Raw genomic sequence first — 72,089 nt, forward strand, 5'->3', positions numbered from 1 at the left:
TACAAAGACACTACCAGAAAATACATTTGATAAGCATATAATTAAGGTATTAGTTTGAATTAGTGCAAGTGGGATTTTGTTGGGGTTTTATGCCCTAATTAAAACTCAATATCTTTGTAATCTCATTTTATTATCAATAAAAGAATAGAAATCAATTTTTGACTTGGTCAATAACTTTGCTCACATGTTTTATTTGCATGATTATTTTTTTAATATAAACTTCTATTAAAACCCAAACATATAGCTAATCATATTTATATTGACGTAATCACAGTGGAATATAAATATGATTATATGTTCAAATATAAGTTATTCCTAAGATTAATCAGTGCATGGGATTCACACTGACTTGTCAATCTACGATATGATCTATTTACACATTGCAGTGTTATGTTATTTCCAGAACATTAGCAAAGTACATAAGATCAGATGTATATTTTACATCGAACTGGACCGATATTGATAGTAGATAAGATAAGTAAACATACCACTATTATCTATTCTATTCATATCATATAGATGACCATATAGGTCAATTCAATCTTAATTATGAGTGGTTAGTATTCTAACTGATTGTATTATTTGAGTTCTTTAACTTGTTCGTTACTAGCTTACCCTACGGACTAGCCCATACTTACATCTTGGGAACTCGATAGTATAATTGAGGGGGAGTGTTAATCATAGATGTGAACATCTATAGCTTCTGATGAAGAAGTAAAATGATGGTTTCCTATTAGTTGGGTTCAAGGTGCTAAATGATAGAGATCTCATTTTAGTAATTAATATTAGTTTACTGAAATATCATCTACAAGGAACTAAGTGTTTTAAGGATAAAATACAATGACGGGTAAAACAGTATTTTAGTCTCATCTCATTGTATACCGTCTATAGAGGATTGAGTGACAATTATGGTTGTAACAATGGATAACTAATAACGTATCTATATTGGTTATAAAGCGTTCTATGAATTCAAGAGTGTAATTCTAAGTCTTTAGTGGAGTCACGAGGAATTAATAAGTTAGTAAATTTATTTGTTAAATTTTTGATAACTTATTAGAGCTTGATTTCATAGGCTCATGGTCCCCACTGTACCTTGGATAAAATCATCTAGATAGTCTCAATTATTTGATTTAATTATCAATTAGAATTATCAAAGTTGACTAGGTCAATTTTGAATAGTTTCATAGAATTATGCAATTTAGAGAAGAAAATATATTTTAAGGAATATTTATTAATTAAGACAAATTGGTGTCTAAATGAATAAATAAGTTTAAACCACGGTTCAAACTATAAATAATTAATTTCATAAAGGATTTAATTAATTAATCAATAGAAAATAATATGGGCTTTGATTTTAAGTCCAACGGGATTATAATTGAATGAGAAATTTCACGGGCCTAAAGCCCATGATAATTTCGACCAAATGGCTGATATTATCTATTATTTTGTTGATTTTTTAATTAAAATAAGTTACCTAATTAAGTCTATAAAGGAATGTTAAGTGGGAGTTGAAAACAAATGATTAGATGATCTGGAGCAGAACAGATGATCAGAAGATCTAGTTTTAATGCTTTAGTTTTTTAGACTCTCTCTACAAAAAAAGTCATTTTCTAAGCCTCAATATTCTCTTCTCTTCTTCTCTTTGGATCTATCTCTTATGTTGAGAATTGTCCACTCTAGTCTAGGTGATTCTAAGGATACTTTAGAAGGTTGTGAAGAAATTTGAAGATTGGTTCAATTTCTTGGTGATACCCTTTGACAGAAAGGAAACAAGGGTTAGAGAAACTGAAGGAAGGACTTATTTATTTCTCTGCATATAATGTAAGTGCTCTTATCATTATCTCTGTTTAAATTCAATTATAGAAACATGTTCTAGGCTTTCTTATATTAATTTGTTTAATATACAATTTACATCAAAATAAACAAGATCCTGTAAAGTTTTCCCAACAAAAACCTCCACTACCATGCTCCTGACTTTTGTGCCAGACAAATAGTGGATGTATGAAATAGTACAAAGACTAAGGGCAATACCTAAAGGTATCAGAACCAATCACCACCTCTTTGTTAGGATCAGTGTCAAATAAATCATATGTTTTGAACAATATTTTATGAAATAAATAAATGAAATGAATTTTTGCATATATTGTTTGTTTATTATTATTATTATTAGAATAATATTATATGAATGTTAGAAAATTCTCAAATTCGTTATTTTGACTACAATCTTGTATTGGTGCGAGAGGATTAAGATTGTTGGGAACGAATATAAATAGTTCATAGTAAAACAAAGTTATATGAAATAAACTGTTCTAATATTAATTCTTTTAATATACAATTTACATGAAAATACACAATATCCTCTATAAGTTTTCCCAACAAAAACTTCCACTACCACACTCCTGACTTCTGTGCAAGACAAATAGTGGATGTATGAAATAGTCGGATGTACGAAAGAGTACAAAGATTGAGGGAAATACCTACAGGTACCAGAACCAATCACCACCTCTTTGTTAGGATTAGTGCCATTTAAATCATATGTTTTGAACAATTTTTTATGAAATAAATAAATGAAATGAATTTTTGCATATATTGTTTGTTTATTATTATTATTAGAATAATATTATATGAATATCAAAAAATTCCCAAATTCATTATTGTGACTACATCCTTGTATTGATACGAGAGGATTAAGATTATTGGGAATGAATTTAAACAGTTCGTAGTAAAACAAAGTTATATGAAATCTTTGGATTTAATAAGTATTTTGTATAAAATGGTTATACATGATGGGGACCTGATATGTTATTAATACTTAATAATACATTTTGCTTTATAAGTATTAATTTAACATATCAATAAGATGATCATATAAAAATTGATCTTAATCCCGAAGTTATTATGAACTCCTATTTATGTCATATGAGTTCTTTGATTCACTCGTTATGGTTTGTGAGGACGATTAGGTTGAAAGCTTTTGTTTTGGGAACTCATTAATGTAAATTGTTGGGGATATAAAATACAGATATGGAATCTTTACCTTTTCGAGAAGAATTGAATAATGGTCGTCTTAAGGGTTGGCTTTTGGAACTGAACGTCTATAGAATTCAAATTCATATATCAGTTTATGAATTAACCTTCACTAGTAAACGTAAATGTTCTTAAGGAAACAATATATAATTAAAAAGGTTAAACGGTAATTAATTCCTACTTTAATTATGAACCATTAATCGAGGATTGAAATGTATGTAGTGATTAAATCGATGAACACTATTATGTTTTAAAAGTACTCAATAAATAGATGTCTATAATTACAATAGTGCAGTCTCATATTTTTAGTAGAATAATATTGAGATTAATAAATTAAGATTATTATATTAAAGAGTTTAAATTAATAATCTAATTTTATTGACGCTTGAAATTATAGGTCCATAAGTCCCTGAGATAGCTCTATCAACACTATTCAAGATAAGAGTTTAAATTGGGAAAAATCAAGAAAATGACATATTTGGAAGAAATTTGTTCTTCGATGTCAAATATGTAATTGAGACAAGTTATTTAATTAATGTGACAATTTTTAGTTAAGGCAATTCTCGAAAATTACTTTTTAAATAAAATGACATTTTCGAAAATAGTATTAAAATGATTTAAATAATTAATTTTGAATTAATTAGTTTTATTATTTAAATATTGTGAAAAAGATATTTCTGATAATTCAAATTAGTTTTGAATTTGAATTAATATTTATTTTTTAATTAATTTGATAAGATAAGTTATGAGGTTTATATGTTTTTGAATAAATAAATTATTAAATATATTTAAAAGAAAATTTGTTTTAACACATCTCTAAAAATAGGGAATGCTAGACACCACCCACAGTCCAAGAATTGTAGTTGGCGTGTAGAACATGTAATAGATCAAGATGGGATCTTAATATTTTTCTTTTATTTATTTATTTAATAATAAATTTATAGTTTGAATTTTAAAATTTTGAATTTAAGTAATTCTTTTATAAATCTATCAGAAATATAGTTTTACAATATATGTGATATACAGAATATTCAAAAGAGAACAAAAAAAAATATATCTTAATATTTTTCTATCCCTAAAATCTGTCTTAGACCTAATATTCAAGGATCTCATGCGTTAAGAATATCATTTGAATCATAAATTTTCCTACCATTACTCTATGTGCTCACACACGTGTTCAGGTGTAGAGATACATCTTGGAAGATCTTGGTCTAAGTATCTTTCAAAGAGTGCTTTGGATTGGATGTTCGATGGAGATACAAAAAAATTAGCAAAGATTCTTGATAGCTCTTCGACTGGTAAATCATCATCCTTTTATTTATTTATGATTAATGTTTTGCATGTTAATGGATCCGATTAATTAAAGTTTGTTTAAATAAATATTTTAGAAATATCTGGGCCCAACACCCCATGCTTTCCGCTAAACATATGGTAAAGCAATTACAACCACTCTCCAGCACCACTACCACTTGCATGCCTCTGACTATGTACCAAAGCCGACATTACAATCTTCTACACCACTACTACTTATGCCACTATGATGATGATGTACCTATGCACTATCTTGTCCTCGATACCACTATGTATCAGGAGCCAATAGAGATCCACTATAAATTCATCCCCACCCCTCAAACAAGGGGGTTGAAAAATTCTTGTAGCGCCAAACTATTCAAAGAGCAATATACAAGTTTTCTTCCATTGTTGTTCTATAATTTTTCTCTAAGTTGATCTAAGTTTATAATTTCTTACCAAATTCTTTGAGTATTCTGTCCTTGATTCGTTCACAAGTTCTTACCAATTATTATGTTGTTGTTATGTTATTAAAATTGATATTATTAGTCTTCTAAGAAAAATGACAGTACATCGCTTGCATAGATATTAAATCCCTTATCTATATCTAAAATTATATATAACTATTTATATTTATATTTATATATATATATATATTTGGAGTACTTTTTTATTTTATTCTTAAAAAAAAGTTTTATTAAGACTTCTTATAATTTAAACAAATGGTGGTGGTATCAAGTCACAAAGTGAGATTCAATGTTGTACTTTTATTATATGTTTTTTTTTTAATTATTTAATTTTCATTCTTCAATTTTTTTGTTATATTACATATTAACATGAAATAATAGCAAGACCATCTAATAATTTTTTATTTTTTTACATTTTTTTAATTTTTCATTCTTTAATTTTAAAAACAACACCAATTAATTTGGTTCCTTCTACGTTCTTTATTATAATAAGATTTTCTTTTAAATCTTAAAATGCCTCAACATTTTATTTTAAAACTCCCAAATTTGATTATTATTGTTATTATTGAAATTCTGTTTTTATGATTACCATCTTAATTATTTAAATTAAATAATTAATTGTTGTACTGTTACAGAAATGTTTAAACGGACACTTAATTAAATAATTAATTGTTGTACTGTTACAGAAATGTTTAAACGGACAAAGATACTATTTGAACAGAAACCAGATATGTTTAAACAGTTTATCAACAGAAGATAAAAACGAACATAAAGTAAAGAACACACGAAATTTTACGTGGTATCAGCAATCTTTTCAGATTGCTACTAGTCCACGGGGCCACGTCCAGAGAATGAAATTTATTAGAAGAATATATAAATGATTGCAAAAAAAAATTGACTTATACAATTAAATACTCCCTCTTGAATTTGTCGCAACTGTTGTAATCTAAACTCCTAATCAAATTTCTGAAGTGCTAAGATCTTGAACTCCTTTCAAATCATAACACTTGCACTTTTCCTCCCGAAAAGTGACTTGCGAGCAAGACTTCTCCCGAAGCTTGATGAACAATGTCCAAGTGTGTTCAACCTGCACAATTAGCACAAAGAAAACAATACAGAAGTACACTATAATAAACCCCTAAGAACTTGCTAGTCTCAACTTCTTTACACAATAAACACTCTCTCTAAACTTGAAAAATATTTGGAAAATAATACACCTAGAGAACTCAAGAAAAACCAACAACCTAAGGATGTCTATATACTCTTTAGAATCCCTTTAGGTCGTGGAACACAATTTAGAAACCAATCAGCCAATAAATGGAAAATCTTCCCAAAAAGGAAAGTCAGAATCTGTTCAAACAGACTGGTAATCCGTTCAAACAGATTCATTGAACCTGGAAAGTTTTTAAACTCGGTTTCCTTAAATAAATAAGGAAACAATATATACATTATCTGTGCAAGCTGTACACGGTTTCTAGACAAACAAATCAGATCAAGAAATTAAAATAAATACTAATAATTTCCATACATACAAAAGTCAAGAAAAGATATTCTTTTATAGGAAATTATATATTTATTTTATTAACATATATAGAATAATCTGATTATAAAACATTTCACAGTAAAACAAGAAACAAACCATTTCGAAAATACCACACAATATATTTCAAAAATATATCCATAATTAATTTTGTCAATTTTATCAACTATGCCAATAAATGATTTTACAGTTTCCCCCTTTGGCAATTTGATAGACAAAATTAATTCAAAAACCTACAACACAAATGTTAGTGACAAGTAAAGAGAAAAAACTCCCCCTGCAAACATGCATTAACTTATAACAAATATATAAAGAAACTAAGACTTAACTCCCCCTCAAAATAAGAAGGTCCATAGGTAAACAAAACAACAAAACAAAGCAGTTTTTTGGAGGTATCTACTCTCCCCCTTTGTATCTTTCAAAGAAGCCAAAGAAACACAATGCTCAAATAAAGACAAGAATCCTAAGACAAAAAAAATATCAATGTTCTTAGGACAAAAGATATAAAAATAAGTAAAAATAAACCATTGGATCCTTGGACAAAGCTTTAACAGCATCCAAAACAGAACGTTGCGGTCCTTCAATTGTCATCACTCGAACAGCCAAAGAATCAACAGAGGCTCGAACAACAGCTAGTTTTGTAGCAACATGTCCTGAATCTGTAGGAACAGAGGAGGATTCAGGAGGAATGTCATCTGAGGCAAACTTCAGAGATTGAGGCTTGGCTTTCTTGGATGATGGAGCATCAGCAGCTTCAGTAGTTTGAGCAAATGCTTTGTAGGAAGCAGCAGTAGTGGGAGCCACCAAATCTTCTTGATCTCGCTTGAGATCTTTTTTCTGCATACTCAACACTTTATAAATAACTTGAGGAAAAGGAAGATTCAAGTTTCTTCTATTACCTTTTTGAAATCCAATGATTTGATCATAGATAAACACAGCCAAGTCTATATCAATTCCGGTTCCCACTTTGTACAAAAAGGAAGCCATGTCAAATGAGATAGTTACGGTGTGAGAAGTTGGTTTCCAATTCATTGTGGCAAACTCATGGAGACCAGCATAAGTGTAGGTGAGATTGGTGACCGAGATGACTGTATTAGGTGGCCATACCATTTTTTTCCCCACTAATTCAGTGATGACCTCATCCTTGTCAAGAGAGTCAAGATCATCATCATTCTCAACATCAAGAGGAAGATGCAAAGCCTGTGCAATATCTTGTGGAGAAAAAGAGAACCAATGGCCCCCAACATACACTTTGTGATACAAAGGAGATTTAGGGTCAATAATTTCATCAGTAATATTGGCATAGAATTCCTTGACTATTCTATCCACAAAACCAATAAATTTAACCAAAGAACCTATCCATTTTCGATCTTGAAGCATAGTTAGCACACCATAAGGAAGATGATCACTCAAGACATAATTTTTCTCAATGAGAAATTTCCTTTGAGCATAGAGAACCATATCACGAGCATTGTCATTATAACAAAAAGTAGAAGAATGAGGTTTGAAATGAACACCTGAGAGTCCGTGAGATGGTGTATAATCAGAGATAGGTCTCTTGCCTTTAGCCTTGGACGAAAATGGAGTTGCAACTGGCTCTGTGTCAGATTCAGGTTCTTATTTAGTAGGGACAACATCTTCTTGTTCTGGCTCATCATACTCAGCATCTAATTCAGCATTGTTAGGAACAAATTCATCAGATAAGGTGGTATCATGGGTTTCTTCAGACTCATATTTCACTTCCTTAGGTTCAGATTCAGAGGAAGATGGAGAAGGGGGATGAGCCTTCAATCTTTTCTTGGCAGCACTCAAGGGAGATGAAGACGAGCCCAACACCAACATTCTTTTTGGAGCCAAAGAGTTTTTCTTAGATTGGATCGGCTTTACGGGCAATTTGAGTAACCCAGCAGCAGCAGCCTTGGAAGAAGATGAAACAGACTTGGATTTTGCCCTAGCCGCCAGAGACGGTTCAATCAGAAAAGTAGATTGGTTCTTGGCTCGAGAGGGCACCACCACTTCAGATGGTGGTGCATCGTCGACAATATCAGTCGTGATATCTGGAAACACCATGGGGTGTTTAGTAGTGAGAGAGATAACCTTCTTGCGCGCCTTGGATTTGGGAGTTTTCCCAACAGATGCCGCTAGTGCTGGAGTAGGTGGAGGCATCGTTGACATAGATGGAGGAGGCGACGGAGAGGGCAGCTTTCTAGATTGAGTAGCAGGGGTCTTCTTAGAGGAAGCTCCATGAGTTTTCACCATTTTTCCTTCTCTGAAAAGCTACCAACACTCACAAAAACAATGAGAGATAAAAAATAAGAAGAAGAAGAAGAGATTTAGTGGGATCGTGGGTGAGTTAGAAAGTGGGAAGGTGACAAGCTTTTTAAGGACAAAGACTTTCCCATTTAAGACACACAGGGCAAAAAGAAGTTTCCCCTTTTTTTATTAAAACAAATAAAAGGAAACAAACCTATTACACATGATCAAAACAAAAACTTACCCTTTTTTTGTTGATTTTTTTTATAAAAGGAAATAAAATAAATAGAGAATGCCAACACTAAAAAGGTAACCAAAAAACCCCACGCGATCTTCCTATAGAAAATTTTCCCCCTTTTTTTATATTTTTTTCAAAAGAAATGCTAAAAAGGCAACAAAGCAAAAGACAATAGAGAGAGAAATCATGGTATTCTAAATAGGGTAAGTGGACAAAATAAATTCCTTGGAGACAAATAATATATTAAATCACACAAAATAAATGCACAATTTCACATAATTGCCACAAAGATTCGGTCCACCATTAATTTCCTTGTCAATCAAATATATATATTTATATAAAAATGCACAAATATAAAACTCAACCAAAAATATCTGCTTTGATCAATGAGTGTCATCCTGAAAAAAAATATAATCAAGCAACTGAAAATTAGTGTTAGTGTATAACATGGATAAGAACACTTGTGAAAATGAAACATTAGAAAGAATATTCGAGAGAAATAATGCACAATTCAGTTCACAAACACATATTCTTATGTGAATCAATCAACATGTATGAGTCTTACACACACTTTTTATTATTATTATAAATTGTGTACAATTTATATTGCATAGTTTCAAGCATAAGTGTGTGACAGTGTATACAAGGGAACATTGCCCAATGACAAATAAGTCTTTTTCGAAATTGTAAATAATGGTAACCCATGAAGACGCTGTCACACTACATCAATGGTAGCCCTTTTCTATGGTAGCGTATCCTCTTTATAACTCCGAATTACAAAGTTCCAACTACTCAAAAGACGGCTTTCACACACTGATGTAGGTAGCTCTATTCTTACACTGGAGCTTGAAACAATGCTACACAAAAGGAAGCTCAAACATTAAACATTGATTGATTGACTAGAATATGCCTAGGAGGAATTAATTATTTTTCTCTCAAGAATATACAACTAAAAGCTCATAAACACAAGTCAGATTATCTAGCTTGACACACAATAGAATTTTCAAATTAATTGATACTATTCTTAAACTTAAACAACGCACATTTGATCAAGAGTATGTACACAATAACAAGGAAATTTGAAGAGAACAAACCACCAAATATTTTCGGAGGAAATCAAAGGGAACCTAATCAAGAGCTTTAGTGAAAATATCAACAATTTGTTTATGTGTTTCAATATATTCCAAGACAAGAACTTTATTTTCAACTAATTCTCTTATGAAATGATGACGAATATCAATATGTTTAGTACGTGATTGTTGCACAGGATTTTTTGAAATATTAATTGCACTTGTATTATCACAAAAAATAGTTAAAATGTCCAGATCAAACCCATAATCCAACATCATTTGCTTCATCCACAAAATTTGTGCACAACAACTTCCTGCTGCAATGTTTTCGGCCTCAGCTGTTGAGAGAGAAATAGAATTCTATTTCTTGCTTTGCCAAGAAACTAGATTATTTCCCAAGTAAAAACATCCTCCACTAGTGCTTTTTCTGTCATCAGTGTTACCTGCCCAATCAGCATCACTAAAACACACTAGATAGAGTTAGTTTCTTTTGAATACCAAATACCATAATCAACAGTCCCATGAACATATTGAATGATTCTTTTAACAGCTGCAACATGAGACTCCATGAGATTTCCTTGGTACCTGGCACACACACCAACACTATAACTCAAATCAGGTCTACTAGCAATGAGATAAAAAAGACTACCAACCATGCTCCTATACAATGAAGGATCAACTTTGACACCATTTTCATCTTTGGATAGCTTCACAGTAGTTCCCATTGGTGTTTTGGCAATCTTTGAACTTTCAAGTCCAAACTTTTTTACTAAGTTCTTAGCATATTTGCTTTGAGAAACAAATGTGCCTTCATCTAACCTTGACTTGCAAACCTAAGAAATAGGTCAATTCTCCCACCGTGCTCATTTCAAATTCCTCTTTCATTTGTTTCACAAATACCTGCACCTCATTGTCAGAAGTAGAACCAAACACATTATCATCAACATAAATCTGAGCAATAATTATGTTAGATTTAATATTTTTGATAAATAAAGTTTTATCTACTCCACCCCTTTTGTATCCATGAGAAACAAGAAATTGAGTGAGCCTCTCATACCAAGCCCGAGGGGCTTGCTTCAACCCATAAAGAGCTTTCTCCAATTTGTAAACATGATCAGGTGCATGGGGATCTTCAAACCCTTTGGGTTGTTCAACATATACCTCTTCATTCAAGATCCCATTTAGAAATGCGGATTTGACATCCATTTGGAACAACCTGAAACCAATCAAACAAGTAATAGATAATAATAATCTAATTGATTCAAGTCTTGAAACAGGTGCAAAAGTTTCATCAAAGTCTATTCCTTCCACTTGTGTGTACCCTTGTCCCACTAATCTAGTTTTACTTTGCACAATTGTACCAAATTCATCAGATTTATTCTTGAAAATCCATTTTGTACCAATAATATTTGTATGCAATGGTCTTGACACAAGAATCCACTCTTTGCTTCTAAAAAATTGTTCTAATTCCTCCTGCATAACTTTAATCCAATTTTCATCAGTTAAAGCTTCTTTCACATTTTTAGGCTCAAGTAAAGATAAGAAACAAACAAATTGAACAACATTACTAAACCTTCTTCTTGTGACCATACTGTCTTTTGGATTTCCAAGTATTAAATCTGCTGGATGATTTAATTTAACTCTGGTTGATGGCTCCTTTTGGACATAATATCTGGAAATTTCTTTTCTGTCTGACCAGAATCTGTTTCATCGGATTCGTGATCTGTTGGAACAAATGGACCAGACGTTGCAACAGTAGTATCACTGACAGAAGCTTCTTCGTGATTTTCAGTAGGTTCATCATTAAACCTATCAATTTCTTCCTCAGTAGAAAACTCAAAAAAATCCCTGACATCATCAATAACAACGTTAGCTGACTCCATTACAGTTTGGGTTCTCATGTTATACACACGATAATCCCTACTGTTAGTGGAGCATCCAATGAAAACACCTTCATCACTCTTAGCATCAAACTTACCAAGATCTTCTCTATCTCTCAAAATGTAACAAACACATCCAAAAACATGAATATAAGCCACACTTGGTTTCTTACCTTTCCAAATTTCATAAGATGTTTTAGATGTACCTGGATGGAGAAAAACACAATTTATGATATAGCAAGCAGTGTTAATTGCTTCTGCCCATAACCGTTTGGTCAATTTTTTGCTATTTAGCATCACTCTAGCCATTTCATGAAGAGTGCAGTTTTTCCTTTCTACAACTCCATTCTGTTGAGGAGTTTTGGGAGCTGAAAACTCATGAGAAATACTTGCAGACTTACAAAAATCATCATAGACATGATTCTCAAACTCATTACCATGATCATTTCTTATACAAACAATTTTTCCAATGTTGCAATATTTTTCAACTTTTAATTTCAAGCAAAGAGTTTTAAATGCATCAAATGTATCAGATTTTTCTTTCAAGAAATCCACCTATGTATATCTAGAAAAATCATCCACACAAACAAAAATATACCTTTTCCCATTTAAACTCTCAATTTGAATTGGACCCATAAGATCCATGCAAAGCAATTCTAAAACTTTCGAAGTGTTTATGTCAGAAACACTTTTATGTGTAATTTTTAATTGCTTACCAAGTTGACAATTCTTACACTTACCATCAGATTCTTTACCTAGCTTAGGTAAACCACGAACAATCCCTGCATGTGACAATTTTTTCAAAGTTTTGAAATTTATGTGACCAAGTTTTGCATGCCACACATCAGTGTTGTTACCCACAACAGATTGACACATAATATAAGGCAAAAGAGTATAGAAATTTTCATTAGATCTAAAACCTTCAAGAATATTCTCACCATTCTTGTTTAAAACAAAACAATTTTCTTTATCAAAGTTAACAGTATAACCTTGATCACAAATTTGACTTATGCTAAGCAAGTTAGCTTTAAGTTCTTCCACAAGTAACACTCTTTTGATTTTAGGTAACCCTTCAAAGTTAAGAGTACCCATTCTAAGAACATTACCTTCAATTCCATTCCCAAAAGTAACAGATCCACAGTGCATAGGTTTTATGTCTGTAAGAATAGACCTATCACATGTCTTATGTCTTGAACAACCACTGTCAAAATACCAAAAATATGAAGAAGCAGATCTATCATATTCACTAGTAAAACCAGCAAAATAATTATTCTTTTTTATCCATATTTTCTTTGATTGAACATTTTTCTTTTTTACTCTTTTGGAATTATCAAAATCATTGAATTTCTCAAAATATTCATTTTTGGAAAAAATTCATAAGAGTAAAACACTTAGGTTGAATATGACCCTTCCTATGACAAAAATGACAGATTGGAATGAATTTTTCAAACTTACCATTGGATTTACCTAGTGACTGTGTCCTTTCTGTTGGAACAATCCAAGTACTGGATGCAACAAATTTCAATGAAGATGACACAGGAACATCAAACAATAGCATTCCAGCCGAGATAAAGACAGTTTTCTTCGATTTTTGAGAACTTGAAGCACCAAGTCCCACATGACTTCTTTGACCTACATTCTGTATATTCTCAAAAACAGTTCAACCGGGGTTAAGCATTCTAACATTTTTCTCAAGAGTATCCAAATCTTTAGACAACTTATTAATTTCAACATTTTTTGAAATTATTTCTTCTTCAAATTTTTCATTTAAATCAGTAAGTTGTTTAATTTTATAGGATAATTCTTTACTTTTGCTTACCAATGACCGATTTTTAGAACACACTTTCACCCATGAACCATACATCTTTTTGTAAGATTCACTCAAAGACTCATCATTCAGTTCAGATTCATCACTATCAGAATTTTCTTCATCTTTTGAAACATTATTCAAGCAAACAATTTTTTTCGTTTTCAGATTTAGAAACAGGTAAAATAGAAGTGACAGGGACATTACCTTCCTCATCTTCACTACTTTCATAGTCATTATCACTCCAAGTAGCAATCATACCTTTTTTGATCTTTTTCAAGGTGTTTGCACATTCAGACTGGATGTCAAATCCCTCACATTCCCTGAACTGAATACCATTTTTATTAGTTTGAAAAGGTTTAAGAGAAGAAGGATTACCTTTTGACGGCTTGCCATTGAACTTCTTATTTCCTATCTTTTTATATATTTTTTAAAGTTCTTTGCAAGCATTGCCATTTCATTATCACCATCTTCATCATCTGATGCTTCCTTTTCAGTACTTTTGAAAGCTATGGTCTTCTCATTTTCTTTGGAAGTACTTAGCTTGTCTTTTTGATGAATCTTTTGATTTAACTCAAAGGTACGAAGTGACCCCATCAATTCTTCTACTTTCGTAGTACTAAAGTTTTTTGCCTCTTCCATAGCAGTGAGCTTAACATCGAACCTGTCAGGAAGAACTCGAACGATTTTTCTAACAAGAACAGAATCATCAAGTTTCTGACCAAGTGCAAAATACTCATTAGAAATATCAAATAATCTCTCATAAAATTTGGATAGTGTTTCAGACATCCTAAGATCTTCAAACCTAGTTTGTAACATAATAAATCTAGATCTTTTAACATCTGCAGTTCCTTCAAACTGAGTTTGAAGAATTGTCCAAGCATCTTTAGCTGAGACACATATGGAAACAAGTTTAATAAAGCTTTCTCCAACTCCATTGAAAATGGCGTGAAGAGCTTTATTATTATAACTGGATAATTTTTCTTCTTCTGTATCCCAAATAAGTTCAGATTTTACCGTTATGCTTCCATCTTCACCTTTTTCGGTAGGAGGTGCCCATCCAGACAAAATTTCTCTCCATGCTTTCTCTTCTTGAGCTTTTATGAAAGCTCTCATCCTAACTTTCCAATATGGATAGTCTGAGTCATTAAGCAATGGAGGTCGAGAGACCGAACTACATTCTGCAAAGAAAGACATTTCACACAAAACAATTCAAACGAAAAATAGCCACAAGATCTCACTAAGAGTTTAGCGAACAGCTCTAATACCAAATGAAATTTCGTTTTTATGATTACCAACTTAATTATTTAAATTAAATAATTAATTGTTGTATTGTTACAGAAATGTTTAAACGGACATAAATACTGTTTGAACAGATACCAGATATGTTTAAATAGTTTATCAACAGAAGATAAAAACGAACATAAAGTAAAGAACACACGAAATTTTACGTGGTATCAGCAATCTTTTCAGTTTGCTACTAGTCCACGGGGCCACACCTAGATAATGAAATTTATTAGAAGAATATCTAAACAATTACAAAACAAAATTGACTTATACAAATAAAGACTCCCTCTTGAATTTGTCGCAACTGTTCTAATATAAACTCCTAATCAAATTTCTGAAGTGTTAAGATCTTGAACTCCCTTCAAATCATAACACTTGCACTTTTCCTCCCGAAAAGTGACTCACGAGCAAGACTTCTCCCGAAGCTTGATGAATAATGTCCAAGTCTGTTCAACCTGCACAATCAGCACAAAGAAAACAATACAGAAGTACACTGTAATAAACCACTAAGAACTTGCTGGTCTCAAGTTCTTCACACAATAAACACTCTCTCTCTAAACTTGAACAATATTTGAAAAATAATACACCTAGAGTGCTCAAGAAAAACCAACGACCTAAGGATTTCTATATACCATTTAGAATCCCTTTAGGTCGTGGAACACAAATCAGAAATCAATCAGCCAATAAATGGAAAATCTTCCCAAAAGGGAAAGTGAGAATCTGTTCAAACAGACTAGTAATCCGTTCAAACAGATTCATTGAACCTGGATAGTTTTTAAACTTAGTTTCCTTAAATAAATAAGGAAATAATATATATATACATTATCTCTGCAAGGTGTACACAATTTATAGACAAACAAATCAGATCAAGAAATTAAAATAAATACCAATAATTTCCATATATACAAAAGTCAAGAAAAGATATTCTTTTTATAGGAAATTATATATTTATTTCATTAACATATATAGAATAATCTGATTAGAAAACATTTCACAGTATACACAAGAAACAAACCATTTCGAAAATACCACACAATATATTTCGAAAATATATCCATAATTAATTTTGTCAATTTTATCAAGTATGTCAATAAAGGATTTTACAATTATTATTATTATTATTATTATTATTATTATTATTATTATTATTATTACCCATATCAATATGTATGAGATTCTTATATGGCTAATTTTTGCTTGCAATATTTAAAAAAAATGTCATATTTTATATAATTTTTATTTTTAATTGCAATTAATTTTTAAATTTTCCATCATTTCTATTTAGTTAGTTAAAAATAGCTTCTTTTCTAAAATTTAATATTAAAAAACCATAAAAAAAAATTCAATTGAAATTTTTGTATTAATCAAAATATAGTAAAAAGAAAAAAAAAATATCATGTAAATTCCACTGCAAATATTTCTACTCATTTTATTACACTAAACATAAGTTTAACTTTTGAAAATAGAAAATTTCCTAGTATATTTTTAATAAGCAAGATCTCAGCATATCTAAATCTATTGCACACATCCTCAAGTTTTAGTGGAATTTTGCTTACTAGGAGCAGGTCGAGGAATATCAAATATTATACATGTCTCAGTCAATGAATAAGTGATACTTTATATTGATATGGTTTCACTACAAGAAAAAATGCTTTTAATAACACCGAAAATGTGTTATCAAAACATACCATAACACTTTTTGATGTGTTAAGACCGACTATGTTATCGTAGATCAGGGTACTTTACATAACACTTTATCATTGTTATACAGATGTGTTATTATACTGTCAACGATAACACACTTTCTGTGTTATTTTAATACATAGATAAGTGTTTAATTATGTTATTTATAGTCGATTATATAACACATTTCAATACTTATAAATTTGTGTTATACTACACTTTAGTATAACACTTTTTTTGTGTTATACTACACTTTAGTATAACACATTTTTTGTGTTATACTATACTTTAGTATAACACATTTTTTTTGTTATACTACACTTTAGTATAACACATTATTTGTGTTATATAATGAAGTTTGCATAACACAATTCTTTGCATAAAAAGTGTTATTGTAATAGATATTATAACACAATTTTCGTATTATTGTTATAATTAGACATGTTTAAATTCTCATTATATATTTTATTTATATAACACTAATTTATTCTATTATATTTTAATTTTTTTTATATAATTAAAATTAGCTGTCTAATATATACTAGCATCATCAAATGAACTTGATTTTCAAATAACAAAATGTAAGAACATTCAACATTGTATTAACAATCCACAAATTAGTTTAAAACATTCAACACTGTCATCAACAACAAAATGTTCTTTAAGTATTCAAGGAGTCTAAAAGTTACTACTTTCAACACAAAGAAATAAGCAAAGTTACTACTTTCAAGGAGTCTTAAGTATCCTTTTCTACTTCGCTTGTCACATCTGCAAAATAAACAAAGAAATATTTTATTGTTATTATTTAGCATCACAAATTACTTCAAGAAAAATGCTATGGAAATTATATCCAAGAAAGGACACCACATACAAAATAATGAATTCACAACTACACCAAAGCAAACAAAGAAACCAAGCACTAAATTATAAGACATTGGTTATTTTTTGAGTATGAAAATGTACCTCTTGGAATAACTTTTTTAGAAGGCCATGCAACTGTGGAACCAACTGCTTCTTGTATTGTAAGCATCGCATGATTAGGACGAAATAAGTAAGATTCTGGTACAATATCAACATCAACCCATACTCTCATAAAGTCTGGTCCAAGAGGCTTTCCATGTACAGTTATCTTTGGATCCATCTTTTATCAATCTCCAATGAATTTGAATTTGATGTTGTTCTCTTAATAAAATCTTGTTTTTTGTTTGGGTTTAACAACTGTTAGACAAGACAATCACATTATTTGCGGTTGTAATTTCAAGGTCATGACAAGGTCATTAACACACATGCTTTTAAAAGAAAACATGCTTTTGTTGAATTTCAGGTCATCTTAAAAGAGAATTTCAGGTCATACCAATTAAAAATATCCTTTTCTTTAGTTAAATATCCTATATTTGCTATTTATCCTATGAATGATTAAAAATGGAAGAATTCCTTTATTGTTTTGGGGTTAGTTGCAGAATAAGAAGAAGAAAAGAAAGGTCATTAAGTCAATGTTGTTTAATAGAGAAGTTGACCATATTGTTATTTTCGACCTCAATTGTTTTGTGGGTTGTAAATATATCAATGAAAAGGCCTAGTGGGCACTGGCCCTTTTAATTTGATTAAGAAAAAAAGGGATATTATGTCTAGTGGGCAGCAGACTCTACATCATGTGCTCTTAAGAACTTGTTCCTTAAGAGTATAATATGATTAATTCAGTCTATTAAATCTATAAAAACAATTGGTTATATGATCCAAATGGTGGTAACCAACCAAAAGGAAAGAAAAGGAAAAGACATTGATCTCTTTTGTTTTTTTTTTGTTACTATATTTTTGCTCAAGATTATTATTATATTTCTTAGTATTTAGAGTGGTCCCCTCCAAAATTACATTGCCATGTTAGCAGCTTGTGGAGTGTGGACTATTTTTTTATGATAGAATAGATCACATGAAGGATGAGAATGTCAGCCTCATCACCATCTTTTCTTTTATAAACAAAAATATTTAACCTTTCAGTATCATCAATGGTCAGACTTAGATTTTTGTCTTTGTATAATATTCCATCTATGATCTCTGATTTCTCTTCCTATTTTTTATTTTTATGAGCAAGAATATAAATGGTGGGTAAAGTTTTACTTGGATTATGGTGAACCTATTTTCTTACATATGTACTAATTTTAGCATATTATTATTTACTTTTTTCAAATAAAAAGAAATGGGTGACCCAGAAACTTGTTGTTGAAATTATTTTCCTTTCAATGAATAAGAAGTAATCTTTAGAAAAAGATAAACGTTCCCTGACCCTAAACATTACCAAATATTGGACTGCTTTTAAATACAAAAAATTTCAAAGATATATTGTTTTTAACAAAACATTACCAAATGAGCATGCATTTAAAGATCATTTTTAACAAAACAAGTGTCATATATCTCACAATTCAGGGCCAATTTAAGAAGCATACATAGCCATATGTTTGTTAGTGTGACCATTTTCTATTAGTATACATTATAAATTCAATCTATTGTACTCACTTTGTTTGGACCTACTTATAGGCTATATAGATAATCAGAATGCACCATACCATCATATGGCTAAGTACTTTCAGATTTGGGTTATAATTAATTGAAGAAATTACACTTTTTAATTGTAATTTTATTCCACCATACCATCATATTCTTACCAGTTTTTTTTCCCTCTAGTCTTGGTAGTTTTCCCTCTACGAGCTAATTACACTTTTGAATAAATAAAAGCATTTCATTTCTTGGTTTTCTTTTAAATTATAGCTTTCTATTTTCTGTTATACTAATCATATCAGCCCCTGTTTCTTATGGAATGAGCATGAATGTTGATTTTTAGGAATACATTTTGGTTTGGTTTGGCAGTCTATTGCGAAACTGCCTCAAAGTTCTTACTTAAGGAACTTCAGACTTTTTGGCTGATTTTAATTTGTAGGAATTGCTTGTGTGTTTGATTTTGCAGTAAAAGGAAGTTTCAACAATGAACAAGGGTAAGATTTTCAAGCTAGCAAAGGGGTTCCGTGGGGTACACTATCTAATACTTGTTTCATAGATTTGTAATTTTGAGTCAGATTTTATATTATATTCTCTGTCTATACACGATTGTCAGAGATTGCTGATGATTTTTGTCTTATTATTATGTAAGTTTTGTAGTATTGATCTCAGAATGAATTCTGCTCTAAGTCTTAGTTCTGTATTCAATTTCTTTTAACTAAAAACTATACAAATAGTTTAGTTAATGCTCTCCTTCAGCTGCACTAAATAATTAGAGAAGGATTCATTTTGAGATCAATATTAAAGATAATAAATAGTAAAATATCGTGTACAATGTCTGAATGTGTAAATTACTTTTGTTTTTGTGGCTTGAAAAGCTTGTTTGCATTTTATTATGGAGATTTCTGTTGAAATCAGTAAGGCAGAGTGAGTTTCACTTATTTTAGATAGATTTTCCTTTGTTTGAAAACCTTATAGTAATTTTTGAGGAACCAAAAACTAGAGAGAACTACTAAAATTCCTCATTATTAATTAATAGCCAGTGCTGGTATAGACCAAAACCCTAAACATTACAAGGTTGAGTTAGATTGAGAGGCTCCCCTTTCCCAAAGATTGCCAAATTCTTCTCTAAGTAAATCTCACTCTATATCTAAAAATCAAATTCTAAAATGGTAGCCACTAACTATTTGGGTTTGGATCAAAGACAAGATTTTAGCTTGGGTTATGGAAATTTTGTTATGGCAATTAAATCTAATATATACATATGGAAATAATGAAAACAATATGACTAAATGAAAAATCTAATCTATACATATAATGAAAAATCTAATCTATACATATAAAAGCTTACCTAACCATCTATCAATACCAAGTCAAAAATTTTTAAAAACCACAATAAGTTTTATTCCTTATATCACCGCAGCACACAAACAAATTTTCCAGAACCTACTTCTCTAATACACACAAGTTTTCAACCTTCCGTTATCACCGCAGCACACAATTTTAATATCAGAACCTACTTCTCTATGGATGAATATTTAAGATATTCAAACTCCTCTAACATTTTTAAGATATTAATAATAAGAGTTAAAAGAAAAAATTCCGTACCTCTTGCAAATTAACTTTGTAATGCTCCTTGCCAATTCGATCCACAACCTAAAGAATATAATCAATACTTAAAAGATTAATACAAAATTAAAATTTGTCAATAGATATTAAAACAGCCTTTAAAATCCAAAATTTATCTAATTCGATCTTAAAATTTGGGGATAAAATATATACACACACTAATGCATGTCCCTCTACAACGTTATATTAATACATGCATGCCTTGTAGAAATTAAGTATCTCTATGAAATTGTTGAATTTGAAGCTGAAATTTGCCAAGATTGTGGCATTATTAATTCAAATTGTCTTGTCTTAGCTAGTTTTGTTAATGTGGATTTCATATTGTTATAATGATGATGTTAGTAGTGACATTAGTTGGACCACTACTACTGAATATATTTGGTCCACCTTTTCGGTATGAGATAAGTTTAAAAACAACAGGAACAAAATACCCAAGGGTGGTAGCTCAAACAATCAGCCTTTGGTTTGCTCACACAAAGTCTGAAGTTCGAGTCACACCCGGATACTTATATTGCAAATGCTATCATTTCCTAATCCACAAAATATTTATGTACCCTAGCATCACCAATTTCTTCTACTGAAACTGAATCAACATGTCCCAGGTCATTTGGGTTTGGCTTGCTAAGCTTTAACTGTAACACAAATAAGAATATTGTTAGAGAATTTTGGAAAAAATTCAAAAAAATTGAGTATTATTAAATGCTAGCTGACTTACCATAGCAACAGCTCCAGTAGTGCGACAAAATCGTCTTAATTCAAATTTTGAACTAATTTTCAAAACCATAAGCCTGCAAGGAAAAAGTCCCAAATTAAATTATCAGATATGCTAAGAAAAATCTTAATAGAATAATAAAAACTTGAAATGTTTTGACAGATTTCATAAAAGATCAAAAGCATTTAGATATGTACAACAATCACAAGTATATTTTGAAAATTAGTAAGTTAATCAATAAAAAAACACAATAGAAGATGATATACTTGTAGCGCTCACAGAAATGAAGTGCCATCTCCCCAACTGCTGCTCCACTAACAATTACTTTGGCACCGGAATCAGCAACTGCCTTTATAAGCTCCTCAACTTTAGCTTCTTCAGTTTTCGCATAATTTTATAGCTACAAGATATTAAAAAAAACTATGAGAACTACTTAAAGGCACATAATACATAAAAATGTCAAGGATAACATAACAAGCCAAGATATTAAGAAGCAATTTTATATAACTAGAGCAAGAACAGAGCAAAACAGTATTCTCACGATGGTGTCATTTGGCATTCCTGAGTCAGGAATACCCACCAATATCATGGGAAAGAATAGAATTGCAAGCCCAAAATTGTCTAGCAAGAAAAGCTTTTCTTTTTTTAATTCATCATTCATTAAGGAGAAAATATAAACTAAACAACCAAAAGAACCCAGAAAAATGGATGTCACTAAACATTAATATGAGATGAAGGAAAATTTTGCACAATACATTAGTTACGTGGAGGATCAAAATTAGCCACAACAACAAAGGCATTGACAGACAGGCAACTGCAAGTGCATGCAAATAAAAAGAAAGAAATAAAGAAAATAAAACAGAAAATAATTGTTAAGTATATTGGCTACCTCGTGAATAAGCAAGCTAGAATAAGAAGAGAAACGTTCATATAACAGCAAGCAAAAAATATCCATTTCAGAATTTTACCTGGTCAGCACTATGAATTAGAACTGTTCCTTTTGTCTCAGTTGCAGAGGTATCCACACCACCAACAAATACAACAACCTGAATGATGTAGGTATAATAGAACATACAAGCTTAAAAAGGTAGACATGCTATTTCACATAAAAAAAATTGTTGGGTTAAAAAGCTACTAATTACTATAGAAGTCTGAAAGGAATATTAATAATAAGTAGCTACCAATATACTTGTAAAAAAAAAGAAAAAAAAAGTAGCTTAAAAAGCAGTACATAAGACCCTACTTCTGAATGTTGTACCAAAAATCAACAAAAATCTAAAATATTTTTATTGAGACAATTTTAATCAAAGGAAAAAAAATAGCAAGCATAGGATGAAATAGCCATCTCAGCATCATCTTACATGAAAATAAACTCCCCACCATTTCTTAATGCAATATTTAAATTTTCAACAAACCAGATTATGGAATCCTAAAGAGTGGGAAACAAGATCACCTTTTAGTAATACCATCTGCCTCTAAGCATCGGCCTCTAAGCATTTAAAAACCTCAAGCAGAGTCTGAATAGCATCAAAATTTACATGTTCCCAAGCATCAAATATTTTCCCATCATTTGTTTCATGAATAACCATTATGGCACCTCCATAACGTTCAGCTTCTCTCAGGATATCTTCTTTCAGTCGAGCTTCCATTCTTTCCACTCTTTCACGATCAATGCCCTGAAAGAAGACATCCTAATTATACTTTCCCCAAAAATGGACAGAGACAGTTAGGGAAGAAGTATCCCCAAAAGCTGCAAGATAAAAGAAATAGTAGTGCTTCAATGAAGTGTTGTTGTAGTGTACATGGTCCTAACAAAAAACGGATCCTATGTAATTTGCCAACTCCATGGTTTTAAACAGGCAGGGGAAACATGAAAGGAAAGAACAACATCTCTCTGTCCATTGAAGCTAAATATTAAAAACAAGTGAGAAACATCAGTACTAAAATCCTTCATGATGATATCTCGATTGCTCTTTGTGCCAAAGACTAAAGTTCATGTATTACGAATTGATAAATACTGTGGTTAGATGTTGTTCCCATGACTGTAGTGAAATAGTTGGACCATATTTTGACTATTTTAACAAGGAACTCGAACACATGCACATTCTAGACTAGCAACAATAATCTACATTACAAGTTTGGATTATTTATTTCATTTTAATGTATGACATAAATGAAAATTTACCGAGTATTCAAGCATGTTTTTTTCCGGTCTTTTAACCTCGCGGAGCACAAATGGTTTTCCATTTATGTAAATAACAGGTTCCTCTCTCATATTGTGCCAAAGAACTGGACGACCACTTTTTGAGCCACCAATTCTTTGTATCACAGATCGTATTCCATCAATAGTTGGATTTTCCACTCCATAAACTGGAAAACCAGGAATCTTCATGAGGGATGGCTTCAAACTTGCATAGCCAAGTGCACCCATTGGATCTCTCCTAAGCAATCTAAAAGAGCACCAGATTGCAAAAATATTATTAGTGACCAAAAAATTCCAACAATAAGAATGCCTAAGATATGACCTAGTTCATCATGAATTGGGAGAGGAAAAAAAAAAGGCAACATCACATATGGAAATCCACTAAATAATCCTCATATACATTTTCTCCTTCCTGTTCCCCTTTCTCAAAATTAGATACAATCCACTTTTCAAGTCGAAAGATTGCAATGTGTAAAAGTTGTTCTAGAAATGCAAATTTATAACATTATTTTGAGTCTCAACTTAGCATCAAATGCCTGTAGAAAAGAATCACCTTAAATCCTAAGAACCTTTGGCTTATCTAACCTCAACATTATTGGAATTCTTTAACAAATAATACACATTGCTCAGAATTTCTCTATGGTGATGAGTCTGATGACTCAAAACAGTCAGTTGGGATCAATCATAGAAGTAAAAGAAAAAACAATAATCAACCAAACCAGTTGGGATCACATTCAATGTTTTCCATATTATCAATTTTTTCAAATTTATTTAACTAGATATGATAAGCACTTGTTAATACCTGCGAAGAATGCTATAGAGTTCTGGTCTCGCTCTCATCCAGTCAGCAAAACTGCTATTACCAATAGATTTAGATTGAAGGGCTGATTTCTCTGAATGAATGTAGACAGCAAAGCATATAAGAAAGTTGTATCTCTCAAGATACTCCACAAAAAATGAAAGCAACGCCTCCCTTTTCATTTCATCTGGTTGACGTAAAATGCTATTGCGATAAGTGGCAATTGCCTCACGTAAGTTCTGTAAAATTTCAACAAATGGTTTCATGAGTTCACAAACTTTTAATTTTAAAAAGATTTTTTTTAAAATGCCAAGAAAAAGCAAGAAATGGTTGAAAGAGATTTTTTGGCAAAAACAGATAATTTTAGATGATCTCTTATTAAATAGATGTTTAGAAAGCAAACTGAAGTCAAAAGGTGCAGCATGGTATTGAAGAGTTATACCTGCATGGAGGCACACTTGTCGATGACTTTATCTACTTGCCTTTTTCCTTCAAGGCCACCCTAAAACATAAATTTAATAATGAAAATTTTAAAAAGTACTAGTTTTTCTGTTTTTTCTTTTGAAAAAAAAAAAGAGATGATTTAATGTACCTCTAATACCCGAACCAGGCTTCTTATGATGCCATATTCTCCTCTACGAAGTGCTTCTTCTGTGTTTGGAAAGTTGTCAGTGGCAATAGCAGCAGCGTCTGAAACTCTTCCGATTAAATTGGATCTTGGAATACCTATTTATGCAAAAAGACTAAGAATGAGAAGCCAGCATCGTCAAAGACTGACTAGTGTGTTGTGCAGATAACAACAGGAGAAAGAGGTGGAAAAAAGGATACAATATTTTAAAACTAGAAAATAGTACAAGTGATCCAACAAAAATTAGCAATAAATTAGATGGATATGCAAATATGCATTGATCTTCAAGGACAAGATTATAAATGTCGACACTGAGAGTACTAAGTAGAAAACTATGCACTGTGCACATCTCTCTCTCTCGATAAATATATACATTTATACATATATATTGTAAGAAATGAGAACTTTAATAAACTAATGAATGGGAATAGTTATATAAACCAATATAAAAAAAAAAGTAAAATCTATCAAGAGGAGAAATTTGGTGTAGGCATAGAGACAGATAAGAATTTGTCTATATGTATTCTGTTATATTATTTTATAATATAATGTAATATTATATTATTTTATAATATAATGTTTTAGATTAAATAAATGTGACATAGAGTGTCACATATTGTAACATATAATAGAGAGTTACATTATTTGGATATATGTGAAATATCCAAACATGTAACATATTTGGTGTTACAAATTCATCACAAATTTGTAACTCCTAAATATCACCCATTATTGTGTAGATTTGTTGTTACACAATATTGAGATGAATCTCTTAAAGCCATATGAGAAATGGTTGATAGAGATGTGATTTTAACTCCCATATTGTGTATGGAAGTTACAAAATCAAGTGGGAATAAATTGGAACGTTTTGGAAAAAACTTTTAAAAATTGGTTGCTGAAAATGACCAAGGGCCGCGGCGCTTGAAACAAGCGCCACGGCCCTTGTGGCTGATAGCTTCATACAATTTTGGTTTTTATCCAATTTTGAACGATTCCAATAGCCAAGTAACTCCCAAATCTCTATTTTAATTCCATAAAACACCCAATTAATCATTGGTAACAGCCATGGGGGTTGGTGGAATTTGAAATTCAAAGGGTGTCTCTAAGCTCTATAAATAGGAGCCTATAGCTCACTTGTAAGACACAACATTTCTATCCATTAGAGCACTTGGCTAGAAACACCTTGAGGCTTGATAATTCCAGAAAGCATTTCCAAAATCTGAGAGAGATCCCTTAGTGCTTGAGTTAGGGGGAAATAAGCTTTTGGACAAAGGTTTCAAACCTTGTTCAAGTTGGTGATCCCCAACACTCTTCACTTTGGTTGTGTGAGTGAGAGTATCTTATCATTTTGTTCTTGTTCTTATTTTCCTCTATTTTTTTTCTTCATATCATTTTTGTTATATTTACTTGTATCTTTGCTTAAGAGTTGTAATCTCATCTACATCTTTCCTTTTACTACCTCAAGTTTATTTGTATCTTTTTGTCAAGAGTTGTATTTTCTATTTCAATCCTCTTCTTCTTCTTTCTCTAATCTTATTTGTATTTTCAGTTATAGAGTTGTAACACTTTATTTAATCAATCCTTGTCTATTGTAATATTTTGCATAGAGCTGTAATATTTTCTTACCATTTCCATTGAGGCAATACAATATTTTCCTATCATTCAAAAGCTTATCCCCATTGTTTGTTTCAATGGAAGGTGAGACTATCAAAATCATGAACCAATACCTAGTAGGGTGGAATAGGTTTCATGGATTCAATTGAAATTGGTGGTAAGACAAGGTAAGTGTAAATTTTATATAATAGTGATGAAATTTTATTTCATTTATTAGCATATTTTCCAAATGTTGATATATGAATAAATTGTGTAAATGTTAACATGTTAATATAATATGAGATACATTGTAACATAGGTTACACATCTATTTGTGAAAGTTAAATCCTTAGAAGTGAACTTTTGAGAAGCTCTACATAATCTAGTGATTGTTAATCTTATGTGTATGCTATAAGTGATATAGTAGTACATACATTTGACATGAAAATTATGTTTTGAGAATTAATAAAGCATGATAATTAGGTTGTTTTTGACATGCCTATATATTGATTTTGTGAATCAATAGAAATGTGAATTATTGTATGATATTTGTGATATACTTACAATATAATTATGAGATTCAAAATGCATGCTAATATGATTGATATATGTTGACAAATTATGTGAAATTTCTTTGAGACATAATTATGTTAATATATAAAAGTATATTGATATATACATGAGAATTATCATGATTATTATGGTGTGCCATATAATATGATTATTAAGGTGATAATAATATAAATATGTTTTATCCTATATCATTGCAATGTGATGAGTTACCATTTATTTGGTAAATAAAGAGAATTATTTGAGAAATGAAAATTTCTCATTTAAGTGTTGACCATCTCAACTTATGAGATAAGAAAAGATGAACCTAAAATGGCTACATCTTTTGATAAGTATCTTGCTATTGCAATAAAATTGATCAAGGTGGATCCAAATTATGGGATGACATATTGACCTATAGGCTTGGAGTCTAAAGTGTAGTCAAAAGAGAAAATATTTGAGAATTATTTAGTGACAATAATTCTCAAATATTCAATGTCTCAATGAGGTGACATTACAAAATTGGAGAAGCAATTTTGAATATTTATACCAATAATGAATAAGGTTGAAGAGAATTTTATTCATTCTTGTTAAAGATGGTGATATGTTTTAAATTAATCCCAATGAGGAGATAATGTTAAACCAAAGCATTAGAAATCAAAGTATTTAAATAAATCATTGAGGGTTTATTTTATTTGATTTAAGTGTTTAAAATTGACATCTTCAAATTGATTTTGACGAGAAAATCAATGGATGTCAAATGATGTTTTCAAAAGAATCTCAAAGAGACTCTTAGAAAACGCACAAAAGTTGGTTAAGTGACTTTGAGATTATTTAATCAACTAAATAAAAAGATTAAGGTGCTAAGAAGTGATAGAGGAGGAGAGTACTTCTCTAATGAATTCAATACATTTTGTGAAGAAAATTGCATAATTCATGAGTGCACTGCACCTTATACACCACAACACAATGGTGTTGCCGAAAGGAAAAATAGGACTTATCTAGAGATGATAAATTCTATGTTGGTGTTTTCTAAGTTGAACTTCAACTTATGGGGTGAAGCGCTTTTAACCGCTTGTCACATTCTTAATCGAATACCGATGAAGAAAAATGAGATATCTCCATATGAGTTATGGAAAGGAAGAAAACCCAACATAGGGTACTTCAAAGTGTGGGGGTGTCTTGCATATTGCAAGAAAAACGAACCTAATAGAACAAAGTTAGGTTCAAGAGCCATAAAGTGTGATTTTGTTGGTTATGCCAACAATAGTAAAACTTATAGGCTATTAGACTTAGAGTCTAATATTGTGATTGAATCTAGAGAAGTTGAATTCTTTGAGAATATGTTATGTGACAACAATTCTCAAGCTTCAACATCTCTAAAGGAGAATTTGTTATATGAGAACAATTCTCAAGCTTCCACATCCAAAGTTGATTCTCAAGAGGAGAATTCTCAAAAGGATGTAAAGCAACCCTTTGAACCTAGAAGAAGTCAAAGGCTTAAAAATCATAAAAGTCTAGTAGTGGATGAGATAGATTCTCAACGAATTTCATTCTACATGGTAGAAGGAAATAGAGAGGAAGTCATTAGGAAAATTCCTATTGTACTTCTCGTTGAGGATGATCCTAAGACTTATAGAGAAGCTATGCAATCGAGAGATATTGCATTTTGGAAAGAAGCCATCAATGATGAGATGGATTCTATTCTTTCCAATAACACTTGGGAATTGGTAGACCTCCCACCGGGGTCTAAGCCAATTGGGTGTAAGTGGGTATTTAGGAGAAAATACCACACTGACGGCACTATCCAAACCTTTAAAGCTAGATTAGTAGCTAAAGGGTTTAGACAAAAAGAGGGTATCGATTATTTCGATACCTATGCACCTGTTGCAAGAACAACTTCTATAAGAATTTTGTTCGATTTAGCTTCTATACACAACTTGTATGTTCATCAAATGGATGTCAAAACGACATTCCTTAATGGTGACCTCAATGAAGAGGTCTATATGGAACAACCCGAAGGGTTTGTCCTACCAAAATATCAACATAAAGTTTGTAGACTTGTAAAATCCCTATATGGATTGAAACAAGCTCCTAAGCAATGGCATGAGAAATTTGATCAAGCCATCATGTCTAATGGGTTTAGACATAACAATGGAGACAAGTGTTTGTATTCCAAAACTTGTAAGGGATATGTGATCATTGTTTGCTTATATGTGGATGACATGCTTATTCAAAGAAATAGCATGAAAGGGATAGAAGAAATGAAGAGGTTTCTATCATCAACCTTCATGATGAAAGATCTTGGAGAAGTTGATACCATACTCGGTATCAAAGTAAAGAAACATAGTGGGGGTTTTGCGTTAGGGCAAGCCCACTATGTTGAGAAAGTATTGAACAAATTTAACCATCTCAAGGTTAAAGATGCCAATACTCCATTCGATCATAGTGTAAAACTAGAGAAGAATGAAGGAAGAGCGGTGGCTCAATTGGAGTACGCTAGTGCTATAGGGAGTCTAATGTACGCTGCCCAGTGTACTAGACCTGATATAGAATTTGCGGTAAGTAAACTTAGTAGGTTTACAAGTAATCCAAGTGTGGATCACTGGAAGGCAATTGGAAGATTCCTAGGTTATCTCAAGAAAACCAAAGGACTAAGTCTTCACTACTCCAAATTTCCTTCGATATTAGAAGGATATACAGATGCAAGTTGGATATCCAATCTTGGGGACAACTTGTCCACAACTGGTTGGGTATTTACACTTGGTGGCGGTGCAATTTCTTGGGGTTCCAAGAAACAAACCTGTATATCTCATTCCACTATGGAAGCAGGGTTCATAGCTCTAGCTGCTACCGGCAAAGAGGTCGAATGGTTAAGGGATCTGTTGATAGAGATTCCCCTAATCAAAGATGATGTATCTACTATATCGATACATTATGATAGCCAAGCGACATTGGCTAGAGCATACAGCGGAGTGTATAATGGGAAGTCTAGACATATCAGTCTAAGACATGGATATGTGAGAGAATTGATTCAAAGAGGAGTCATCTCAATATCCTATGTGAGAACAAGTGAAAATCTAGCGAATCCTTTCACTAAGCCACTAACGAGGGATTTATTCTCAAGAACGTCCATGAATGGAAAGTGCACATGGCCACTAACGGTGCAAAGCGAGACATAGAGGTCTCAAGTGAACATCGCAAAGGTGTTTGTGTTATCACCGATTTGTCATCATGAAAAGATGGTTCAATGCCTAGTGCAACCAAATTTTTGACAAATTTTGTGATAATTACACTACAGTAAAGTTCAAGTTGAAAAACATTTTACTTTATGCATCAATGCAATGACTCCTATAAGAGAGAGTTCTTATTTAATCAAGTGGGGGATATGTTATATTTTTAAATATAATGATTGATTAAATAAGTGTTACAATAGATGACCATTTAATCTAGTGGGGGAATGTTATATTATTTTATAATATAATGTTTTAGATTAAATAAATGTGACATAAAGTGTCACATATTGTAACATATAATAGAGAGTTACATTATTTGGATATATGTGAAATATCCAAACATGTAACATATTTGGTGTTACAAATTCATCACAAATTTGTAACTCCTAAATATCACCCATTATTGTGTAGATTTGTTGTTACACAATATTGAGACGAATTTCTTAAAGCCATATGAGAAATGGTTGATAGAGATGTGATTTTAACTCCCATATTGTGTATGGAAGTTACAAAATCAAGTGGGAATAAATTGGAACGTTTTGGAAAAAACTTTTAAAAATTGGTTGCTGAAAATGACCAAGCGCCACGGCCCTTGTGGCTGACAGCTTCATACAATTTTGGTTTTTATCCAATTTTGAACAATTCCAATAGCCAAGTAACTCCCAAATCTCTATTTTAATTCCATAAAACACCCAATTAATCATTGGTAACAGCCATGGGGGTTGGTGGAATTTGAAATTCAAAGGGTGTCTCTAAGCTCTATAAATAGGAGCCTATAGCTCACTTGTAAGACACAACATTTCTATCCATTAGAGCATTTGGCTAGAAACACCTTGAGACTTGATAATTCCATAAAGCATTTCCAAAATCTGAGAGAGATCCCTTAGTGCTTGAGTTAGGGGGAAATAAGCTTTTGGACAAAGGTTTCAAACCTTGTTCAAGTTGGTGATCCCCAACACTCTTCACTTTGGTTGTGTGAGTGAGAGTATCTTATCATTTTGTTCTTGTTCTTATTTTCCTCTAATGTTTTTCTTCATATCATTTTTGTTATATTTACTTGTATCTTTGCTTAAGAGTTGTAATCTCATCTACATCTTTCCTTTTACTACCTCAAGTTTATTTGTATCTTTTTGTCAAGAGTTGTATTTTCTATTTCAATCCTCTTCTTCTTCTTTCTTTAATCTTTTTTGTATTTTCAGTTATAGAGTTGTAACACTTTATTTAATCAATCATTGTCTATTGTAATATTTTTCATAGAGTTGTAATATTTTCTTACCATTTCCATTGAGGCAATATTATTTTTCCTAACATATTCTCTTGTACAGATATAAAGAAGAGCTCAAGAATTATCATTAAAAGACAAATGATTTCTTATAAATACTGTCAGCCTTGAGAAACCTACATTGGAAACAGCGAATGTTTTATAAAATCTTTACACAGAAAAAACTTGCTTAGCAAAACAATACTGCCATGGAAGTGTTAAAATCTGACATATACACACAAACTAATGAATAAAAATTAGAAAGCAGCTTCGGGAAAATGACCAAGTTAAACTGGAGAAATTACACCTTGGAAATACCAGAGGGCGGTTGAAGAGATTATGCATGTTATTATAGCACTCGAAAGAAAATGAATATACTTTAAATCCTTACTAGCATCCTCTTCAAGTGGAGCTCTGTTGCTATCCTCAAATAAAGATCCCTTCCTAGCGAATTATGGTAGGTAACAAATGGTCTTGCTTCTGCTCCACCAGCTGCTCCATAGTTGATTAAGTCAATTAAAAACCAACCTTCAAATAGAAACAATACTAATGTATGTAAATTAAGGCACCAAAATATTGTCATATACAGAAAAAGTAAAAACTATTCCTGGAAATGAATACAGTTAATCAAAATTTATAAAATATGAACCAAAAGAATTCCCAGCTAAGTATTTCAACAGTTCAACCTTCAGTCATCTTTACAATAAACTAGACATTATCTTTTTTAAAAATTCTAGAATAGGGTATTCTATAAGTTGTATCTTGGCCAAGAACAAAAGCTAAGAAATTGAACAAGCATCACTAGAAGTATCAGTAATCTTACATAAGAACTCAGCCAAACTATAAAGTCAAATTCCATTATAGAAATGCTAAATCTTGATATGAACCATATGACCATAAAACGGTTAGAAAATCCATAAACCTATAAAACTGGGGTTTCAACTTTGAGAAATCCAAAAGATTCCATTGTCTTGCGTAACTCTGATACAATCTAATCCACCAAAAAGAAAAAATAGCAAAACATCTTTAATGTATAAACAACAAGATGCCCCAACCACTCTATCTAGGAAATAATATTGAATTTATATATGTATACTTCAAAATGCCCAAACTAGAAACAACTTGGTATACCATCCTTCTTTTGCTCAAGTTTTCAACAACTCCATAATTGCCAAATACATTCAACCACCATAAGCACTCTAATATTTAGAGCAAATTTGTTCAAAAGAAAGATAAAATATCCATAACTTGCATAAATAAATTATCTCCTCAAGTGTTAATGCTGTTAAGGAACTTAATATAGAAATTATAACCCTGTAACCTTTTTTAGAAAAAAAATAAAATCCAATGAACCGTGCTTCAACTCAGGAAAGGTCATTTAATGCTATTTTTGTCTATTCAAATACTTCATCAGAAGCGAAGTACACTTGAAGCAATCATGTAAGATAGTTCTAAGGTCCTCAAGTTAATAAAAATACTATTTTTGGAAAGAACATATACTTTAAATAACTAAAAGGTCTTTAATTACTCCTCAGCCTAACTTACCTTTGCTCTCTTTCGAAATACATCAGCTACTTCAGGATTGGAAATCATATAAATGTACCTTTAAAAGAAAAGTAAAGTTTAGTTATAACCAAGTATACCCCAAAAAATATATATTTTATTTAAAAAGCCATTTAGACAAGTCTTTTGCAAGAACCACTGCAACGAATTGTGGGCTATCATCATCCAGTAGAAAACAATTTGTTATTTCCCATAAGATACACTCTCACTCAAACTGTGAAAAAGAAACAGAAAACTCAACTTAACGTTGCCGGTAATGCTTATCCACATGAGTTAGACCATGATATTTGTCTCACAAGGGCAGTAGAGATTTTGTAAGAATTGCAAAAGAGTTCACATAGACAGAAAGCTCCCCTAAAGAAACAAAGAAATAAGTTCAATTAGTTTCTCACCTCAAAGGGAAATCACAAAAAAGTAAGAAGCCAATCAAAGCCAATGGCATTTTTTTATAAATGGCATTGGTTTATCTAAATAGCTTCCAATACAAATAGGGTAAGAATAGCTTCACCCAGAAGTACCTATAAATTCAACAATCAGCACCTAATCGCAAATAGGTGCAAAAGATAAATTTTTTTAGTACTTGCCTTTCTCAGTTCGCATAATTGAGCCACTTGCACCAAGTATGTCACCAATATCAACAAGATTCTTAAGCTCGTCAAACTGATCACTTAAAAATCTCGCCTTTTCACAATAAAGTTGTTTCAAACATTGAACAACTTGAGTGAGGATTCTTCCATACTAAATGTGAGCAAAGATTTATAGAAAGTTTCTGAAGAAACCATCCCTACTCGCCAAAATTTACAAACTTGGAAAACATCCCATTTTTTTTTTTTAAAAAAAAGGTAACTAACTTATATATTTTAGATCAAGCATCCCATAAAATAGACATGCTTTTAAGAACTAAACCACCTAATCACATCTTATTATTATATTTTTTCTTTATTATAAGTATCCATTTATAAGAAATGTCAAGCGTTTGCGTTAGTGGAGAACTGCCACAAATGTCAGGTTTGTGACAGTGGAGCACTGTCGCAAATGTCAGGCTGGTTTGCATCATGGGATTCCACATCACTTTTAAAACTGACGCAAAAAATCAATTGTGGCAGTTGGGAACTAACGCAAATGACCATTTTGTAGTAATGAATATATATTTCTTTTACATAATATAGATCACTATATAAGTCTAGTATATATAACAAACCGTAAGAGCTAAAAATCACCATCCACCTACACACAAGAATCACATTTCGATCTTTCATTATGTATTTAGAAACATAATACATAATGGAGCAATAACGTACTCCACTTATTGTTGTGAAAAAACATAATCTCTTAAGACAAACAAAAATTATTTTAGAATATTAAGAATGAGAGATAAACACACCTATTGTGGTGCTCACCATAAAAAATAAATGCAAGTGAGGCAACATCAAACCCCATTTTAATACAAAAGTGCATCCATTAATCCCCTCATCACCTCATAATCTTTCTTAATTCTATAAATCATGTGAGGCTCATTCTACACATCATCACCAAAATTTATAATCAAATAATCATATAAAATGTTTTATTAGTATATCCAAATACAAATACTTGCATATATAGTGTAGATAAATAATAAAATTAATTGAATTGAAAATCACCTGTAATACTTTGATTGCTTTGTGGGTGATGTGAGAAGATTCCTCCATCTAGTTATACTCTGAATTTTGAAGACATTTCTTCTTTATATTCTTTTTACTTTTCGCTTTTTGTTTTGTTTCAATTATAATTTCTAGAAATATTGTATTTAATTATATCTATTTTTTAAGCATGGAAAATGGGGAGGGATATTTGAATAATTAAATTGCCAGGGGCAAGGAATGGGAGTTTTCCTCTAATCAATTTAAATCCTCAATGCATTGCAAGTAGAAGCACCGTGTGACCTTTCTTTTCTCTTTAGTCATTGATAACTTATTATTAAACCTTAGATTAAAACAGATATATGTCACAAAATATATAAAATCTCATAAAATAAGAAAAACAGAATGCAAAAATTTTAGGCTGCTACCTCATCATATATGGGCTTGGTTTTATATAAGTATATAAATATAAATAGATAATATATAATTTATTAATCAATGTCAAATGAGATATAAATTAATTATAAATGTAAATTAATTAACTAGATAGCTATGAATTTTTTGTTTGGGTATTAATGTATATATAACAAGTGATGCAAATATCTTTTCTTTTTTGACAATGTCCAACTGCCACAAATGTTAATTCTCGGTCAACAGCATTAGTATTTGAGTGATACAAAAAATGCATTTTTGATGTAGTGATTAGGTAAAAAAAAGAACGATGATTGTAAACGTAAAAATAAACAACAAAAATAAAATATGTAATGATAACCGAGTTGTCAACATCTCTCTATTAATTTAGAAATTATTTTAAGGAATATTGTTTTGAATCGAAAAGTATTTTGTTCATCTAACGTATTCTAATTGTTTCAAATAGTTTATTTTTTTATTCAAATTTATTTATCATCATTAATGTCAATTAGGAAGAATAAGTAGTCATAGTAAAATAGTAAGGACACGTTAGAAATTAAAGAAAAGATTATTGGAACACTTAATATTATCATTAAATTACTTGTAAGGTTTCTTTTCACCTATCTTGCTTTTCAAATGTAATTATACATTATTTGCCAATTTTATTAATGTCTAGAAAGGAACTGAGAAAATTTTAAAATGATTTATTAAATAATTTTAATACAAGTTGAGTGCTATAAATGATTCTTAATGTTTTTGTATATCTCATTGATTGGTCTTCTCATACAGTCGAGTAGCAAACCACTTTGAAATTGATTCTCGATCAAATAAGTGGTAAAATTACTCTAGCATATTTAAAAGTAACTTGAAAATGCAATGTACACACTACAAAAAACGTCACTTTTGCCGGCGCGTTTTTGCGCTGGCAAAAGTCGGATGGGATTTGCCGACGTATTTTTGCGTCGGTAAATGCTAACTACAAAATTCTGCCAGTAATGAGACTTTTGCCGACGCAAAACGAAATGCGCCGGAAAAATAACAGTCATCCGAGGAAAAATGTTTTCACGAAATTGTGATAAAATCACGCAGGCAAAAGTAACACTTTTTAGCGGCATAAAATTGCGCCGGCAAAGGGTAAGACTTTTAGCGGCGCAATTTTGCGCCCGCAAAAGTCTATTTATTTTTATCAATAAAGTCTTTTGCCAACGCAATTTTGCCCCGGTAAAAGTCTATTTATGCGCCAGCAAAAGTCTATTTATTCTTACCAATAAAGTTAATATATATTTATTTTTATAAAATTAAAATAAAATATGAAATATTTAAATATTATTATTTAATAATTTTTATTTAAAATATGAAATATTTAAATATTTTTATAAAATATTTAAATATTTTTATTTAATAATTTAAATTTACATTGAATTAATTCTCTATTAATTTTTAATTAATTTAATAATTATATTAATTTATTTAATAAAAATTCATTTATAATAATTAAAAATTAAATTATAATTATTAATGTTAATTGTCTCAACTAAACATAAAAATATTAAAGTAGCGTAGTAAATTAAAACATACATTGTGTTCTAATAATATAAATTAGAAATAAAGAAAAAAAAATGTCTACAAATGGGTAGTGTTGTGCTCATCATCCCCGCTTTTGTCAAATGCACCATCGTCATCATCATCTTCATAATAACTGGTGACCAACGATTCCTAGGATTTATCCAGCTTCTGTCGCTCCATATCTTCAACTAAAATAATTAAGAAAGCATTAATAATTATCTTAAATTAAGAGAAGTGATAGTCGTAATTTCATGACTCTTTGTCTGCCTAATTATCATTAGGTGAGAATAATATATGCAAAAATAAATATTTATAATTACCAAAAAAATGTAGTTAATTATGATTTCTTATTTTTCAAATATAAAATTATGATGTGTTATGCAAGAAAAAATTAATATGTCATATGCAATTTTATAATATTATATTACAATTAAACTTGTATTTAATAATTTAGTTGATTATTAATTATTACAATATTATTTTAAAAATCATTTAATTATTTATTAATTATAATTAGAGTTTTACTAATTTATTTAGTTAAATTATAATTATATTTAATTATACTTAAACTTTTGTTACATTAACCTATTAATTAGTAAGTAATAACAATTTTATTTTTAAATTATTTATTTACTAATTAAATTAATTATTATTTTTAATTTTTTAATAATAATTAAATTTTAACTGATTTATTTATTTAAGTGTCATTATATTTGCACCCGAAAATTTGATTAATACCACCATTTTCTTAAAAATTAATATTTGTTAAAAAAAAATTCAACTTGTGCTTATATTTTTTTCTATTACATATTCTAAAAAGTACATAAAAAATATATTTTTAAATATTTAAATAAAAAAATTAACATAAAAAAATATATATAATATTTTGTTAAAAAAAGAGGTTTTTTTCTTCTAAAAAATTATACATTATTTAAAATAAAATGATGAAAATAATGAAGGATAATAATTAAGTATTTGAATAATTAATGTTAATTTTCCTAAGTCTAAAAAAATTTGGGCACCATAACAGCTATATTTTTAACTACTAAAAAAATTTTAAACCTGCAAATTACACACAAATCCAGAATATTCCCAAAACATGCAAAAATAAAAACATAACAAATAATAATTTCCTACCAAAATTAACTATACACATATTTATCTAAAAAATACAATTTCATAAACATATATACCTAAGAAAAATATATATAATATCTATTTTTTAATAACACAAAAATAACCTACACAAATAATATGATTTTTTTGAACATATATATATACACACAGAAAAAGTACATATTAACAAAATTACAAAATATATAATTGACAAAAAAAGTATAACAAATATAGAAAAAATTACAGTGGGGGCTCGGCAAAAGGGCAGAGGTGCTCGGGAAATCCTTCACAGTGGCTCTTGGCAATTCCTAAAAAATATAACTTAGAAAACAAAAATATATTTAAACCATTAAAATAAAATAAAAATTAAAAGATAATACCATGGATGGTGGTGTGGAGGTCGTACGTAGGGCGGAGAGGGGCAGAGAAGGGTGGGAGAGGGGCGGAGAGGGCCATGAAACCAGAGAAAGGGAGAGAGTAGAGAGAGAGGGTGAAGGAGAAAATCTGTAAAAATTTCGAAATGAGGAAGAAGGGGTGGGGGGCTGTGTTTATCGCTAAGACTTTTTCCAGCGCGTTTAGTTGCGCCGGTAAAAGTTTCCCCTGCTGCCCTAATTCAAAACGACATCGTTTCATTTAATGAGACTTTTGCCGGCGCAACGAAACGCGCCGGCAAAAGTCAACCCAACTACCATAATTAAAACGTGGACTTTTGTCGGCGTGTTAGGTGAAACGCGCCGACAAAAGTCTTTCCCACATGAGTTTCGAAATGGGCAAGGCGGGAATTTTCCCGCTCAACTTTTTCCGGCGCATTTCGCAAAATGCGCTACTAAAAGTCTATTAATGTAATTTTTTTAATTAGTGTAATTGTTAATCTTGAGTCACATCAGCCATAATTAGACTATTAATTAGGTCTGAAATATTCCATAATTAACGAGGATTGCAAAACACTACTACCCCGGGGTGAGATCGACTATGATTCACACCGATAACAGAACTTTGACAACTAACAGTCAACAAGAACAATCTTGGTTAGTGAAATTGTTAATCTTGGAACATCCCGCAATAAATCAGATTGTTGATTAGGTCTGAAACACTCTATAATTTGCCAAGGTTGCAAGAAACTACTATCCCGGTTTGAGATCGAATATGATTAACACCAACAGTAGAACTTTGACCATTAACATTCAACAAGAACAGTCTAGTTAGTGAAAATGTTTATCTAGGAACATCCAAAGGCAACTAGACTGTTAATTAGGTTTGAAATACCTCATAATTTTTGCTTTGGTTTCAAGAAACTAATGTCCGAAGGTGAGATCGACAATGATTCACATCTATAGCAGAACTTTAACTATCAGCAGTCAAATTGAACGATCTTTATTAGTAAAATTGTGTATCTTGGAACATCCCGCAAGTAATCAAACCGTTGATTAGATTGGAAATATCCCACAACTAGCCAAGGTTGTAAAAAACAACTACCTCGAGAAAAGAATGATGATGATTGCACATTGAATTTATAAAAATTTCAGACACTTTTGCCGGCGAATTTCACGAAATGTGCCATTGAAAGTGTTTTTCCCGGCGCATTTCGCGAAATGCGCCACTATAAGTACTTTTCCCGGCGCTTTTCACGAAATGCGCCACTAAAAGTCTATTAATGTAATTTATTTAATTAGTGTATTTGTAAATTTTGAGTCACATCGGCCATAACCAGACCATTAATTAGGTCTGAAATACTCCATAATTAGCCAAGGGTTGCAAGAAACTACCACCCTAGGGTGAGATCGACTATGATTCATACCGATAGCAGAACTTTGATCACTAACAATCAAGAAGAACAATATTGGTTGGTAAAATTGTTAATCTTGGAACATCATGCGGGCAATCAGATTGTTGATTAGGTATGAAATACCCCATAATTTGTGCATTGGTTGCAAGAAACTAATGTCGGGGGTGATATTGACTATGATTCACATCGATATCAAAACTTATAACCATCAATAGTCAACTTGAACAGTCTTTATTAGTAAAATTGTATATCTTGGAACATTTCGGGCATAATGAAACCGTTAATTAGATATGAAATATCTCATAATTAGCCAAGGTTGTCAAAAACTACTACTTTAGGATAAGATCGGTGATGATTACAAATCGAGTTTATAAAATTTTCAAACACTTTTACCGGCGCATTTCACGAAATGCGCCACTATAAGTACTTTTCTCAGCGCTTTTCGCGAAATGCGCTACTAAAAGTCTAAACACATATTTGATCGCCAAAAGGTGAGGACTTTTGCTGGCGCATTATGGAAAAGCGTCGGGGAAAGTGATTTTTACCGGCGCATCACGGGAAAGCGCCGGCAAAAGTGACTTTTACCGGCATAAAAAAACGCCGACAATTATTTAGACTTTTGCCGGCGCGTTTCATGAATAGCGCTGGTAAAAGTCACTTTTGCCGACGCTTTTTCGAAACGCGCCGGCAAAAATCGTTTTTCTTGTGGTGACATGACTGTAAATTGAAGTGACTAGAAATGAGATTGTGTGATCTTCTTTTCGCATATAGTAAGCATAATATTAGTGGTGGCCGCCAAAGACGACGAAGTTATCATGGATGGAATCAATATATGCTTTTAGATTGTGATTTAAAAAATAATTTGCTAATTTAATTAACAAAATTTTGTATTTCCACACTTATTTAATTTAGAAAAATTGAGTAAAAAATATATATAGATAAATATAAAGTTTTATATACAATTAATTATGATTTATTTTTTCTGCAAGCAAAAATTATAACTTATTTTCTAAAAAAAATTATTATAAAAATAAAGAAAAAAACCATAAAAATGATAATAAATTTGAATTCTCATATTAATCATGTAAATTTTACTAAATTTGTTCTATTCTTATTATTATATTTAACAAAAGTTTTACTTTTTTAAAAAAGAAATTCTCTCTGCGCGCGGTTTTATTTTCTAGTAATAAATATAAACAAGGGGGCGCATTACATTGTATATTGGGAACTTTAAATTAAATATAAGCAAACATTCTGTAGAACATCTTTAGCCGATCTGCAACTGTCGATGTTTTTTATGTTTTATTATTATCTTGGTCTTGCTTCTGATTAATTACATGCATCGTTATATACAGTCATATACATACATATATATATATGTACACACATCAAAATATATTACAAACCAGCTTCAAAATTATATATTGTGGCACCAGTACTATGTAATTCAGAAGATATTTGTTCCGCGAATGCTTAGTAATTAATCAATCGATTTCTTTTCCTGTGTAAATGTTAATAATTTATAATTACGTAGCATATACAAATAAAATACATATATTAAAACCTCTGTATATATAAGTTTCAAACACCTTCAAACAAGAACAATGAAATAAAAGCAAAGCAAAGGAACACAAACTCCCAAACATAAAGCTAATACTAGAAAAAGGTGACTTACATAGTAAGAGAAACAAATAAGAAAATATAATAAGGATCGATCCTATGGAAATAGCTATTATAACACGATGCATAAACTTATTTATGGCTATATAGCTAGCCTAGCTATAGGTAGTAATATTATAAAATGACCATCCTCTACTAAAACCTAGCTATATCTAGCTATATATCAAAATGGGTTGTCTGATATTATTCTGCTAGAGTTTGATTTTTCGGGCATCAATGTCTGAAGATGATCATCATCATCCTATTAGAGTTTCCATGCAGAAGCCCAAACTACAGGCTCCTCTTTCCATGTTAAGTAAATCCCAGGAGAAGCGGTTGTAGAGGAAGAATCATCATACACTAATAACTGCCGTTCTGGCTGTTCTTGCTGTCGTTGATCGCCTCCTCCAATAGCTTGAGGTTGATGAACAAGTCCCCACCCAGATGGGTATCTCTTCAGCAAAGCCTTGACATCGTCCAAAACGTCATCGCTGTACCCAACCGGCGAAAACGACCCCCGTTTCAGCCTATCACTCCATTGCTTCCCCTTCTCTCTCCTTTCGCTGCAATCCCACGTAGTAGTAGTAGCAGTAGTAGCGCTCCTTCTCCTATCATTCTTAATGCTGTTGTTGTTACTATCATTACTGTTATTACTATTGTTTTTGTTTTGGTCATCTTCTTCTTCAGGATCAGGATCATCCATGTCTTGATCATGATGATCTAATAATTGATCTTGATCTTGATCATCATCACATGCCAAAACCCTAACGATACCTCTTGAGCATTCTCTTTCCAACATCAGCTTCTCGTTGCTCGTCGCAGCGAAGCTCTCTTCGAGCATCTCAAAGTAAAGAGTGTAGAATCTAAGGCACTCCTCAAAACAACCAACGAAGTCGTTTCTCGTGGCTGTGAAATCCGCTTCCTCTTCAACAACCGTGACGATCCGCGGCTTCAGGGAACGGAAAGCCCTCATCGCCGCCTCCCTATCCTCTACCTCCGCTCTCCTCAGCGTTCCCACGCAGTTCACAGCCACCGCTTCGTCGTCTTGAATTCCGAGCCCTTCTCTCGTCAGCTCCCCTAACCTACTCAGCTCAGACACGACGTTTAACTCGAAGGGAACTCCCATAAGCCTCGCGAATTTCTCCATTCTCTGGCTTATCTCTTTCATCATTGGTAATCGACCACCGCCACCAGTAGCTACCGCAGCGGCTGCCGTGACCACCACGGTGAGCTTCAACTTCGGCGTCTCGTCGTTCCGGGTGGCCAAGGCTTCGAGGAGAGTAGGCCATTGAGTGCAAAGCGTGTTGCTTATGTCGATTATGTGAAGCTTGGCTTCTCCATCTAAGGCCTCCAAGATTGCTCCATTAGATGCCACGTGTCCAAAGGTGGTCCATGGACTCACTTCCTGGAACTTGAGAATTAACCTTCTAGCACAATCAAAAGAACGGGTCTTGTCCGCGACTGTCGTCAGCGTCTTGTAGCAGCGGAGGCCGGAGTCCGTGGCTTTGCAGAAGAGAGCCTGCAAGAAGTAAGACCCCAATTTCTGATCACAATCACCATAAGGGGAAGCCAACTCGTTCAACATCCAAAGAAGGTTGTGGATTTTGGTCGAATCCTTGTCGAAGATCGCTTTGGCACACTCCTTGAGAAGCTTTGGAGCCCATTTACCGGCTGCTGCCGAAGGCCATAGCTCGGCAGCCGCCCCGAACGCTGAGTCTGGAGAAAGGCTTGTTGAGGCCGATGGTGGCGGCGGTGGCAGCGGTGGAAGATGGTTGCTTGTAGTGGTGGTGGTTTGCATAATATTGTCTAGTAACACCGTCTCATCATTGTTGGTGCTGATGATGATGAGTTGATCATGGTGCTTGTTGCTGGTATAGGTGTTTGAGTTGAAATAGTACTCACGAGTTTGTTGTTTGGCACTAATATCAGTGAAGAGGGTTATGTCCATTGATGATATATGGCTTATTAATGGAGCAAAAACCCACCTCCAGATAGATCTCTTCGGGGGAGTCTGAGCTCAAATATGCTAAGAAAATGGCCAATTAAAAAGCCACGATGACTTTGAAAGCTCCATTGTACTATTTTATTTCAAGTCGTTGTCATGACTATATAATACCATATAAATATAAAATAATAAATATATATTCATATAATAAGTTTTATATAATTTAATTATAAGTCAGGCTCAAGTGGGTTGCCTGTATATGGTAGTGTTATTTTTAATACAATTTACTTTAATAGATTTTTAGTTAGTTAAGTGGAGTTTTGACCTAATTGGTAGAAGAAATTGTAAGTACTAAGTCAAGTGATAACTATTAAGAGTAGAAAGATAATAATTATGTTTTTTTTTTTTAATTTTCGTTAGTATATGTGTATAGGGAATTGGCCAAAGGAATAAAACATTTATAAGCAATAATTAAAGATACATATAATAGACATGTGGAATCCCAAGTTTAAATTTGTGTCTAGAAGTGCTTATTATTTATATAGTTATATGTACATACTATAAAAGCAATAAAGGCAGAAAATTAATTAAGCTAATAAAGCAAGGATAACGAACAACATATTTTCTTTTGGCCAACAAAAAACAAAGACAAGATGATAAAGGGTATAGTACTTGAAGCCGACAAGAGTTTGTGGGTTCAAAATTTACCTTATGCCAACTTTGTCAACTTCACAAACTGCAATAATTATTATTTTCCAATTACCAACATAAATCCCTCACATGTAGCTCTTTAACTCCTTTTACTTGTTAATTATAGTACATTCTTGTATTTGTATATCTATTACTATTAATATAATATATATAGTTTGTGATGACAAGCAATGGAATTATATAATGGAGGCTTTTGTATGCAGTAAATCCTGAAATTTTTTATATTGGTAGAAATGTTTTTTTTGTTTTTGGTATATGGATAAATTGTAAGCTTATTTATTTTAAGCTTATTTATTTTATATGACGGTTACTATAGTTGTAGGGGGTCTTCTACAAAGTTTTGGGAAATTGTGAATAATTTAGTTTGTCAACATCAAAATTTAAACCGCTTGTTACATGCGAATTTGTTTAATTTTTTATTGAAACAAACTGTTTGAAATCTTAAATTATCTATATATCGAAAACAAAACAAAAATTATATTGTTAGGAACTTTTCCAGGTTTTTACCACTACAAAAAACCAGACTTTTGCTGGCGTAAATTTGCACCAGCAAAAGTCAGGTATTGCGCCGGCAAAAGCTCTCTGGGTTTTACCAATGCAATTTTGCATCGGCAAAAAGCCACAACGTACCCCCGTCGATAATGGCACTTTTGCCGATGCAAAACGTAATGCACCGGCAATTGTATCTTTTGGTGACGAAAAAATGAGCCGGGAAAAATAAGGATACGCCGGGACAAAAATTTGTCGCGTTATTGTGGAAAACACTTTTAGCGGCGCAAAAATGCGCCAGCAAAAGATGATTCTTTTAGTGGCGCAAAATTGCGCCGGCAAAAGATGTGTCTTTTTGTGGCGCGTTTTTGCGCTAGGAAAGGTGGATATATGTAGTGACACATTTTTGTGTCGGTAAAGGTTGAGACATTTGCCGACGTAATTTTGCGCCGGTAAAAATATTTTTTAAATAATTTTTTTAATAATATTACTAATTTTATTTTCAATATATTAATATTAATTAATAAATTTCGATTTTAATATATTAATAATTATTTTATTTTTTTGTAATATTATTTAATTAGAAATAAAATTAAAATTAAAACTTCATAAATAAATAAAAAAATTACAACTATTAATATTTATTGTCTCCACCAAACATGAAAATATAAAAGTAGTTTAGTAAATTAAATCTCTAATAAATTAAACTGTAAATAAATAAATAAAAAGTTCTACAAATATGTACTGCCCTCCTCATCATCCCTGCCCCCGTGAGCATCATCGTCCTCATCCGAATCCTGTTTTGGTAAGTCGACAGTAAAATCAGGAGCCAATACACCAACCTGCTTCAACAAAGCAGTGAGCAGGACATCTTGACGCTGTTGACGACTCTCAAGTTTAGCTGTATACTTCTTTAGGTTCTAATTTTCCAGCATAATGTCGTGAGTTTGCTGCAAAATGCTGTCCACTTCAGGTGGCAATTGCCCGGACATTTGAGAAGTTGACGAAGATCCTGCCCTCTTTGCGCCAATTTCCTTCAACCTAGGCAACCCCCAAACCCTTTCTTATAACGTGAGCGGGGTCCAAGGACATCCGTGACAATATCCATATCAGGTGAGAACTGACCGTCAACATTATCGTCGACACAAGAAGTAGCAAATGATACAGGGGTTGTACTCTGCGATGCTCGACGCTCGGTCATCTCAGTCTGCACAATGAAAAGCACGTATCTCGAATTCCAATATAACATTATTTGAAAACCTAACTTATAAATTTTTAATATAACAACATATAAAATATAACTTTATTATCTAGCTGCCAACATCCTGTCATTAATGATTGCAGACCAGTGATTAAAAAATAATATAATTAATTTTATTCCTGTATAAGGGAGCAAGTGGGCTAAATTTAATTTGGTCATAAAAATCCATATCTAAATCAAAAACATGAAGATATTGTTGATATATACAGTAAGATCAGTTAATTCCATTAATGGGGAATTTACGTCTCTAAACATATACATAAACTATATTTGCATGTTTGTGATTTAGATATGGATTTTCATGAACAAATTAACTTAGCCCACAAGCTCCCTTATACGGGGACAACATTAGTTGCATTCTTTTTTTATCTTAGTCCACAATCATTAATCACAAAAATATTGGCACATAGATTATAAAGATTTAATTGTTAAAAATTTAATTAATAAATACTAATTGACACCAATCAATTAATAATTAATATTTATTAATTATTTACTAAACTTTTTTAAAGTTAAATGATCATAAAATAGTTAAGGTTATGCAACTTACATGTTTGGTCGCCGCTACATCACTAATTCACTTATCCTTCTTCTTGTGGAGATGCTCGAATGTGTCGATCATGCTCGGAAGCTCGCCAATAGACGGGTCCATCTAAAAAAGAAAATTATTTACACATTGTTACCTTTATAATATTTTCGTAAATGTAAGGATATAGGTTATTATAATTTACGTGATCATAAACATGGGAAACGATGGATTTGGAACCGTGTCCTCCAGTGGTCATTTTTGCTCGAGCTTCTTTATTTCTCTTCGATATATGTTTCAAACAGAAAATAGTACTCATTAATCTAGATTGTAATTTTATAATTAAACATTGATGTAAAATCTACAGCATACCTGCTGAGAATTAGAAGCCCAAAAATCGCATAGATAGCCCAATCAGAAGAAGTAATCGACCCAAAAGGTTTTGACTTCGCTCTCTCATTGTCCACCTCTCGTCCAACCTCTACCCAGTGTTTCTTCATCGTATGGCGTCAATCAGTCAGATACTTTTGTATTTGTCTTACCATGGCATCATTGATTACCGGATTGTCTTGTGGATAAATGAATTTTTCCTAAAATCACAATTAAATTTGGAATTTGTTAAAATATTATGAAAATAGACAAAATCTTTAATAGTGAGTTATTAAAGATTTAAAAAATGCTTACAGATAGCCTCTGCCAAATAACTTGGATATCAGCTAGTTTTACTTGTTCCCAAGCTAGTGTAGTTGGGGGTATGGTGTTACGCAAATAACAAGCCATAGAATTGTTGAACCACTTGCCGTACGTTTGAATAGCTTTTCCAGTTTGTGCATCATACTCTACTTTCAAATGGCTATCTTTTTTGGTGGCTAGCTCCTTCTCAATATTGGCACCGTAATAATTTCCCCTGCCCCTCTTGGAGCCACCACCTGTGTCATTACTTGTTTCGGCCATTCTACATTAAAATATTCATTGATTAACTAATTCATATTATGTATGTCTGTTGTTTTTTGTTATAAAATTAGCATTTTATTACTTATGGTCTTTTCCAACTTACCTTATTCCAACCTAGTGGATCCCTTGGAGGTAGTAAGCAGTCATGTACTTTTCCACATTTTTTCAAGATGTTTCTCAAACATCTTGAAAAAATGAGGAATAGTACATGAATACATTGGCTATCCCCAATGCATCCACTAGGTGCATGTCTATTACTTTTTTTATATATATATAAAATTAACATTTTATTACTTATGATATTTCCAAATCTACCCTATTCCGACCTAGTGGATCCATTTTACATAGTAAGCAGTCATGTAGTTCTCCACATTTTTTCAAAATGTTTCTCAAACATTTTGAAAAAATGAGGAGTAGTACATGAATACATTGGCTATTCCCAAGGCATCCACTAGGTGCATGTCTATTGTTTTTTGTTATAAAATTAACATTTTATTACTTATGGTCTTTCCCAACCTACCATATTCCGACCTAGTGGATCCCTTGGAGATAGTAAGCAATCATGTACTAATTCTCATTTCTTCAATATATTTCATCAAATATCTTGAAAAAATGAGAACCAGTACATGAATACATTGATTATCCCCAAGGCATCCACTAGGTGCATGTGTACCTATATTTGATACTATCATTAATTAATGATAATAAATAAAGTTTTCATTGAATTAAATAAAAAGTTACATATGCTTGTTTAAATTACATATCACTGTCCTCATCATCACTAACTACAACATCATTACGAACACCACTATCACTATCGACTAGAACATTTTCGTCATCCTCATCGTCTTCATACTCGGCCAATGTGTCGTCTTCAAATTCAACTTCATCATCGACAACAAATTCATCTGAACCTTCGCCAACCAAATCATCGATGTTGTACACTTCAGTGGGATTGACATCAATCCGATCATACTGAAGATTATAAAAAATTGGAATTCTACCCACAATTGAAATGAAGAAGAATTAACTTCTTGCAATATTGGTATATCATTTGTGGTCTCAATATCATCAACATCAGAATTTGAGAAATCTCATACGTTCCCTGGAATGTATTCATTAACCAGCCTCCAATCATCCCCATTTTTCACATCTCGAAGATAATACACCAACTTCGCTTAAGATGCGAGAACAAAAGGATCATCTTTATAACATTCTTCCTTCACATATACACTCGTAAAATTGGATTCCACTTTAATTCTACTTGTATTGAATAGGACAACACTGTAACCCATAAAGTAGGAAAATTCAATTACTTTTTCCAGAACTCCATAATAGTTCACTCCTTCCTCACTTGGCACCACTACACCACAATTTCGTGTTTTAAGCTTCATATCACGACCATGAATCACAAATTTCACACCATTCACTATCATCCCTGGATATGAGAACATGGTGTCGCTTGATTTGTTTGCGAGAGCATACAATTCATTATTCACTTCAGTATGTGTTGACTCGTGCAAACCGTTCACCTATCAACATTAGCATTGAAAGTTAGTTTTGGATTGATTGAGTGGGGTTTTGGAAAATAATTGACTAATATACATACTATTTCTTTGAACCACTGAGGAAAATCAGCTTCTTGTTGAACTTCAAGATTCTAGCCCCCCCCCCCCCCCCCCCCGCGTTTTCTTAACTCATCCATATGCTCACTACAAACTGACAACAATGTTATGATTTTTTCCTTTACTCGATATATAAACCAAACAAATTTATTGAAAAGGACTAGAAAACACACCTACGGTACTCCTTAATTTCGGCACAATTGTTCAAGATATACCACTCAGCCTTTTGCTTTAATTGCGGATTGAGGAGCATACTTGATTTCTTACCAAATGGACGACCAACAGCCTTATAAATAGAATATTCCCGATTTGGTTGGGATTCAACAAGATCGTCATTCCTCTCAGGTTGATTGAATCAAGTCTTAACCCCGGAGGTACATTGAGCAAAAGGTTAAGGCCTCGTTGACCACGTAAGCTTCTGCGATTGAACCTTTCGGACGTGCACGATTTCTTACATACTGTTTATAAACCACCATTGAACATTCAATGGGATACATCCACCTAAAGTGCACGTGACCGCCAAGAATTGCCTCTTTCGGAAGATGCAAAACCAAATGCACCATAATGTCAAAAAATGCTGGAGGAAATATCATTTCCAACTTGCATAAAATGGTGATAATGTCTGTCTCCATCTTCTCAGAGTCTTTCACATTCAAATTCCGTGAACAAAGTATTTTGAAAAAATCACACAACTCAATAATTGGCTTCCGAACTTCAAGAACCAATAACGATATAATTGTGGCAGGTAGCAACTGCTGAAACAACACATGGAAATCGTGTGATTTCAGCTCAGTTATCTTGCCATCATTGACATTCTTCGAAAGGTTTGCAGCAAAACCGTTCGGGAATTCAAATGACTTCACAAATTCACAGAAAACTCGACGATCCGGAACACTGAGGGTGTAACTGGCCTGCGGTTTCTTCTACTTGTTTCCCTCTTTGCGAAGGTGGAGTTTTTCCATAATTTTCATGTCTGCTAGATCAAGTCTTTCCTTGTCAGTGTCTTCAGATTTTCCCTCTAAGTTCAACAAAGTTCCCAAGACACTGTCGCAAACATTCTTCTCAATGTAAATTACGTCCAAGTTATGCCTCAGCAATAATTCCTTCCAATAATCAAGCTCAAAAAATATGCTCTTCTTCGACCAATTAAGTTCAATCGGAGCCCTTTTGCGTTTCACACCGCCAAATTCTGTGTTTCCCAGGATGTCTAATTTGCAAATTCTCTAATTGCTTCAACGCATCATCACTAGAGTAACTTTCGGTGGTGGCTTGAGTTCCTTGTTACCGTCGAATAGTGCTCGTTTACTCCTCCATTCATGATCCATATCAAGAAACCTTCTATGGCCAATGTATGCAATTTTACTTCTATTCCCTACAGAGGGAGTTTCTTCATTGCATGTGGGGCATGCCTTGTACCCTTTTTTGCTCCACCCAGACATCATAACATAAGCTGGGTAGTCGTTAATGGTCCACAAGATTGCTGCACGCATATTGAACAAGGTACTATTGTATGCATCTCGTGTCTTGACACATTCACCCATAACTCCTTCAACTTGTCAAGAAAATGTCTCATATAGACATCAATATCTTTTCCAGGTGAAGAAGGACCTGGAATTAGAATAGACAACATTAATGACTGTGGTTTCATGCACTTCCACGGCGGCAAGTTGTATGGGACTAGTATCACAGGCCACATGCTGTATGAGTTGCCCATGTTCCCAAAAGGATTTAAACCATCTGTAGCCAACCCAAGCCTAACATTTCGAGGTTCTGTTGCGAAAGATGGGTATAACTCATCAAGGTGCTTCCACGCCTTACTGTCAGCAGGGTGCCTCATCACACCATCTTCCTTTGGCCTTTAACAATAGTGCCATCTCATATCCTCTGCAATATATCTCGAACTGTACAACCTTTTCAATCTTGGTGTCAACGAAAAAGTACCACATGACCTTATGAGCCACTTTCTTCCCGTTCCCACGATTATCTTGCCAGCGACACTCACCACAAACCGGACAGAATTCCAAATTCGCATTCTCCTTCCAAAACAGTGCACAGTCATGCTTGTAAGCATCGATGGACTCATATCCCAATCCAATATTCCACAACTTTGCCTTGGCCTCATAGTTAGACTTAGGTAAAATTGTTCCGTCAGGCATAGCGTCGACTAACAATTCCAGCAAACCATCAAAGTAATGATTGATGCACTTGTTAATAACTTTCAGATGCATCAGCTTCACCAAGAAGTTCAACGCGGAATTCTTTCGACAACCCGGGTACAGTTCACTTGACATCTCCTTAAATAAATTGTCATACTTGTCGCGATGTTGAACATCATCTTGGGGAGGATCATTAAGTTTCCAGTGGGAACGTCATCTTCATCATAAACATCCTCCATGATATCCGCTACCTCATCTCTATCCTAATCTCGTACCACATCTGGTGGCGGCGGCAGCGCCTCTCCATGGTAATGCCACACTTTGTATGACTGTATGATGTCATTGTTGAATAAATGCATCGAAATTGCATTTATAGGTTGGAACTTAACATTCCCACATTTCTTGCACAGACAACCAACCAAACCCTGATCGTTCACCTGATTTTTAGCGATCTCGAAGAACTCCTTAACACCATTTTTATACTCTAGAGACCAACGATTCCTCGCACTCATCCAGCTTATGTCGCTCGCCATCTTTAAGCGAAATAATTCGGAAAATATTAATAATTGTCTTAAAATGAGGGAAATGATAGTCAAAATATTTCATGACTGTTTGTCTCCCTAATTATCACTAAGTGATAATAATATCCTATCTCTAGCAAAAGTAATTATTTATATTTACCAAATAAAATGTAGTTAATTATTAATTATTACAACTTTTTAAATCATTTACTTATTTATTACTTTTATTTTAAAATTAATTTAATTATACATTAATTTCATTTTGTAATTTTTTATTAAATTCTTAAATTTGTATTTGATTATTTACTTAATTAATAACAATTTTATTATAATTATATTTTACTAAATTATATTTTATTAAATCATTTATATTTTTAACTTTTTTTCAACTACAAAACATCTAATTTTAATGTTAAAATTAATTATTAATTATTATGATTGGTAATTTTATTTTATTTAAATTATAGTTAAAAATTATTTTTTTGAAGTATTTTTTTAATTAAACTTAAACTTTTATTAATTTTACTAACTCTAACAAAATTTGAGCAGCATAACGACTATATTTCAAACTATCCAAAAATTTTAAAAACCTACAAATTAAACACATATATAACCAGAATATTCCCAGATCATACAAAACATATATACATACATTAACAAATACATCAATTTACATATATACAAATATTTAACAACAAAAAAACATATACCAAAACTGATTTTTTTATTAATACAAAAAAAAAATTATTGAATACATATTTACAAACATATCACATTTAATATAAAAAAATTTAAAAATATAAACATATATTATTAATCTGATTTTTTTGAAGTTCATACTTTAACTAAAATACATATATCACAAAATACAATATAATAAATATTAACAAGCAAAAATAAAAATATTACAGTGGGTGAAGTGGCTCCGCTCTGGCAGTGGTTCTGCTTTGACTGCTCTGGCAGTGGCTCGGGGACTCCATAGAAACAAAAAAAAAATTAAATTCAATACATAAATAAAATACAAAACTACATTATAAAACTTACAGCGGGTGACTTGGAGGAGGAGGGGGGCGATAGTGGTGGCTCGCGGTGGCGTTGGGGTGGGTGGGCTCGGGGTGCGGCTGGTGGTGGTGTGGCTCGTGGGGGTGCGACTGGTGGGGAGGTGGAGGAAAGAGAGAAAACTAGAGAGAAGGGAAGAAGAAAGAGAGAAAAAAGAAAATGTAGAAAAAAAATGGGGAAGAAGGGCTTAGGCGGCTGAGGATATCGTTATGACTTTTGCTGATGCGTTTCGTTGCGCCGGCAAAAGTCTAAAAATGCGCCGGTAAAATTCAGTACAAAAACCCTAGGTCAAAATGACATTGTTTTAATAAGTCCAACTTTGGCCGACGCAAAATTAGACTTTTGTCGGCGCAACGAAATGCGTCGGCAAAAGTCTAACCACCTACCTTCTTGAAAACGTGCATTTTGTTAAAATACACGTTTGACTTTTGTTGGCGCGTTAGGTGAAATGCGCCGGCAAAAGTGTATGATCTCTTTTTAAAAAAATTCGATAAACCTTTGCCGGCGCAATTCGGGGTTGCGCCTTTGCCGGTGGAACCTCGAATTGTGCCGGAAAAAGTCCTTGTTTTTGCCGGCGCGTTTCACTAAATGCACTGGTAAAGGATTTTTTTGCCCCGACAAAAGCCTTCTTTCTTGTAGTGTACAGTATAAATCCCTTTAATAATATAATATATATTTATATTTATATATATATACATGTAGATGTTTCTTCAAGGTTGATATATTGAAATGATCTTAATTTAAAATATATATCGTGATTTAAAAAATATATGTTAAGGTGATTTTGACAATATTTAAAAACAATATCGTGATGTTAAACATTTCTAATATTCCTAAAAACATGTTTTCTAATATATATAGTACGCTACCTAGAGTTTTATGAATATTTCCAAGAATTAGAAATTTTAAGGCAGGTGCATGGGTTTTGCCTCTACTAGTAAGAGTGACACTACTTTTTCGTCATGTACAGAATTTATAACTAAATCTTTTATATGTTGGTGTACATTATAGTTATAGCGTTATAGCATGCATCCTATTAATTTTTTAGAAAATCTGAATAATTTACTATATGGAAATTGAGGTTCAGGTGCACTCATGATTTTTCTTTTATACAATGTAAAACAAATTTTTTATACCCTGATTTCGGCATTGTAAATTATTCAAAATTTCTCAAAAACTAATTGAATGTTTTCTCTAACTATAATGTACATCAACATATAAAAAAAATTGGTTATAAATTCTCCACGTGCTAAAAAACAATTACACCTCTACTTGTAGGGGCAAAACCTATGCCCTCACACTAGCATTGCCATTATGTATAGGACGCGTACAATAGTGCACATTTTTTATGCACTACCATGGTGAATCATATATTTTTTACATACACTTATAAGTTATGATCCCAATTTTTTTACATGACGGTGATCATTGTAGTCACAGCTAATCTCCTACAAATTTTGAAGAAAATCTTAATAATTTAGGGTATCAAAATATTGTTTAGACCCTATTTTCGATACTCTAAAGTATTAAGATTTTTCGGAAATTTTGTAGGAGGTTCGCTGTGATTACAATGAACACCATCACATAAAAAAATTAGGGCCCACATGTGTAAAAATGTATGATTTATCATAGTAGTATACAAAAGCGTGCACCATTGTAGCCGTGCACATATATATTCATCACATAGTTATCCAACAACTCTCTATCAATGTTATCAGTGTTAATTTTCTAAACTATTTTTTGCTCTAAAAGTAATACTACTATTTTTTTTACACTACAAATAAATGTACCTTTTAGTGACAACTTTTTAGACACAACATATATTTTGTGTGACTAAATGTCACTTTTAGTCACAACAAAAAATTACCTGTAACTAAGAATTCATACTTAATCACAAGTTTTCACTAATGTAGTTTTAGGCACAACCTATTAATTTTAGTGATAAAGTTTGTTGTGACTAAAAATACATTTAATGACAACAAATTGTGATTTTTGTGACTAATACTGTTAGACACTGACTTTTTAGTGATGACATAGGTAAGATAATTTTTCTTTAGTCACAAATTTTTTACTTGTAGTCACAAAATTTATTGTGACTAAAACTAAGATTTTTTGTAGTGTTAGCTTAACATCAAACGTACTTCTAGATTGTTAAATAAATTATTATTTTAGTGCACAACTTTACGATTTCAATTCATTCAACTTTATAATGCGACTCATGGATTGACTTGGCATGCCATTTGGTTAGACAATAAGCTTTGTTAGATGAAAGAAATCAGTAATGCCCTAGATAGTAAAGATCATTACACTGTGTATTTTAAATAGTGTTGGACTTGCTAATCAAGTAATTTGAATATAAATGTGTAACTAAGGGTATTTAACGGATTATGATTTACAAATTTTGATCATAGGAATAGTTATTTTCATTTAAAAGTTTGAGTCTATACATGGGATCCCAAACTAAGTTTTTACAAGGCATTTACAACTCCAAAAGTAATTACAACATAAGTCGGCCTAAGCGGCAAAATTAAGGTTTGGCTCTAGTCCCTGTTGAATCCTCGGCCGTGGCGATTGAGCAGCTACAAATGTACATGCCGCCCCTAAAGCTCTAAAACTCATTGATGGTCCAACTTCCCATTTCCCTTACTTGCACAACATAGCACCTGAGAGTCAAGGCTTAGCAAGAAAACTTAAATCAACATATTCAAATAAGAAACAGAAGATAAACAACAAGCTTAGCAGCAATAATCCCGCTCAAACAAACACATAGCTCAACTTAAACAATCAACGAGTTAGACAAGTGTAGAAAACTCTTCTAATTATTTAGGAACCGTTCGGGCTAGCCAAGTGCATATTGTACTCCCAGGTTGTCCTTAGGCTGAGCTTTCATATTAGATACAATTAAACATATAGACTGCATAATGCACAACCAAATGGACCATATACAAGCATGTCTAACCAGATAATCTCAAGTACAGTCATAGTCATATTCATTAACAGAGGCCAAGCCCCGATTACAACTAGGGTGCAGTTTTCTTACCACGAGTCTCGAGCAGATAGTGTATGGCGATCCCGACCGCGATCCTCACTTCTGAGCCCTAACGGTATAACATAGTCACACAAAAAATAATAGATAACCATCAAGTACTAGACTATTGAAAAGCTTCAGAGTTAATTACTAGCAACCGGGATTTCGAATTCTTCTAAACCGGGTAGTAGAATCCTTCCCGAGCCTTTAGGTTTGAGTTCCCAAGTTAAAAAAACCCATTTCGCTAAGATCCTCCACTTGAGTCGTGGCACCCCTTAAAAGCGTTGCAGCCCTGTACAAGTCAAACAGCCTCCTCCTAGTTACCTTGGACACGCACCACGGCGCAGACCATCCAACGCCACGATGCTAAGGCAGTTCAGAGAACCATCATTAGCCCTAAATTCATGCGGGCTGCGGCGCTCAAAGAATAATGCCGCGACGTGGCCCCACGAACCCAGAAATTCTGGGTTTTTCCTGCGTTTTCCCCAATTCAAAACCCCTAAAATCAGTCCCCAAACTTCAACCAAACTTGGAATTAAGTCTTAATCTCATAACAACAAAATATACCAAATATATAACCATTAATAACTAAGGTAAAACCTCATCATAACTTAGAAAACCAATCCTTGAGTTCAAAACTCTAGAGCACCCTAAAAACCAAATCAAAACCTAATCAAAACAAGATTTAAGGCTTACCTCAACTGAAAATTACGACCCTTGAACTAAACCTACACCAATCGTAGCCTCCACTACAAGAAAAAATGATTTTAATAAGACCAAAAATGTGTTATCAAAACATACCATAACACTTTTTGACTTGTAAAGACCAACTATGTTATCGTAGGTCAGAGTACTTTACATAACACTTTATCATTGTTATACAGATGTGTTATTATACTGTCAACGATAACACACTTTCTATGTTATTTTAATAAATAGATAAGTGTTTGATTATATTATTTATAGTCGATTATATAACACATTTCAATACTTATAAATTTTTGTTATACTACACTTTAGTATAACACATTTTTTGTGTTATACTACACTTTAGTATAACACATTTTTTGTGTTATACTACACTTTAGTATAACACATTTTTTGTGTTATATAATGAAGTTTGCATAACAAAATTCTTTACTTATAAAAAGTGTTATTGTAATAGATATTATAACACATTTTTCGTATTATTTTAATATTTAGATAAGTTTGAATTCTCATTATATATTCATTTATATAACACTAATTTATTCTATTATATTTTTATTTTTTATTTATATAATTAAAATTAGCTTTCTAATATATACTAGCATCATCAAATGAACTTGATTTTCAAATAACAAAAAGTAAAAACATTCAACATTGTATTAACAATCCACAAATTAGTTTAAAATATTCAACACTGTCATCAACAACAAAATGTTCTTTAAGTATTCAAGTAGTCTTAAATATTCAACATATTGAAAAGTTACTACTTTCAGCACAAAATATTCTACAGCTGCCTAACACAAAGCATTCAAAATTAAGTATCATTTTCTATTTCGCTTGTCACATCTACAAAATAAACAAAGAAATATTTTATTGTTATTATCTAGCATCACAAATTACTTCAAGAAAAATGCTATGGAAATTATTTCCAAGAGAGGACACCACATACAAAAGACAATCACAAATGCAAAGCCAAGGACAATAAAAAAATGCGAATACAAAAGCAATGGAAATCCCCTCTGATTTCTCTTTTCCAGAAAAAGAAAATTTTCTATCAAACTTTATAATGTATTTCCAAACTAAAAAAAAGTCAAGGACCCAATTTAATTGAACACAGAAATCAAATCCGTTTTATAAAGAATAAACTAAGCAACATTGATGATATAATTGTTTCACAAGTACTATTTTTCTCTACTGTATGCACACAAAGCTTGATTAATTAATAGTAAGAAGTTAATTATATAGAAATCTCATTCAATATAAAAATCAGAACATAAATTTAAATGCAGATAATGCAGAGAATACTAACATACATGAATGATCTTGATTATTGATTTTGAAATCTTAATAGTATAAGCTCAAAATAGATGAATGGCTTTTTAAAAAGAAATAGAAAGCAATCTTGCATACCTGGGAAAATTGAGGATTCCTGGGTGATTGTGTAGATGACAAAGTCTCTACTTCTATGACATTGAGGACTTGATGTGAAAAATCAAAAAGCTCAAGCACACTTCCAGTATTCATATTTGCCTTGTATAAAAGATCTGCAATTGGAAGACACTTCAATATTTTAAATGAACTATAAAAATAAAAGCAAGATTCGCATATCAATTTAGGAAGCGGAGAATTTAAGTTATGACTCATCCAAATTATATTTAAGATTCTCATATCAAAAGATATGATTATTCTTGATTCTTTTCACTAGTGTTATGACTCATCCAAATTATATTTATCTGTAATTATTTGTAATTCTCGGTGTGAAGACTCTCATTCAATAGTAACATTTTTAACACCCTCGTAGTGAAATTTGTTCTCCTTGAAATTCAAAGAAAGCTCTTGTATATATATATATTAAGTGGACAAAAAAAGAGTAGTCATTTTCAAGTTCCCTTTAATTATTGTGGGAGCATGTGATATTCACGGATAGAGACAACGTGGCTAAAGGCCTATGCACATGTAAAGCCAAAAGAAAATTGCTATCATCCATTTTCAGTCATCACTCCCAAGTTTCAAACCACAACCAGTAATAAATTGTTACACATTTCACAATTTCAAAATAACAAATCGAGTGAGTACACCAACATTCCTCTGTATGCATGTTTCAGCTACATATACTACTTAAAGTTTAATAAGACTCCAATTCTAATGCTATAAAGTTGTTTATACCTGAATAACACGAGATGATTCCAAATAAAATTCTCTAAACCATAGGAAGCCAAGGTCTGTCAAAGCTGCAACGGTTGCTGCACATAGAATCACATGAAGGTAAGATATAACTTATAAGATAATATCATAATATTAACGATAGTTAATCTAGCTTATCAACTTTGGCAAATTCAAAGGTTGGGTTACATGTGTGATATGGACACTCTTAGGAAAATGGAGCCAAAGGTGACTAAGCAAAAATACATGAGTAATCCAATATATGTAAGAAAAACTGAGCTTGTAAAAGAAGGTTTCCAACTGTTTCACATCATTGACCTAAGGCTCTATAATTAACTGCATCCACACCACCTTTGGCCTTGGGGACATAGATTGGAATAAACGATGAAAAAACACCTATGAAGATAAGAATGTACACAAGTTCATATCAATATTATTAATCAAAATAAGGTTAGAACATTAGATCATATGTACCAAAACACATTATATTCATGCCACAAGATTTAGCAAAAACCAAAGAATTATTAATTTATTAAGAGATGTAAAAGTTGATATTCAAAAACAAAAAGTGTAATACATCTAAAACATATTGAAAATAAGATCACTGGAATTGTAACCCAAAATAGCACTTCTTAACTACACAGCCAGATACAAGGTTGGATTTTTAAGCAACAAACATATACTAAATGGTTATCAAAATAATAAACTGTATAATATATCTTACCATAACATGTATCTGAACAGGAAAACTGACATATTTGAAGGACTGAAAAAAAAAAGGCTAGTTACTTGAATGTATCAACAATATAAATATAAATAAGCTCACAATTGAAAAACTTTGCAACCACGCGTCTCATATCAGCTAGACTTGAATGCTGAAAATGGAGACAGCTAACCTTATTTTGGCATGTTGAAGTTAATATGTTAGATACTGATACAAGGCAATACTTATAAACTAGAGCAACTGGATCCAAGGCTTTTTTACTTGCCTGAGAAACAAAAACCAAGAACATGAATGTTCTAGTTAATAATAGTTCTATTGTGGTTCAGAACTCTGTACTGAATACAGATATGGCCCAGAAAAATGGGATGAAAATTCAACCAGAAAAGTAATGAGTACCCAAAGTTGAAAATATAATAACAGTACTTACCAATTTAAAATCAAATCCCAAATCCAAAAAATAATTTAGATTCTTTGAGAATTATCATCAACGCTTGGTATGCAACATTTTCATATGCAGTTTCTTTATAGATACCAAAAAACATAGCAGAAATAAAATCACTACTAAGATACCAAAATGAATTTTAAAAAAAAAAAACTGAAGCTTGAGAAGATGAGATTTTCAGATAACCAAAACTAGACCAGTTAGAATCCCACATCCATGACTGGAGGAAGAAACTTAAAGGAGACAAACTCAATATCATAAAAGATTTATGCCTTTTATGAAAAAAAATCATATCTGTAGAATCATATAGGTATACTACATTCGAAATTAAATAGAGAGATTCATATTTTACCAAAATTTCAAGAAGAAAGAAGAGGGGGCTTACACCCCTCTGCGAGACCGAGCCACCCACCCCCTCCATGAGAACGAGCCACCCACGACCCTGAGCCCGTCGTTTTCACAAGACCCACGAGCCCCTGTCATTTTCGCTGTTTGCCGATGATAGGGAAGGTCAATTTTTCAAATTAGGGGAGAGAAGAAAACAAAGGTTGTGATGGAGATGGAGGTGGAGTTATGCGATGGAGCCCCTGTCAAAGTGATTTGGGCGGAGAGAAAGGAATGAGGTGAGAGAAAGAAAAATTGGATTTGGGCAAAAAGTTAACACATTTTTTCATTTGGCGCTTAATTTTTTTTGTCCTGCCTATAATCTAATTTTACCTCTTTTTAATCTTACTTATTATATTACTTTTTGAAAAAGCTTATACTCATGTGTTGTGGAAAGAGAGATTTGTAATAGTTATAAGCAGCCAAGTAACACTCAAAAGAAAAGTTCTTAACCATATTAATAAAGATGCATAACATTGCCTCACGTTCATTCTGGTCAAGTAGGACAAAAAATCATTTAAGTATTGGTTCATATAGTAATATGATATAGAACAAATCAAAAAAATAAAATGAAAAATCAAGAAAAACAATTATGACAGAGAAAGTAATATATTGTATTATCAAAATTTCAGTAAAATCAAACAAATTAATCAGTTCAAGTCTATTCCGACAAAATAATGAAACAAAGGAAGCAATAATGATTATCAAAATAGCCACATTACAAAAAGATTGATCAAATACTGACACTTTTCTTGGCATCATTATCTATAGTTTCTTTGCATCATTTTCACAAACACTTACAGGGCATCATCTATTATCTTATAGAGAGAGCCCATATAGCAAATAATCTAAATTCACCATATTATACATAATGAGCACAACCAAAGAGCAACATATATAGTACACTTAAAATCCATATTAATTATATAACCTTGCGTGCAAAGTTCAAAAAGTTTCTCCTTAATTTTCTAAAATCGCAATGATAATATAACAACATTAAGAAGAAAATAGTTATAGCCTACAGAGAGAGAATGATAATATAATATTTGTAGACACAAATATTTTACACAAAATAAATAAATAAACACATTTATGAAAACAGAGAGAGAATGAGAGACTTAAGCAAAATAAGCTAGAAACAATGTTGAGCTGGTGGGAAAATATCACAAGCTATTTAACTTAAGAGACGATTCATCAAAATTGTCAATCATAAGATTCCATTTTCTAAAGATCATAATCATAAAAAATTATGCTAATTGATTTATTAATTAAACCCAATAGCTCATAACCAATGTAGTTTAAAGTAGTTAGCAAAATAAGAATAAAAGTGTGTTGAAAACTATCAAATATCATCTTCGAACAATGTCATGCTTTAGAAAACTGAACTAACAAATTATTTTTATATATAAATATATATATAAACTGAAACTGCAATCGTAGAAGACTTACCATCCAAAGATCTAAATTTTGAACTGTTTGGAGACTGATGAGGAGAAGCCGAGAGGTGTGAGTGCGTGCTTGTGTGTGTCTCAAGAAAAGAGCTTCAGTGAGCTGTCTATGGAGTGGCGAGGAGAAACATCAATTTCAGGGAGGAGAAGTGGTTTTGGTTGTTCGTCTTTTGGATGCTAAAGAAGGAAAGGAGGAAAGCATAACTAAGGATTCTTTCTTTTATGAAACAATACCACAAACACAAGTTGTTAGTTTTTTATATTTAAATCCATACATTTATAAATTTTCTCAAAAACTAATTATAGCAAAAAACTTCTCTAGAAAATTAGGCCCAGGCAATGTAAAAGAGAATAGTACAAAAAGATTCAAGAACGTACTCTAAGAACAGAGTCGAACAATGACTTCGGAGACACCATAGATGATTGGAAACGCCGAAGATGATCAGAGGAGACGAAAGTAGGGGAAGATCGTCAATGAAATAGAGATTCACTTTTCCTAAAATGTTGATTTTGGAAAATATATTAAAGACCATACATTTCCCAAATAAAAAACAATGAAAACAACAAGAGATTGCTTACCCAAAATTGAAAGAATTCCAAGGCAGAAAAATGGTTGTCGGGGTTTACAAAAATGACCATAGGACCGTGCGAATGACTGAATATTCCTTGGTAGCTGAATTCTTCTGAAAGGCAGTGAATTTATCTTGCTAAGAATCTAAAGGAGCTGTTCTTTGTCCAGTAAAAGAGAGCAACTCATAGTTTTTCCATCACTTTTCTCTATGTAAAAAACGCAGCATACGAATTCAGCACAATATCAATGAGAATTTAGAACACAAAACACGGAAAACCCTTAGAGCATGATCGTTTACCTTGAGCACGAGCCACAGCAGCCAACAAGTTAAAGATATCCAAGTGTCCATTAATTTTATTGTCTCGATCTCCAGGGAGCACAAGTCTCGAGCCAACATCGTCTGGTTGAGTTTTCCTCCTACGCCGATTATGCCCAGCAAGCCTCCTTCTACAACTCCGCTTGCCCTCGTCAAACTCGGAAAGGGGATGAAATCTGCAAGGAGCAAGCAAGAAGATGATGAACCTCGCCGTTCTAAACAACAGAAATCTACAGCAAAAATTAAAAGAAAAAAAATTGAGATTTGAGATTTGCATAAATCTGCTACACTGCTGGCAAAATCTCTACATCTGGTTGGCAACATGAGCTTTAGTAGATTTACTGTGAAGCTCACAAACCTTATGTCTGCGATGGTAGTCATTTACGGCAAAGAGATCTTCCTTGCAGTTATCGAACCCTCTTATAGGTGGTGGTGCTACCGGGAGAGCCAGAGCGAACCCTCTTATAGGGTCTGGATCCGGGGTCATCCCCACAAGTGAAGCCGCCCCCCAGATTAAGGCGAAGAGTGGCATCGGTTATCTCAGGGGTTTTCTTCTTCATGTTAAAAGGAGTTGCAGGGAATTCTTCCGGCTTGGCGTAGTCCACAGTGTTGACGGCGGGGGAGACCGCAGAGTCAAGGGGCTTGGCAAGGAATCTAGCCGTGTCCCAGTCCTAGACCTTAGGGTTCCAGTTATCGACGGGATTGGAGTTTGTGAACCACTGCTGGTAATTAGGGGCCGGATAAGGGAGATCGCGTTTTGAGAGAGATGAGCACAAGATCATGGAGAGAGTGACTGAGCATTCTTCCCAGAAAATTATTTTTACTTTGTAATTAAAAAAAGGAAGAAAAAAAATACTGCCTTACAATTTAGCGGGCTCCCAAAAGTAATACCGCCTTTTTCTTTTTTATTTTGCCACTTATCATAATACTTTTTCAGTAGTCTTATATTCATGTGTTATGAAAAGGGGTATTTGGTGTAGTGCTCCACCCTTCAATTTCCTAAGTCAAACTCCTCCAAAATGATTCAAACCCCATCCATACCTCAAGGGAGAGAGAGAAATGAGAGAAAGCGAGAGAGAGAGAGGAGAAGAGAGACTGAGTGTTTGTTCTGCTTGTTTCTAGGCTTCCTAAGGTCTCTAGATGGCTAAGGCAGTCCAAGGCTAGGGGAAAGACCAAAATGCCCCTAGCATAAATCCTCTCTCCTTAACATCCCTAAGGGCAATGTCTTCATTTGCCGCATTTCCCACTAAACCTCAAATTCCACTTTAAAATTCCAATTAATCCTGACATACCAAAATAACCACCAAATAACTACCCATAACCCGATAAATCTCGACTACACGCCAACTCGCTCACTAAGAGTGCCTCGTGCCGAATATCGCAAATATATCCACATAATAATGTGGTCTCAATCACATAACACATATAATTATAATTATACCATCAACGTGTCAAAATTACAAATATGCCCTTATTAAATAAAAAATGGGCTTACATGCATATTTAATACACATAAACATGCATAAGTATTCATATTACCATATAATTAATATATGTCTCATAATTGCACATATATTCAATTAATTTCACATAATTCGCATATAAATCCAATTATGTCATCCCGACACACTAATCAAGACAATATGCCTTATTAGCAAATTTAGGACGTTACAACTATCCCCTCCTACTGAAAATTCTGTCCTTGAAATTTACCTAAACAACTCGGGATGCTGATCCCGCATAACTAACACTAACTCTCAGGTCTCTTCCTCGACCTTGCTATTTCTCCATAAAACTTTAACTAGATGAATCATCTTGTTCCTCAGAAATTTTTCTTTTCTATCTAGGATCTGAACCGGTCGCTCCTCATAAGACAAATTCGTCTATAACTCCATATCCTCATATCCCAATACATGGGTCATATTTGACACATACTTCTGAAGCATTGAAATGTGAAACACATCATAAACTCCTGATAATAACGTGGGCAGAGCCAATCTATAGGCTACTTACCCGATCATTTCTAGGTTCTCAAAAGGTCCCACAAATCTAGGGCTCATCTTTCCCTTCAATTCCAAACCCTTTTACTCTCCGCAGTGGTGAAACTCGTAGAAATACTTGGTCCCCTACTTGGAACTCCACGTTCCTACCCTTAGGGTCAACGTAGCTTTTTTGTTTACTCTGTGAGGCGAGCATTTGAGTTTTGATCTTCTCGATAGCCTCATAAGCCCTGTGAACCATCTCAGGATCCAAATACTTCCTTTCTCCCATTTCATCCCAATGAATGGGTGATCTACACTTCTCGCCATACATCATCTCATATGGAGCTACTCCAATCATTGATTGATAGCTGTTATTGTATGAAAAATCAATCAATGGAAGATACTTACTCCATGACCCCTCAAAATCTAATACACATGCTCTAAGCATGTCCTCCAATATCTGAATTTTCCTCTCATACTGCCCGTCTGTCTGAGGGTGATAGATTGTACTGAACTTCAGCTGGATCCCCACAGCCTTCTGCAGGCTTCCACATACAGCTCTGCATACTGGTCCTTGGTATAGTTTGTTCTCACTAGCAGAAAATGTGCTAACTTGGTATATTTGTCTACTATCACGCATACTGAGTCATGTGGCCCCACTGTCCTGGGCAAGCCTCCTACAAAATCCATAGAAACATCTTCCCACTTCAACACAGGAATAACTTAAGACTATAACAACCCTGTTGGCCGTGGTGTTTAGCTTTCACCTGCTGACAAGTTAGACACTGTGCAACATCGTCAACTACATCTTTCTTCATCCCAGGCCACCAATACAATGACCTTAGATTCTGATACTGTTGGGAATAATGTTGTTAAAGCAATTGTAGTTGATAAATGTGTTAAATGAAATAAATAATTGAATTGAATTATTATATACATAAACTATGTCCGATATTATGTTGATAATATTAAGTAAATATCATAAAATTCCAAAGTTTATCTATGTAGTCTTAATCTCATATCATGAGAGGATCGAGATTAAGATAATAAACTTAAAACATTTCGCAGTAAAATAAAGTTATGGAATCTTTAGATTAATTACTGCTAGTACGGTTCTCTAGTATTATGAATACAAGTGACCTAGATCCTGGTCACTAGTGTAGTAGGACACTTTAGTGAAGGTACTTTATATATAGTGATTTGTTAATACTTGTTTAAACGTTGTTTCATAGTATTAATCAAACGCATCAAACGATGATCATATACATGATGATCTTAATCCTAAGGTTGCTATGAACTCCTATATATGTCATCTGATCCTTTGATTCATGCATTAAGGTTTGCCAGAATGATCAGGCTAAGAAAAATTGTTTTGGGGACTCAATGATATATATGACTTGGGACATAGTTTAACAGACATGGAATCTATACTTTCTTATAGATTAAATAATGGTTCCCTATTGGGTTGACTTTTGGAACTAAAAAAGGTTATGAGCGCTTACGTCGCAAACTAGTTGTGACACAACCTTCACTAGTAAAGTCAATGGTGCACTAGGAACAAGACATAGCTAAAAAGATAAAACGATAATTTTATTCCCTTTATATTATGAACTATTAATAGAGGATTAACGTTGTATGTAATGATTATATCAATGGACACTTTATTATTTAATAAAGTACTCACTAAATATATGTTTATAGGTATCAAGAGTTCAATCTCATATTTATAGTGGAGTAATCATGAGATTAATAAATATAATTATTTAATAAAAAAGCTTTGATTAATAATCTAATATTTTTTGGAGCTTGATATTATAAGTCCGTAGGTCCCTAGGGTGGCTCTATCAACACCATATCATGGTAACAGTTGATAGAAGGATAAAACTGTAATTTGGAAATTTGAGAAGAATTTTGCTCTTCGAGTCAAGTATGCAATTATATGATAATTGAGGTTAAATAACTAATTTTGAATTAATTATTAAATTTTTGAAAATATATTTATTAATTTAAATATATAATTTTTGAAATTCATATATATAAATAAATAAATAAAATTTTGAAATTAATTATTTTATTTGAGTGGGAGAAAATAAAATTGGTAAGTTAAAAATTATTTTTTGATTTATTGAAATTTAAAAGATGATGATAATGATGATCATCAATTTGAATTTTGAATTTAAAATTTCAATTTTAAAATATGGTTGTCATATTTTCCTAAAAAAAATAAATATCTTATTTTATGGAAGATTGATTTTAGTTAAATAAATAAATAAAAGAAAAATGCAATATCTCTTAAAAGGGAATAATAGTTCACGCATGACATAGTCCAAGGACTGTGCCATGGGTGTACCATTGCACTGATATTATATCAGTGTTGCTTTATTTTATTTATTTAATTAATTAATAATTTGAAAATAAATATTTTCAAATTTGGTAAGTTAGATATTCACCTAAATAAATTCTTATCATCATTATGATATTATTATATTACTATTATTATTATGAATAATATGGTAATAGAATAATCTCTCTATATATATATGATATAGAATAATTAGAAGAAGAGACACAAGAGGAAATAAACAATACAATACAGATACAATTTAGAATATGTTTCAGAATTTTTTGTCAGACAAAATCATTGTCTTCTTCTTCTTTATTCTAACAGTTCTCAGACCATAATCCAAGTTCTCGTGTGTTGAGAAATACTTGTGATTCCTAAATTGAAAATTCATGTTCTCTATGTGCGCACACACATCTTGAGGTGTAGAGAACACTCCGGAAGATCGTGGTTTAAGTACTCAAAGTATTGGATAGGAAGATTGATATATATATATAAATATATATATACAAAAAGACTCAAGGACACTTGATAGACTTCAAGAGGTAAATACTTATGTTCTTAAATATTTATGTATATGTTTATATGATATATATAAATATATTGTATATTTATATATATGTTGCACGATTAATAATATTGAATGTTAATGTTTCTGTCTGGATGTTTTCTTGATCATATAAACAGTTTATATGAGTGATGAGTTTTTTTTTTATTGTTGTATACAATGGGCCCACCATGCCAATTCCTCTGCGTACTCTAATTGTTTTTCCAATAGATACATCTTCGTGGTGCCTGGATGTAATGAATACAGTGTGGTATGAGATTCGTCAAGGATCTCTTATCTGATTCCCATGTCCATCAGAATACAAATTCGATCCTTGTATCTCAGTAAACACATCTTTGTGATGGAAAAATCCTTAGCTGCTTCAGGTAGGATATTCTCTCTAAACTTTACCAGTTGTGAATCACTCATCTAGCCCACTTCTATTCTCTCCAAAAGAGTGGACTTCAAGGTAATATTGGCCAACTGGCTTACCACCAACTATATCCTTGCTCTGGTCATGTCTTCTGCCAATTCCTTCGATATCTGCTTCAAACTAAACAATTGTCCTGGGCCCCTCCAACTCAAAGCGTCTTCTACTACATTGGCTTTCCTTGGATGGAAAAGAATTTCGCAGTCATAATCTTTTACCAACTCTAGCCAACGTCTTTGTCTCATGTTCAAGTCCTTCTAGGTAAAGAAATACTTCAAGCTCTTATGATCGGTGCATATCTCACATTTCTCTCCATACAAATAGTGTTACCACACTTTCAGTGAAAATACCACCGCTGCTAAATCCAAATTGTGAGTAGGGTACTGCTGCTCATATTCCTTCAGTTATCACGATGTGTAGGCAAAGACCTACCCAGTCTGTATCAGCACATATCCTAATCCCAGTCTTGATGCATCACAGTGCCCCACAAACTTATCCCCATCTGAAGGAAGACTCAGCATTGGAGTAGTAATCAACCGTCGCTTCAACTCTTGGAAGCTATTCTCACATCTGCTTAACCACACAAACTTTAAGTTCTTTCGTGTCAACTCTGTCAGTGGTGTAGCAATCTTTGAGAATCCTTCCACAAAGCGCCGAGAATACCTTGCCAACCCAAGGAAACTCCTAACCTCCGAGGCATTCCTTGGCCTCAGCCAATCCCTAACAGCTTCTGCCTTGGTCGGATCTACCTTAATCCCGTCTCCACTAACAATGTGACCAAGGAATTTCACCCGTGGTAACCAAAACTTGCAATTCTTAAACTTGGTATACAACCAGTGCTCCCTCAATCTCTGTAATACTAACCGGAGATGCTGCTCATGCTCTGTCTTTGAATGAGAGTAAACCAGGATGTCGTCGATGAAGACAATCAGGAACTGATCAAAATAATCCTCGAACACCCTTTTCATCAGATCCGTAAATGCTACTGGGGCATTGGTCAATCCAAACGACATGATTAGAAACTCGTAATGCCCATACCTCGTGCGAAAGATCGTCTTTGGAATATCCTCTTATTTGATCATCAGCTTGCGATAACCAAATCGAAGATCAATATTCGAGAACACCATCTTACCATGCAACTAATCAAACATGTCATCTATCATCGGTAGTGGGTACTTGTTCTTGATAGTCAGCATGTTCAACTCCCTGTAATCTATACACATCCTCAGGGTCCCATCGTTCTTCTTCACAAACAAGACAGGAGCACCCCACAACGAGAAGCTAGGTCTGATAAATCCCATATCCAGTAATTCATGTAACTGTACCTTTAGTTCCTTCAGTTTTGCCAGAGCCATCCTATATGGTGCCCTCAACACTGGTTTTGCACCTTGCGCCAACTTAATGATGAACTCAATCTCCCAGTGTGGTGGAAGTCCAGGTAAGTCCTTAGGGAACACATCTAAGAACTCACACACCAATCTTGTCTCCTATGGTCCCACTAACACGACCTTAGTGGTATCCACCACACTAGCTAGGAATCCTATACAACCTTCTTGTAATAGGTCTCTAGCCCTCAATGCTCATATCATAGGCATACAGAGTCCATGCACAAAAAAAACAAAGGGATCATCACCCCCAGGCTCAAAAGTTACCAGGGCCTGTATTATGGCTTGCAGTGGTGGAGGTGTCAGGGGTCTTCCTCTTTTGGTCACTAGGGCCTCCGCCCTTACCAAATCCTACAAATGGAGGAACTACCCTCCAAACATCACGTCATGCCACACTGTCCCACCATATATTGTTCTCTGCCTCCTCAGTTGTGAGGGCTTTCTCAACCATCTGGGCATAAGTAGTTTCCCTAGCAACTGATGTAATCCGCACATCCCGGGCTATCATAACATTCAGCCCCCGTACAAATCTTTCTTGCCTGGCTGTGTCTGAAGGCACTAGGTCAAGTACAAACGTAGCCATTCTATCAAATTTCAAGGCATACTCAGTGACTGTCATACTGCCCTTCACCAAACTGGTAAACTCATTCACTGATGGACCCAAAACGGGTATGTTTTAAAAATTTATACTCGCAAGCACACGAATCGTATATGAAATATAGTGTTCGTGTAAGCACGAGATCGAACCCAAAGGAGTTGTTTAAAATAAAAAAGAAAACTATTTTAAACCAATATTAATTAATTCTAACCTAGCTCCAAAGATTGATGAGTTTTAATGTTATGAACATAAAATAAAATATTGAAAATAAAACTATTTAAGAGAATAAACATAAACCAATAATGATTTGAAAATAAGTGTTAAAAGAAAGATTATTAAGATACTAGAATCCACAAAATGTAAGTCTAATAGTATTTTTTAGTATATTGATTCCCAAGATTTAGTGATAGTTAAAATAATTCAAACTATCATTTTCCAAATAGATTTATAATTTTAAGCACAAATTACTTCTAAAAAGATAGGATTTTTCTTCACTTTTCAAAAAGTATAATTTCAAAGTGTTTAATGTGAACCAACCTAATGAAACAACAAAAAATCAAATAATATTATTTATAAGGAAAAATATAATATTTTTGTTCTAAGCATTGGATGTGTACAATTTAATGACACATCTTACACAAAGAATATTATGTTTTGCAAAATGAAGAACAAAGTGCATATTATCTAACAATCCAAAATATGAGATATTAAAGATGAAAGACATATATGAAGAAGAAAAATCCATAAACTTTGTTGCATTACACGGGAAATCAACATACAACATAAATATTATCTAGTTACAAGTTGCTTCATCATGACCTTAATAATCTTATGAAAAAGATTAGAAGCACATAACTAGAATAGAAATTACAAACATAAATAGGAAAATTTGGAGGAACCTCCAAAATTTTCCAATAAAAACTCATAGAAAAAATTACCAAAAAGATGAAGAGAATGGTAGAAAGAAGATGGTAACCCAAAATTTAAGCACACCCCAAAATGGTCTTGAAAATATCCTATTTATAGCCAAAATGAGAGTATTAAAATAATCAATTTAAATTGATTAAATGAATAATAATATGGAAAATAAGGGTAATTTATAGGGTGTAATGATGATTTTAGGGTAAAATGTGTAGAAACGTTCGAGTAAAAAATGGTATTTTTGGGCAAAGGGGACAAATGAGCTTTTGTTGGGCTCAAAAAAGGGGAAAAGTTGCCGGGTGGCAGGTGGCTGGTGTGTTGGGCTGGAGGTAGGCCAGGCGTGGTCTGTGTTGGGTGCAGTTAGGCCGATGGCAGCTTGGGGAGAGGACTTCATTGGGCTTGTGGAGACGGGCCCAGATGGCTGGGGCAGGTCTGATGAAGCAGGGAGCCAGGCGGGCTTGGCTGGTGGGCTGCATGAGCTTCAGAGTGCTGGCGTTGGGCCTTGGTTGGCATGGGCCGAATGGAGTGGAGAAGATGGAAAGAGAAACGGGCCTGGCTTGCTGGGGGCTTCGGCTGGTGTACGGCTGGGTGAGCCTTTTTTCAAAATTACCATTTTTTTTTTCTTTTCCTTACTTTTCAAAGCCCAACAAATACAAGAAATTCCCTACAAAATAAATTATAATAAAATATTTTCAACTATAAAATAAATAAATTTAACCTTTTGAAAATATTAATTATAACTTAATTTATATTTAACATTTAAGTTCAATAATACAACATTTTTTTACCTTAAACTAAACAACAATAATTCAAATAATTAACTACAACATTTTACAGCAAAATAACTATAAAAATACACAAAAATATATAAAATAAAAAAAAACCCAATAAATTCAAAATTACTTCGACACTTAGCAACAGCCTCGCGTAGCCCCGCCTCGGTCGCGCCACGAAGGCCTCGCGTGGGAGCCTCTCCTAGCCTCAGCGGCCTCGCGTAGAAGCATCTCCTAGCTCCGTGGGGGGGCCTCGCGTGGGAGCATCCCATAGCCTTGACGGCCTCGTGTGGGAGCCTCTCCTAGCCCCGACGGCTTCGCGTGGGAGCATCTCATGGCATCTCCACGAGGGGCGACCTTGCATAGCCCTGCCATGGCTACGCGAGGGCCTCGCGTGATAACATCTCGCGCCCCTCGCCTTGTGATGGCATCACCTATGGAAACCCCACCTTCTAGAAGTGAAAGCCCAAGTATGATTCCGAAAGGTCACGATGGTAGAATCTCGTACGGGGTACGGCTTGTAAGACCCCGTACGTCTGACCGTGGCACTCATGCTAGTCAGGTAGTGGGAACACTAGGAGAAAGGACATGGCCTACATACTCCCAATCAGATGTCAGAGTCGACACCACTATCACCTGTACCACTCCTCTGACATTCGTACGGTAGAGTAGTGGAGACCTCCTCATGGTACCTGGCTATGTACTAGTATCAG

At 32.8% G+C, this 72,089-nt stretch overlaps 2 protein-coding genes, 1 long non-coding RNA gene and 1 pseudogene across 4 annotated transcripts; all 4 read right to left on the bottom strand.

Annotated features, from left to right (window-relative positions):
* Positions 1-21,379: 21,379 nt before the first annotated feature.
* On the bottom strand, positions 21,380-24,869 carry LOC133816457 (uncharacterized). Of its 2 annotated transcripts, none has more exons than XR_009885257.1 (4): positions 23,562-23,728; positions 22,345-23,052; positions 21,643-21,776; positions 21,380-21,452 (listed from the first exon to the last, which is right to left on the bottom strand). It is a non-coding gene; the product is annotated as an uncharacterized LOC133816457 (long non-coding RNA). The 2 variants fall into 2 exon arrangements; XR_009885258.1 differs by lacking the exons at positions 21,380-21,452; positions 23,562-23,728 and adding exons at positions 24,382-24,617; positions 24,821-24,869.
* Positions 24,870-32,567: 7,698 nt separating this feature from the next.
* Positions 32,568-34,899, bottom strand: LOC133815020 (lysine--tRNA ligase, chloroplastic/mitochondrial-like; annotated as a pseudogene).
* Positions 34,900-41,247: 6,348 nt separating this feature from the next.
* On the bottom strand, positions 41,248-43,448 carry LOC133818820 (protein SHORT-ROOT-like). Its single transcript, XM_062251892.1, has one exon. It carries the CDS (start codon positions 43,314-43,316, stop codon positions 41,634-41,636), a length of 1,683 nt encoding a protein of 560 aa, XP_062107876.1. The 5' UTR covers positions 43,317-43,448; the 3' UTR covers positions 41,248-41,633.
* Positions 43,449-62,162: 18,714 nt separating this feature from the next.
* LOC133815021 (squamosa promoter-binding-like protein 15) lies at positions 62,163-62,931 on the bottom strand. Its single transcript, XM_062247915.1, has 3 exons — positions 62,708-62,931; positions 62,382-62,629; positions 62,163-62,289 (listed from the first exon to the last, which is right to left on the bottom strand). The coding sequence occupies exons 1-3, from the start codon at positions 62,929-62,931 to the stop codon at positions 62,228-62,230; spliced, it is 534 nt and encodes a 177-aa protein (XP_062103899.1). The 3' UTR covers positions 62,163-62,227.
* Positions 62,932-72,089: the final 9,158 nt, after the last annotated feature.

This window comes from Humulus lupulus, chromosome 2 (assembly GCF_963169125.1).
Source record: "Humulus lupulus chromosome 2, drHumLupu1.1, whole genome shotgun sequence".
Lineage (NCBI taxonomy): Eukaryota > Viridiplantae > Streptophyta > Magnoliopsida > Rosales > Cannabaceae > Humulus > Humulus lupulus.

Excerpts from the sequence above, each read along its gene's own strand:
- LOC133818820 (XM_062251892.1), bottom strand. The coding sequence starts at position 43,316 with ATGGACATAACCCTCTTCACTGATATTAGTGCCAAACAACAAACTCGT.
- LOC133815021 (XM_062247915.1), bottom strand. The coding sequence starts at position 62,931 with ATGCCACTCTTCGCCTTAATCTGGGGGGCGGCTTCACTTGTGGGGATG. Across the intron at positions 62,630-62,707 it reads GCTCATGTTGCCAACCAGAT|ATTTCTGTTGTTTAGAACGG; the intron begins GTAGAGATTTTG and ends TTTTTGCTGTAG. Across the intron at positions 62,290-62,381 it reads TGCTGTGGCTCGTGCTCAAG|AGAAAAGTGATGGAAAAACT; the intron begins GTAAACGATCAT and ends TTTTTTACATAG.